Source organism: Ziziphus jujuba, chromosome 2, assembly GCF_031755915.1.
Source record: "Ziziphus jujuba cultivar Dongzao chromosome 2, ASM3175591v1".
Classification (NCBI taxonomy): domain Eukaryota; kingdom Viridiplantae; phylum Streptophyta; class Magnoliopsida; order Rosales; family Rhamnaceae; genus Ziziphus; species Ziziphus jujuba.
The window spans coordinates 10,346,116-10,418,204 of NC_083380.1; the positions used below are offsets into that span (position 1 = coordinate 10,346,116).

General features: G+C 32.8%; 4 protein-coding genes, 1 long non-coding RNA gene and 3 pseudogenes across 8 annotated transcripts; 5 read left to right on the forward strand and 3 right to left on the reverse strand.

The window, feature by feature from the left end:
• The window catches only part of LOC107418326 (cytochrome P450 736A117-like), a 10,901-nt pseudogene extending 5,677 nt beyond the window's left edge, over positions 1-5,224 (reverse strand).
• A 1,561-nt stretch (positions 5,225-6,785) lies between these two features.
• Positions 6,786-9,422, reverse strand: LOC107418332 (cytochrome P450 736A117). Its single transcript, XM_016027014.4, has 2 exons — positions 8,135-9,422; positions 6,786-7,601 (listed from the first exon to the last, which is right to left on the reverse strand). Exons 1-2 carry the CDS (start codon positions 9,047-9,049, stop codon positions 6,993-6,995), a joined length of 1,524 nt encoding a protein of 507 aa, XP_015882500.2. The 5' UTR covers positions 9,050-9,422; the 3' UTR covers positions 6,786-6,992.
• Positions 9,423-12,165: 2,743 nt separating this feature from the next.
• Positions 12,166-13,508, forward strand: LOC112491820 (uncharacterized). The gene is made up of 2 exons (XR_007241094.2): positions 12,166-12,237; positions 12,746-13,508. It is a non-coding gene; the product is annotated as an uncharacterized LOC112491820 (long non-coding RNA).
• Positions 13,509-22,938: 9,430 nt separating this feature from the next.
• Positions 22,939-25,691, reverse strand: LOC107418336 (cytochrome P450 736A117). The gene is made up of 2 exons (XM_016027020.4): positions 24,730-25,691; positions 22,939-23,862 (listed from the first exon to the last, which is right to left on the reverse strand). The coding sequence occupies exons 1-2, from the start codon at positions 25,639-25,641 to the stop codon at positions 23,254-23,256; spliced, it is 1,521 nt and encodes a 506-aa protein (XP_015882506.2). The 5' UTR covers positions 25,642-25,691; the 3' UTR covers positions 22,939-23,253.
• Positions 25,692-31,213: 5,522 nt separating this feature from the next.
• Positions 31,214-34,665, forward strand: LOC107418341 (serine/threonine-protein kinase AFC2). Of its 4 annotated transcripts, XM_016027024.4 has the most exons (10): positions 31,214-31,477; positions 32,177-32,375; positions 32,634-32,814; positions 32,916-32,964; positions 33,060-33,174; positions 33,434-33,525; positions 33,650-33,806; positions 33,883-34,045; positions 34,179-34,281; positions 34,388-34,665. In XM_016027024.4, exons 1-10 carry the CDS (start codon positions 31,379-31,381, stop codon positions 34,532-34,534), a joined length of 1,305 nt encoding a protein of 434 aa, XP_015882510.1. In that variant the 5' UTR covers positions 31,214-31,378; the 3' UTR covers positions 34,535-34,665. The 4 variants fall into 4 exon arrangements, with proteins under 4 accessions (XP_015882510.1, XP_015882511.1, XP_024929503.1 ...); XM_016027025.4 differs by lacking the exon at positions 32,177-32,375 and having other exon boundaries at positions 31,216-31,477; XM_025073736.3 differs by lacking the exons at positions 31,214-31,477; positions 32,177-32,375; positions 33,060-33,174 and having other exon boundaries at positions 32,794-32,814.
• A 249-nt stretch (positions 34,666-34,914) lies between these two features.
• Positions 34,915-37,150, forward strand: LOC107418325 (cytochrome P450 71A1-like; annotated as a pseudogene).
• Positions 37,151-37,740: 590 nt separating this feature from the next.
• LOC107418324 (phenylacetaldehyde oxime monooxygenase CYP71AN24-like) lies at positions 37,741-39,516 on the forward strand (annotated as a pseudogene).
• A 2,290-nt stretch (positions 39,517-41,806) lies between these two features.
• LOC107418323 (phenylacetaldehyde oxime monooxygenase CYP71AN24) lies at positions 41,807-44,429 on the forward strand. The gene is made up of 2 exons (XM_016027010.4): positions 41,807-42,871; positions 43,622-44,429. The coding sequence occupies exons 1-2, from the start codon at positions 41,924-41,926 to the stop codon at positions 44,234-44,236; spliced, it is 1,563 nt and encodes a 520-aa protein (XP_015882496.3). The 5' UTR covers positions 41,807-41,923; the 3' UTR covers positions 44,237-44,429.
• Positions 44,430-72,089: the final 27,660 nt, after the last annotated feature.

Sequence of the window (72,089 nt, forward strand, 5' to 3'; positions counted from 1 at the left end):
ATTGATATTTATCAAGCAGTTCCACCCACAATCATATCCTACAATAGAATTAAGCAAAAACTTCAAAAACAGAGAATTTTAATTAATTTGGTTACTATTATTATTATTATTTTTAACGCAACATATATTTTCTAATTCCAATTGCATTAAGTTTTGGGGTCTCCGCTCAATTTATCACTACTTTGTCATATGTAGAGATAATTTGACCAAAAACAAATTGGGTCAGTTGGATTGTCAATTTTGTTCCATATGGGTTTTGTCTTTGCTAATTAGAGAGAAACAGACAGACTTACCAAGATGATACCTTTGATACTTTCTCTGTCAATCGGCAAGTCGGCCATTTTACTTACCATCCCTTTGAAGTTGAAGCGGAACATCAACAAAGTCACTTCTATCTCCACCAAATCCAACGTTTTTTTTTTTCATCCAAACCATTCAAATGCTCTTCAACAACTCCATCTAGAAATTGATCAAACTCTTGAGCAACTTTGTTCACTTTTTCATCTAGACCATTGAAGCGGTTAACCTAAGCGAGCCAAGGAATATAATCTCCCAAATCCACATATAAACCACCCAACAGCTTCATAAACTCGCTTATCAACTCCTTGAACTTCTTTCCAGTTTCAATTTCATCTTAGTGGGGAAAAATTAGATATACATTAAAGGTGGAAAAATTACACTTTTTTTATTTTTTTATTATTTAATTTGGAATTTTGACAAAGACCTAGGACACTTCCACACCCAAACTTTCTAGGCCAAAGAAAAAAATTAAAATTCAAAACAATCTAAAACCTTGGATTTGCAAAGAAGAGGAACTTTTCTTTGGATACTTAAGGCCAGTGCCTTTTTACCATCACGAGCTATATTTATTTTGGGTCTGTTCAAGAAGTTGATATAATGATCAGTTTTCATGATCTTACATGATGAGACTACAAGCCTAGTTGATGATGGTGAAGGGGGTGAGTTTTTGGGGTAGAGAAGTAGAATTTGTGAAGAAGAGAAAGATAATGTGGAAGACAAGGATCTAACATATTCATTATTCTTTCTATAAATAAATTAATAAATACCCATTTTTGATTGAAAATTAAAAGTAAATGGCAAAACAGAGGAAACAGAGCAAGCAAGAGTAAACCGCAGCAACTAAGCTAGAATATTGTACACAAAACAAAAACACAGAAAAACAGAAAAAAGAAGAAGAAGAACACCAAGATTTAAGTGGTTCCAGTGATAGAGAATCACTGTACATCCACTGTGGGAGAGAGAGAAAAGTTTTCCACTATGAAAGATAAAAAGTTAATAGTCACTCGGTGTTTTGTCCTTTTTCACCTACATTCTCCAACAGATTACAAAGATTTATTTTTTATTTTTTATTTTTTAACTGAGCTCCAACAAATGATCTTGATTCATCACCATTGAAGCAACTAATCCATGAACTTAATTTGGAAGAATCACTTTTTCTTTTTCTTTTCTTGTTGGCCAAGCAATCTTCATGTTGCATAAATGCCACGCACAGAACTCCTTCTCTAGCTTGATGATCTTTGCCAAAACCAAGCGAACAAATAAGCTTTCTAATACTCCTGTTGCTTTCTTCATAAAATCTCCATGATCATGATCATCACCATTGCCACTTACAAAGTTTATTAACTTTTGGTAGTGAAGAATGTAAGATTTCTTCTTCATAAACCACCCATCTATTACATTAATACCGATGTTGAGAATCCCCTGAGGCTCGCTGGAAAGAAGACGAACATGAAAAGCTCTGAAAGTGCCTCTGATCATGCTTCCCTCATGATAACGATTGCTATAATAATACAAGTTGTTGAGCAGAATTCTTGTCGTCCCGATCAACTTATCTTTCATGACCTTCTAAAACTTTGTAACACAATAAATTTCAATGTTTAAACAAGAAGTCACCTTGTTTAGCAGCTCATCATCCACCATGAACATGAACTTGTCGTTCTATGTTGTATTCTCTCTCCCTACTGTATCGATCCTCGACTTCAGCTTCTCATCTGGGTCGAACCATGCAACAGCGTACGTTTGCAAATCGTTGCTGATCTTTTCAATTCTTGGAATTTCAGTTGTTGAGCTGAGATTAGATTGATTTCAAGAAGGTATTTTGACATTGTTTGCTGCAGATCCATTTTTTTGATACTCTACCCTTTAAGATTCAAAGGTTTCTACTGAGGTTGAGTAATGGCTCAAATATGATTTTCTAGTAAGGTTCCGTAATGGATATATATACTATCTATGTGTGACAGCATTAGAATTTTAATCCTATACAAATTTGTATTAAAACAGCATTCAGTACCAGAAAAAACTTGTTGTAAAGGTAAAATAAGTAGTAGGGGAAAGAACTCAAATTCAATTTTGCCTTGGGCACCAAGATTGTTGATCAATTTTATTCAGTCAATTGATATGATAAATAACATGTAATTATCTTTTTGAGCAGTTTGTTTTGGTTTATATATATATATATATATATATATATAGTGCAAAGTGAGTTATCCATATTTAATTTGTATTAATTTTCAGCCAATAAAATAATGACAATCATTTTGTCACATCGTTTATAAATAATTTGGTAAACAATTGGTAATCCAGGCCATGCGACACCAGAAAATTTGTTTTCAAATTCTAGAAATTAATAACTTGAATATAAACACATATATAGGAAAAGAAAACTTTTGCTCGTTTTGTAAGTACCCATTACTTGTACATTCTATTTCTTTGTTCGGCTATATATTATATCGATCTCTCCAATGAGAAATTTTTAAGTACAGATGATCCTGAGTAAGGGATGCTGATCTGGAATTTTTTTTTTAGTGAGATAGGACGCGTGGCACAAGCTTAGTGGTTATGTGTACAAGGATGGATTTCTACAGGCTAAAAATTTCTATATATACAGTCTATCTATGGTGCGGACGGTATTCATGGGACCACAGTATTGGTGACGGTTTTTTATAGTATTGGTGACGATTTTCTAAAAAACCATCGTTAATACTATGAAAAACCGTCACTAATACTGCGGTCCTCATGCAGACCGTCTTCACCATAGAATTTCCATCTATATATAAAGACATCTATTACAAATTAAAGTTGACATAAATATTTGTACTCAAAATTTCAATAGAATTTCGAGTTGCAGAGGAAGACCTTTTGAAACGTTTTAGAAGAGAGGCACATTTTGGCAGGAAAAAAGAAAAAAAGAAAAAAAAGGATATAAATTGTTGCCAAATTATTTTCACATAAATTTCAATCAATGCTAAGCCTGATTAACCGGTTCATTAATTAATTAAGTGGTTCATTAAACTCCAATTAAATGTCCTTTTATTGAAAGTATATATTATAGCATATTATCACATAAAATGTGTTTCAACAAACCAAACTTATTAAATTTCAACATCCAATTCTTCAAACTAGATGGGCTATAATATCCATCAAAATCTTGGAGTTGCAACAACAGCAAGAGAAACTTTCCTGTGTAGAAGACCAATCAAACATGTGCACAAGATTTGCTAACAAAATCTGATTGTTGTTGGTCATGGCAAACAAAATTCCTGGACAGCCCGTCCTTCCACATCCGAAAGGAATTAATTGCAAATCATCCCCTCTGTAATCTATGCAAGAATTCCTCTGTTTTTTTCCCACAACTTTGGGTCTCTTCCAATTGTCCAGGCATTGGTAATGATCATTGTCCCTGCTGCTATGCCATATCCATTTATATTGATATCTTGAGCTGATTTGTGAGGAGCGAGTATTGGTATTGGAGGATATAAACGAAGTGTCTCTTTGATTACTGATTTCAAGTAGTACATTTTGTCTAAATCACTTTCTGTTATATATTGTTTTCCTTTAACAACTTCGATCAGCTCATTTTGCAGTTTCTTTAGGACTTGTGGATGCCTTAAGAGTTCTGTCATTGCCCACTCTAAGACTAAGTAGTATCAGTTCCATCAGCAAACATGTCCTGCAATGAAATTAAGAACAAACTCAGATAGCAATCCTGGTTTAAAGAAATGAATATCGACATTCTATGCATACCATGAAGAAGTTTTCGTCACTTAATTGAAATTTCAGCAATTATTACCAAGCAAGACGAAAAAGCTATCTTTACTGTAGCTCTACCTGTTCAAGCAGTGATATAGTGTCATCTCGTTTAAAAAACTGTAGCAAAAGCAAAGAGAATAGACTAAGCGAAAAAAAAATTTACAGCTTTTTCAATGATGTGACATTATATCATTTGTCAGACATGAATAGAGACAGGAAAATTGGAATCGAAAGATCTTGATCCATACTTTGTCATGATCAATTATGTAGGTGGGTTATTATTTCCTATGAGATTTGTTTCATGGTGTAAGGAAAAGGGTTGTGTTTACTTACAGAGGAAGAGAAACAGAGAGCCTTACCAAGATAATAGCTTTCAAATTTTCTCTGTTAATGGAAAAGCCAGCCATTTTATCCCTTTGAATTTCAAGCGGGACATCCAAAAAAATCCCTTTTATCTTCACCAAATTCAACTCTGCTTCCAACTCCATATCTCCCCCTTTTGATATCAAAATCCTTCAAATGCTCATCCACCATCCCATCCAAAAATTTATCAAACTCTTCAACTATTTTCTTCACCTAAGCATCAAGCCCATTGACCTGGTTAATCCAAGAGAGCCAAGGAATATAATCTCCCACATGGAAACCACCCAATAACTCCATAAACTCCGTTAATAACTTCTTGAATTTCTTCCCAGTTTCGATATCTGTACTATGTTATAAATCAAGTCATTAGAAAGCAAAGCAAACATTTCACTCAAATTCAATGGCAATGATGATGAACAAGAATGTCGTTCAATTATCTTCATGAACAAGGCAACTTCTTCTTCTCTAATGGATCGAAATGACCGAACCCTTTTGTTCCTTAGAGAATACAGATGCTTGTCAGTTGTATCATGGGTTTTTATGATCTCTCTAGCACCATCCAATGAAGAAACTATGAGCACAGGTCTGCTGCCAAAGTGAAGCAGCATGAGTGGACAATACTGCTGAGCTAGTTTTTGGAGTGATCGGCTAGGCAAAAAGCCTATTTCATGGAGATTTCCAAGAATTGGGAAAGTTGGTGGTGAAGGGGGTGAGTTTTTGTGGGTTTTTGGATTGAAAAAGAACCGTTTGATGAGAAAGATTATGAAGAAAATAAAAGGAATTTCAGAGAAAAACCAGGGATAAAACACGGTTTTTTTTTTTTTTTTTTTTTTTTTTTGGGCTTAATGAAGAGACGCTAACATATCTCTGTGTGAAGCGGTGACATATATACTTATAACCCATGGACAATGTGAAAACATTGATATTTAATGGAGCTTTGTTATTGCCTATTTTAGTCTATATAAGATAATTATAGGCTTTTGTCCTCTTTTTTGAATTTAAAATATATGAACTTTAACTTCTTCTTTTTTAATTTTTTTGATCTTATAAAACTTTGCCTGGTTTTAATATAACAAAAAACCATTTGGCTGTAACAATGAAAAAGATAATTTGGCTAGAAGGTTTGAAAATGGTGTTAAAGACAAATTGATAGTTTTTTTGAACATTTACAGAATCATTCCATGAGAGTTTTCAATACTGAAAATGACAAAATTAAGAAGCTCAAGAATCCAAAATCAAGGTCTTCATCCTATACGGTTTAAATAAAAATTTTATGTGATTCTCTATTCGTCCATGACCAAAATAATAATTATGGTATTTTTTATTTTGCTCATTTTTTTGGGTGATCTTTTGAGACATCAGGTTCAAGTACAAATATTCCACACAAATTATTTGTTGGACAATAAAATTTGAGTCAAATCCAAAAAGTATCAAAGTTGGAATTTGAGTCATTTTTTAAATATGTATTGAATAATTTGAATGATGAATCCTCAGGACAAATAGGAAGATTTTTAGAGAGAAAAACAGAGTGAGGATGAATACAGTTAGAGAGACGCAAAAGGTCAAGGAACAATAATCAAAGGTTAAGAAGAGAAAAGGATATGGAATTTTAGTTATTTATTTATTTTGCTGGGAATGGTGTTGGTTATGGTTTAGTTATCTTGGTGAAAATTTGGAAGGAAATTCAGCGTTACTGTTATTGTGTGCTTATTTATTTTAGCAAATAATAAAATAAAGTTATTGTTATCAACGTAGTAATACAATACGTTGGTTGGAAAAACAAAAGAATCGTGATCTAAATTATTACATAGGAAAATGTCAAAGTAATATCTTAGAAGATCGAATCTGTCAAAAAAAATATATGCATAATAACAATAATAATAATTAGAATAGGAAATTTTTTGGATGTTGGCTCTTGGGACCATGAGACTGAACATGGAAACAGGAAGAATCATGAAGTGTATTGAAAATTGGATGCATTGAAATTTGATCATTGATCTTTTGTTTTGGTTTAAAGGCAATGAAGCAGCTTAGGAAAACCTTAAGTGAGGGTTGAAAAATTGAAGGTGTATTTTAATATTGAAATTAGATTTTTGATGTTCAAGGTTAATTACATGTATATAGAAGAGCAACATTTGTGAGGATATACAGTAGAACTACCCACTGTGCCATATCCAAATCCTGAGCTTTCTTCTCCATAATGCAATGCCCAATCAAACTTCGTGAACACCATTTACAGTACAAAAGCTGACAAGTGACAAGTAATCTTGGGCCTTCGTAATCAATGAAAGAATCCAAAGGCCTCTCCGATATTGTATCGGGGGACCCCTTACATTTGCCTTCTAAAATCAGTGAAGAATCCAAAATCCATGTTCCCACACAAAAACGCTTTTTATTTCAATAATTTAACCAGCATCACTCATATTCTTCCACCATTTCAAACAAAAAACAAAAACTAACTCTCAATACATATAAAATCATAAACACAGCAGTGCTACACATAGATCCACCAAATTATCATAATTTATTGACAACATCATAAGCACACATTAAACAGCTTTTAGCAAATGGTTCATCCTTCAACATCTTGGAGTTGCAACAGCAAGAAGAGGAACTTTTCTGTGAATGGTAGAGCCAGCGCACTCGGTCATGTCCAAATCCTGAGGTTTTGCCCCATCAGGCAGTGACCAATCAAACTTGTGCACAAGATTTGCTAACAAAAGCTCATTAGCTACCATAGCAAACAAAATTCCAGGACAACCTCTCCTTCCAGATCCAAATGGAATTAATTGGAAATCTTGGCCTTTGAAATCTATGGAAGAATCCAAAAACCTCTCTGGTACAAACTCCTCTGGTTTTTCCCACAAATTTGGGTCTCTTCCAAGTGCCCAAGCATTGGTAATAACCATTGTCCCTGCTGCTATGTCATATCCTTTTATATTAATATCTTGAGCTGATTCTCGAGGGATTAGCAATGGAACTGGAGGATATAATCTTACTGTCTCTTTGATTACTGCTTTTAAGTAATGCATTTTATCCAAATCATTCTCAGTTATGTCTGGTTTCCCATTGCTGATTTCCATGACTTCTTCTTGCAATTTCTTCATGACTCTTGGATGCCTTAAAAGCTCTGCCATTGCCCACTCTAAGACTGTGGCACTAGTACCACTTCCATCAACAAACATATTCTACAAAAAGAAAAAAAAGAAAATGGCAAATCAAGGAAACTTCAGAATCCCAATCATAAAAGCTATGGGCATGTATGGTCCTGGTTTTTTGTGTTTTGTTCTTGGAAACTGTTTCAAAAGAAAATAAAAAGGTTGCTTTTTTAAGGTTAATAGGTACTCCTCAAACTGTTGGTATTAAACACCTAGGAGATCCGGGGTTCAAATTCATACCAACAAATTGTTCTTCCATGTTTTTTTAGAGTCGATTTTGAATTTTTTTTTTTTTTTAATAGTTTTGTTATAGAAAACTGTTTTCAAAAATTTATGGTTAAATATCTTATATATGTCTTGGACAACAATTTTCTATTTTTGAAAACAGAAAACAGTTTTCAAAACACATGACAAGAACAGGTTCTTTACTTAATTCTGTTTCTTTCATTTTGCCAAAAGAAGTACTATAGCACTAAAAAAATTTTGTTGTATGAATGGATAATTGAATAAAGTTTAAATTTTCATAAAATAACCAAAAGAATGACAGAGAGAGAGAGACTTACAAAAATGAGACCTTTCATGTGTTCTTTATCAAGGTTGAATCCAGCCATTTCATCCCTTTGAAGTTCAAGAAGAACATCCACAAAATCTTTGTTATCTTGATCACCATCTTCATATAATTTCTTCTCTTTGATATTAAAATTATTCCCATGCTCTTCAACAACACCATCTAAAAATTTATTAAACTCGTCATTAAGTTTCTCAACCTGTGCATCAACCCCACTAAGACAATGAATCCAAGCAAGCCAAGGAATATAATCTCCCACATAGAAGCCACCCAATAACTTCTTCAACTGGCTCAAAACCTTGTTCACCATGTTCCCAGTTTCATCTCTACTATATTTTTTCCCGAAAGCTACTCTACAAATCACATCATTAGAGAGAAAAGCAAACATTTCACTCAAATTCACTGCCAAAGACTGCCGTTTGATAATACTCTCCACAAACAAGGCAACTTCTTCTTCTCTAATTGTTCGAAACGACCGAACCCTTTTGTTACTTAGAAGTTGGAGAGTGCATAGGCTTTTCATTTGCCTCCAAGATTCACCATAACGAGCTGTAGTCACATCCTTACCATGGTAACGAAGTCTTACATCTATATACGATTTTGGTCTGTTCAAGAAGTTGGTGTCATGTGTTTTCATGATCTCACGGGCACTGTCCGATGATGAGACTATGAGTACTGGTCTGCTACCAAAGTGAAGCAGCATTAGAGGACCATATTGGTGAGCTAGCTTTTGAAGCTTACGATGAGGGTATGAACCAGATAGTTGATGAAGGTTCCCAAGTATTGGAAATGCTGGTGGTGAAGGAGGTGGGTTTTTGTGAGTTGGTTGAGTGGTGAAAAAGTACCATTTGATGAGGAAGATTGTGAAGAAGAGAAAGGGAATTGCAGAGACGAATAAGGTTTCCAACATGATTTTTTTTTTTTTTTTTTTTTTTTTGCTTTTTTTTTATGGCTGCTAAATGGGAGTAGCCTGAAAGACTAGATAAGGTTGGAGCAGTATTGTTTTGGAAAAAAGTAACAAAAAATTGGATCGTGATCTGATGTCCCAATTACCTGTCCACCATTGATACCATACACCTTATTTAAGAACATCAGCAAGGATATTTGGAATTTATTTATTTTTATTAGTATAATGTTGATTCTTTTGATGAAGAATGTATTTTCCACTACTGGCTAGTTAGTTGCTAACAAAGCATGAATGCTTGATTAAAATAGCAAGAAGGAAAACCTAAATAGACAATTACCACACCTAACAACATTCATTAGCCAATCCTGACTTCACTGTATAATTTCTTAAGTAGGTGCTTATCACTAATTGAAATTATCAGCGATTAATATACACAATGAGTAAGGTTGATTTAGCAGTAAACACCCATCACATCCGCACTTTTAAAGTTGTGGGTTCCAATCATATGTATCCTTCTGCCTTAGTCAAGAAAATATTGTAAATCTATACACAATTTTTTGTAGCTGATCATTTGGATATTCCGTGACAAATTTAAATTTGTCTTCATAAAATTTGTAGCTTAGAATAAGATTTTTTTATATTGTAGCATGTTTTCCGTTTCTTGAATAAAAATGTTCCACTCGCGAACTAAAAATAAAAACTTTGACGGTTGTTCCAATAACTTATATGAATTTGTATATTTATATGATTATCATTTCCCCAATACAGAGATCTATTTGGATTCCATCACATATTTATCAGTAAGAAACTTGTTTAATCAGTTTTTTAACTTCTCTTTTTTTTCTTTTTGTCTTTTTTAAATGGAAAGAGTCTAACTTTCGTTCTTAAAAGTTGTAATAGTCTAACTTTCGTTCGTAAAAGTTATAATAAACTAGAATATCATTAGTATTTTATATGGCGTAGTTTTAATTTTGTTAAGGTATATATGGTTTGTCTGTATGTCTTCTTTTCTTTCAGCCTCCTCCACTACATATGAAGCCGCTCACCTGGTTTGTCTGTATATCTCCTTTTCTTTCAGCCTCCTCCACTGCATATGAAACCGCTCACCTACCAGTGAGTCGGATTCCACTAATTCCACAACACAGAGAGACGCTCCATAAACAGAGTTTTTTTCTTCTTTTTTTTTTGGTTTTTTAGTGCAATGATACCAAGTTAGAATCTGGTACCTAATATATTAAAAAATAAATAAATAAATAAATAAGAAGTAGCTGATTTTATATTGAGTCGTCTCGTACCTAATTTAAAACAGAAAGAGAGAGAAAAAAAAAAAAAAAAACTTTTTTTTTTTCTTTTGTGAGTAAAGTAGTTGCTTTTATATTGAGTAAACAGGTGCATGAATCAGCCCAATTTGAAATTATACCGTTGATGTAATTGAGTTTTTTTTTTTAATCATTTATAACAATTTTTTCAATTTTAACATTTGGAAATTGGAATCCATAAAATTTCACGGATAGATTTACCCGGTTTATCAACTGTCAACCTTATTTGACTTTGGATATGCATAATAAATTCACTTCCTAAGCATTTAAAGTTTTGTGATTAATATGATAAAAAAAAATTAGCATTAATGGTAATTTAATAAGGTATTAAAACCCTAAATTCTAAACATCTAGATTTAAGTTAGATCACAATCTATTTAAAAAATGAAATTTATAAGGATCAAAATATAAATAAAGGAGAACATTCTTCTAACTTGATATACATAATAAACTAAAATGCCTACTCATATAAGTTAACAATTACAACTCTTTTCTAATTATGGATTAAGTTCAACTTGTGTTTCAGTTTCATCAGTTTCACTACTTGATGGACAATAATTTTTTACTTTATAGTGGGACAATTGAGTACTAACACAACAATTTCAATGGAATTATTGTAAAAAAAAATTTCAATGGATTTAAGTTTATTTAATAATTTTTTTATTTAGTTATATTCAGTATTTTATAATGGAGCATATTTGATATGTTTTATGTACTTATTGACAAATTTTTATATACTTTGCAATTAAAACATCTCAATTATATGAAAGCCGAACACTAATCTCAAAATATTAATCTTCATAACATATTTCAAATTATATAAAGATAAATCTGGAAAGAAGAAAAAAAATTATCTCGGTAGGAAATGGGCATCCTCAATCTCAAATTCATAAAAATAAAAAATAAAATAAAAAAATTTATCTCGGTAGGAAATGGGCATCCTCAATCTCAATATGAATATATACGCTGAAATTAATCAAAAGGAATTCAAAATATTAGTACTAATGGATAGAAGCAATCAAAATGTAAAGTTAGCCCTGCTTCACTACAACATGTATGCTAGCATTCTGTCATATATGTCCAAATCTTTGGTCTTCTTCTCCATCAGCCACGCCCCAGTCAACTTGTGTACATAATTTTCTAGCAATTAAAGCTCATTAGCACTATAGTAAAAAAATTTCCTGCCATGGCTCCAAATAATAACGGAATGAATATTTAAAATTTTTGCGTCTATATATCAATTAAAGTATATGATAAATCAGTCAAATATATTTAACTAAACAAAATTAAAAATCATAATCCTAATTTTTTTATGTGAAGTTCCATATCGGTTGAAAAGGAAAACGACACATGACTTATAAGCGTGTGGATATCTTTTTTTTGCGAGACCTTTTAAAACCTTGAGGGCTGAGTTGTAAGAGAATTCTCCAGATCCAAAAAGGACAATATAGCATACAGATAGTCTAGGCTGTCACTGATAGTATCAAAGCCAGATCCGAGATTCGAATTCAAAACCATTCCATAAAAACTGTCTATATAAGGCACTATCTTTTTTGTTTTTTTCAAATACCAAAATAGCATGAATAAGTCGCACTCGCATGACCCATTTTACCTTGTTCTTTTGTGGATCACATGGTATCTTTTTTGTTTTTTTTTTTTTAATACCAAAATAGCACGAATAAGTCGCACTCGCATGACCCATTTTACCCTGTTCTTTTGTGGATCACATGGTTAACGTGCTGAGTCAGAATTCCTTTATATATATATATATATATATATATATTAAAATGTAAAAAAGTTTATGGCGCAGCACATGGGTATATGTCAAAATTCTACCCAAAAAAAGTAAAGAGCCAGAAAAGATATCAGCAGGTACGGTGCCCAAAAATTTTGTATTTCTTATTATATTTTTATATGATATCATCCTATAATCAACATGAGCAACATAGTTCTTGTTCTTGCCTTTTTAGTAAAATAATTTTTGGTTGTCGACACGTCTCCCAAGAAGACATTGCATCTTTTTTTTTTTATCTTTTTTTTTTTTTCTTTTTTTTTTTTTTCTTTTTTTTTTTTTTTCTTTTTTTTTTGGGGGGGGTGTGTGTGGGGGTGGTGTTGTTGATAGAAGACATTGCATCTTTGTTTGAACATTAATATAACCATTCACTATGAGTTTCCAGTAATATTCGATATGGCAAAAGATGAAGGGCCCAAAATTTTATAAATTAGTTTTGTTTTTTATCCATCTAAACCAATATAATATTATATTTTTTAAGACAATCTAGTCACCCTGTGTGGTTTTCTTACATTCCTATCTTATATTGGGTAACTAATTCTTTGCCCTTGTGATTAGTTGATACCACATTTTTCATGCTGCAATCAGGTTTAACACGATGGAGGCATCGTCAGATGATATGGAGTCACTAATCAACAAAACTAGAATGCTTCAATGTGTACTGGAAGATGTTGAGCTAACACCATATTCAGAAAATGCAAAGAAGGACCTATATATCATTGGTGGGTAAAATTATTTCAAATAGAACATTTGGAAAGAGATGTTGTAACAGCCATTCTTCGGAAAGCTTTGAACGTTTCAAAACCATTAATCCAGGTAAATATCTTACAATCTAATACTTTTTTATTTGGGTTTGAGCATGAAGATGATAGGGATAAAGTTCTGTAGTGGGGTCCCGTGGAATATAAATGGGGTCCCATTTGGTGCTTAAGAAATGGGATCCTTAAAAAACACTTGAAGAAGGAAAACTTCAAGAATACAGCTTTTTGGCTGCAAATTCACGGGTTGCCTTTGTTATATGACCAAAGAGAATGCTTCAAAAACAGAGGAACGGATTGATAAGGTACTAGAAGTGGATTTCAACAATGATAGCAGGATGATAAATTGGAGATTTTTGAAAGTAATTGGGTGGAAGCAGATGTTGAAAAGCCACTGCCTGCAGGTTTCTTATAGAGCATATTTCCAGTATTCCTAGAGTACGTGTTCTTGAGTACATGTTACATGGATTCTACCTCTATATTAAAGGTCGAAGCACGTATTGTATTTCAAAATCATCGTAATTTTTTTTCCCCCTAAAAAAAAGCCTTGAACAAGGTACTGAATCCAATTTAAATATGAAAGAATTTCTAAATTTTGTTTCAAAGTGTGGAAGATTAGGGCATTTACTCGACGACTGAACAAATATAGAGGTGGTTAAGATAACTGCCCCTAATGGAATGTCTGTTACCCTATATGGTCCATGGTTGAAGTGAGACCATTCTGGCAACATGTATAGTAAATTTAATGGTTTCCAATTGCAAGCAGCTTAACCATTAATACATTAAAAGTTACAAATGAGAATAAGGAAGAAGTGTCCAAGTCATTAAGGTAGAGTGCTCAAATAAAAAACCCTTTTTTTTGCACTCAATGAATGATGGAGACAAATTAATTAGTAAGATGAACATGAACAGAAAGTTATATATGTGGCAACTAGAGGAGAAAAACTTGCATGAAACAATGGGACTAGGTTAGCTGGTACCACGTCAAGTCAGTATGTGACTCCTGTTAAAATTGACAACGTCAGCTTACTTTCCCAATTTATTATATTTATTATTTGATTTTTTCTTTGAAGTTTAAAACTTTTTTACGGGAGAAAAGCATAGAGGCCAGGCCTTTATCCATTGGTTTATGGTTAATTCCTTCTCCATCTCCATTGTGATCAAGGGCTTAAATAAAAACGTAATAATTAAAATAAAGATAAATAAAATCATCCTCCATGTAAAGCTATAAAACTCTCCAAAACCTACATTCCAGAGGTATTAGAACTCTCCAAAATCTTCATTCTAGAAGCATTAGAGAGAGAAAGCGAGCCTTCATAGAGAACTCCAAACCTCTTTTCTTTTTCTTTTTCTTTTTTGTGTGTGTGTGTTAAAAGCACCATGGAAATCTCAGATCCAAATCAAATGGGCATTGAAGAAGGGAGATAGAGAGGTATATTATTTCAGCAGACCCACTTATGCAAGAACTCATCCGTTAGAGTGCTCGAATGTATCCTCTGTCCAGCCAATCTAAATCAAAAATAATTTGAAATTGAAGGAGTCCTGTGGATGCGTGAATTTAAAGAAAAAAAATGTGGCTTTGATGATCAAAAATTGCAGACAAAGAAAGGGTTGTTCATTTACACCATGGAAGGGAAGTAAAAGAGTCTTCGGAAGAAAAAATAGCAAAAGTTTTTATGTTTTCAAAAAAAGGAATAAAATAATGGTTAGAATGGTGAGATGATGTGGCATTTTTAATATGTATCAAATATTGACTTAGAGTGGTACCAGCTAATCTAGTACCACCGTAGATTACCACCGTGTCAGATAAGTTTTTCTTCAAAAACTCCAATGGCAAAAGGAAGGCATTGCCGACATCATTAGCTGCGATATTCAGGAAGCATCATCAGAGAAGTTGCACCATAAGAAATGAAGTTGTGATGAAGGAAACTGTTGAAAATTTTAAATTCCATCCAAATCTACTTTAGTATTTCCTTAACAAAGACGTGGGTTATAATATGGAGAGTTTCACACAGGCCCAAATCCAATAACTCTGATCATGCTTCAATAAAAAATTGGACCATGGTTCTGTAAAGAAACATCCCAGTCAAACTAGTCAGCCCAAGTGGATTTTAGCAGAAAAGAATAACAATCCAAACAATAAATTGCGTGACATGAGCTACAAATCACGAACTCTTGCAGTTTTTTTTTTTTTTTTAATTTAAAGGGCATTGAAAGCTCGTCGACTGTCCGGATCTGTCTTAGAAATCCTTCAAGAATTCTAAAGTGACCCTGACTAAGGGAAACCCCATCTAAAATTTTATAGAAAATTTAACAGAATATCCATTAAAATTTAGACTTCCCCAAAATTTTAAGCTGTAAAGAAAATACACTCCTATATACGTAGCTATTTTATGTGACGACCAGTGTAGGTGGGTACAAAAGACACTGGTGGGCTACATGGTGTCCAATCTCACATTGTCCGTATATAGATTAAAGGATGATTCAAATATAATAATAGTCACTCTAATAATATTGATGCCTTTTCAGGCCAATTGGCTGCAAAGTTCGAAAGAATTTAAATCCACCAGTGGAGGCGGGATGTCACAAATGGTCTTAGAGCCTATATCCGACCGAAAGTGTGCCAACATGGACGTTGGGCCCTAATGGGGTGGATTGTGATGTGCAGTATGGGCAAGTACAAGACGCATTGACAGACTACCTAGTGTCCAATCTCATATCACCTGGGTGTGGATTAGGGATGATTCAAATGTAATAATAGTCACTCTCATAACACCAATGCCTTTTCATAGCAATTGCGTTCAGGGTTCAAAAGAACTCCAAAGTTAAGCGTACTCAGGAGAGAGCAATCCTAGGATAGGTGACCTCTTAGAAAGCTCTGAACAAAAAATCAAATGCGATGGCTAAATTGGGAACAACACTGACAGAGAGTGACAGTCCCTTAGTAGAGGTAGGGTGTTACACCTTACACCTCACACTTACTATAATTCCACAAGTTACAACACTTCACAAATAAAAAATTCAACCTACATAGATATAGAATAACAAGTTGTCCAAGTCCACGATCAACATCAAAGCACGCTAAGAGTAGAGACATTGACATAGGACTAAAATGAATATATGAAAATAACACTTTAATTACATTATTAAAGACATAAATAGAATTTCAATAACATCATTATCGTCAAATGCCGACATAAAAACATACTCATATATACATATAAACTTGCATATGCATATCCATATTATGAATTGAGTAAATAATTACTAACGATAACAATGATAATAAATTAAGGATTTGACATTTGAAAATATTTTTTTCCCAAAACCTTACTACTAAATCACTCGTTTGGAAAGTTTCCCATTTTAAAAACATTTTCACAAAAAATCCAATATTTATATTTCTAAAATAAACTTTACTATAATAAATACATTCTTTATAAAACATTATTATACTCACATATGTAGACATAAAACTAGTTTATCTTATAAACTATTTATCTATTAAATCGACATAACCAAATTAAATAAGTTTGAACCAAAATCAAACACATAAAACATAGAAACTATAGTGTATAATCATATATGAACCTAAGCATAAACAAAAAATAACCAGGTATAGAAACCGTATAAAAATTGTTATATAGATCTACGCATAAAAATTACCAATATATAACACACGTTATATGTAAATATACCATATTACATAGAAATAGATTGTGCCAATAATCATTGTACCATAAGAACCATCGATATACCATATTATATACCAATGTATAGTCTTATAATATCAACCTCCTAAAGACATAATCAACATAACCAGCCGCCTGTAGGCATACCACTATCAATACAATCAGAGATGGTTGCTTATAGTGGTTGTCCAACCGGTTGATCTCGTAGGCAGCATCAATACAATAATGGACCATCCATAGGTATAATAAATATATCCAATTACTCACAGGCATAACAACTGCCAACACGACTAGGGGTGATTACCCATATTGGTCATCCAACCCACTAATTATAGGCAGCATAAATATAATAGTAAACTGCTTGTAAATATTACTGGATTCTTGCCATGGTATTGTGTGGTACATCTAACACAATTATCCATGCTCAACATATGTAAAAAAATAAATTATTAAAAAAAAAAAACATAACACATCGGAAAGACACTTGATGTACCATACCATATACTAATGTTGTTAAGTGATAGTGTCTCAAATACCACTTGACAAAATGGGGGAGAACAGAAAACATGCACACACTACATGCGGCTCCTTTAGCATCTTAAAGGTATTGTTCCTAAATAATCTATCATCCTACAACTAAGGGGAAAGTAGCTAATGTCATCATTGTAAAATACTTATCACCACCACTCACGTTAATTCCCCTAGGATGGCTAAATATAACCTATCATCTTTCAGCCATGGGGAGGATTACTAATATCATCGATGCAATGTACCTATCACTCCCACATCACGGTGCACAAAAGATGACTACATACAACTTAAGCAGTGAAATCAATCATATGCATTGAGAACACTAGTACTATATGGTGCATTTATAATCCACCCATACACACAATAACAATGGAGACATATACACTGATCTTGAATTATATCATAGTATCATTGGCGATCTTCAGTATGTCACGATCACTAGACTTGAGATAGCTTTTGTTGTTAATCGAGTGTGTCAATTTATGCATGCTCTAAGAGATAAGCACCGGAAAGCTGTCAATCGTATTCTCAGGTATTTGAAAGGTACATCTCAGTTTGGCCTTCATTTAACTAAATCACTTGCATCAAATCTTATGGGTTTTAGTAATGCTGATCGGGCATCCAGTCCATATGATAGAAAATCTACAAGTGGGTATTGCATGTTCCTTGGCTCAAATCTAGTAACCTAGTGTGCAAAGAAACAAATTACCATCTCTCAATCTTCCTATGAAGTAGAATATCGTGGTTTAGCCAGTGCAAGAACTGAACTTTTATGGCTTAAGTCTTTACTTAATGATTTACGTGTCCCATTATTTTAGCATCCTACAGTCTGGTGTGAAAATGAGAGTGCCATAGCATTAACTTACAATCTAGTTTTTCATGCACCTACTAAACACATCGATGTTGATGTTCATTTTAAGCATGAAATAGTGAAGGCTAAACATCTTTTTGTCAAACATGTTCCATCTCTTGATCAGATTGCTAATGTTTTTACTAAATCTTTATCAGCTCCAAGGTTTACTAATCTTTGTTGCACGCTCACAATCATGGAGTTGCATGTTCACTTATAGGGGAATGTTAGAGATAAGGCTCAAGTTATTACTGATAAGTAGATCAAGTTCTATTTGGTTCATTTATCTCATTATGTTATTAGATCATGAAGTTGATATTATTAGATCATGTTGGTCAAGTAGTTTATGTTATAATCTTGTATATGTTACGTGTATATAAATACATCAAGTGTACCTAAGAATATTAATGAAAAATAGTTTTGCTATTTAAATACTCATTTCATTATTCTAACTAAGGAAGCTACATCGACAATACCAGTTTATTCTATGTCCACATTTCAACTTCCATTGAAGCTCTATAAAGAAATGGATTTTGTCTTAAGAAGTTTTTGTTGGAAGTCTAATAGCTCCAACAAAGGTTGGAACTTAATTAATTGCTTAGGATAAAATTTGTCGACCAAAATATTGTGGAGGATTGGGAATAAGAAGAATTGTTGATTTCAATCTTGCTCTTTTAGTAAAGTTAGGATGGATAATAGTTGCCGGTGAAGATAGAATATAGGTAAAAATTCTAAAGGCTAAATATTGTTGTTTGGACAGTTTCTTACATTGTAAAATTAGCAAGAATTGTTCATCCATTTGGAAAGGAATTATGGCTACAAGAGACATCATTAAACAAAGTACTTGCTTTATGGTTGGATATAGATATACTGTAGATGTTTGGAAAGATCCTTGGGTTCCAGAATTGACAAGTTTTAGACCTTCTCGATGTTTTAAGGGCATGAATGATACTTCTTTGATGGTTGACAGTCTAAGGAGCCAAGTTGGTCTTTCATGGAATGTTGATTTACTAATTGGAATTTTTGATGAAAAAAGTGCAAAAGCTATCTTGGATATTCACTGGGCAAGATCATATCTTGAAGATAAACTTTTTGGCTTGCTTCTAAAAAAGAGGAATTCTTAATTAAATCTGCTTACTTGGATGTAAGTGCTAGCAAGTTTAATTTGGACCATTCTCAAGTAAGGAAGTCACTGTGGAAGGCTGATATCTATGAGAGGCTAAAAGTATCTTTATGGAAAATTGCTAAAGGGAGTTTGTCCACTAAAGCTTCATTAAAAAGGTACATTGCTAATCTAAATGATGATTGTCTCTTTTGTTTTCAAAATGTTGAAACTATAGAGCACTTATTTATTAGATGTGATTATGTGAAAATGTTATGATTTGGGAGTAAATGGTGTCTCAAGTTAGATCAGTTGGAGTTTAACTCATTTATAGATTTTCATAATTTCATTCTTAAACCATCATATAATTCTCTTGAAATAGAGAAGAAGAAAGAGTTCACTCTTTTTGGCACTCTAATTGTAGAGTTTATTTGGAGAAAGAGAAATCAATTAGTTTTCAAGAATGATACTCTTGATCCAACTCATGATATTAGATACTCTTGATCCAACTTATAATATCAATACTCTAAATTCCAGAGTGAAGGAGTCTTTTTTCTGCAGCATGTTTAGTTAAAAGTGTGGCTCCTAAGGCTCAAGTTTTATGTAAGGTGAATTGGAGTCCATCTCAACATGATTTCATTAAATTAGACTTTGATACTTCTATTAAAAGAGATGTGTCTGCTATTGGAGTGGTGGCCAAAAACCACTAGGGAAATACTCTAAAAATGTAGTCTAAGAAAATTTCAAGCTTAAATATTGATCTTGCTGAATATATGCTCTGCTTTATAGTGGGCTATTGATCTTGCAGTTTCTCAAGGTTGGAAGAAGGTGGTTTTTCAAGGTGTAATTAATGCAATCTTATCAGCTAAAAGTCATCCTCACTGGGAATGCATTTCAACACCATATGACATCTTCAAAAAGCTTTCTAATTTTAGTTGTTATAATATACAATGGAAGTTAAAAAATTGTAATTCAATTGCTCATTTTTTGTGCTCTTTTGTTTATTCTTATATAGGAATATTGATAGTAGGAAATCTACTTCAGGTTACATTTACATTTTTACTAGAGGAGCTGTGTCATGGCAGTCAAGATTGCAAAAGTGTGTAGCTTCATCCTTGACAAAAGCAGAGTATATTGCCACAGCGGAAGCCAGTAAAGAGATGTTATGGTTAAAGCGTTGCTCCATGAACTGGGCATAAAGCAGAGCGACTACAAGATACATAGTGACAACTAGAGTGCTATGGATTTGAGCAAGAATTCAATGTATCATTCTCAGACAAAGCATATTGATATCCGCTATCACTGGATACACGATGTAACTGAGCATAAATTATTCAGGTTGGTGAAGATTCATACAAAAGAGAATCCAGCAAATATGTTTACAAAGGTTGTCACACCAGAGAAGTTGAAGCTGTGTAGAGATATAGCTTATTTAGATGGTGGGTGACCATCAAATTTTTGAAATACGGCTAGAGGGGAAGAATTGTAGGATCCAGCCTATTATCTCCTAATGCCCAAGCCCATTAGGGTTTCAACTCTAAAAACCCTAGAGAAAGCATTATAAATAGATGCTTAATTTCTCATTCTTGTATCATACAACACACAATCTAAACAATACAGGTTTTTTGAGAGAGACTATGAGAAATTTTTTTGTGTATAAATTTTATAGTTAAAATACATATTTTTCTTCTCAATTTTCATGTTTTTGTCTCTTTTTATTTTTTTGTATTAGTTTTGTATGTTTTTTGTGATCAAAAGATCACAAACACTTATTGTAATCTTTTTAATATAAGTGTTTGCTTTTATTAAAAAGAAAAAAAAAGAAAAAAGAAAAAAGAAAGATCGCTACTTCTTCTACAGCAAAAGTTCAATCACATTCACAGCTAGAATCTATAAATCTTAATCATTTAAAAAAATAAAGAAATTATATATATATATATATATATATAAATTAAAATTAAAATCAAATAATCCCTCCCCCTGTTACCAATTCCTGTTGTTGGTGAGCGAAGCAGACAATTTTGACTTAAATTCACAATCGACCACAGTTAACAAAACTGACATTTGATACTGTCCACCATTACGGCCACTTCTATAATGACACCAAAGGACACACATGCCTCTCAAATTGGGTAATCTGTTCTATTTTCAAGGATTGTTGTGCTTCATCATCATCACTGAGAAAAAGATAAATACTTTTCCATCAGCTTTTCACTTCTCTATGAATATCTTAGGACATATAAGAATTTTTGAAATGGACGGTTTGTTAAACATGATTAATTATCAAAACCACCCTTGCATTAAAACCAAGCATAGAAAGATTAAATAAACAAATAATATTACAATAATTTGTTGACAACATTAAGGAAAGTTTTACGAGGTTGGTCCGGATCTTCTGTCCTTTATTTTTGTTCCATTTCTATCCACCGTTAATATGCTACTACCTTATTTAAAAACATTAGTAAAGGAAATTTGAAAATCAAAAAATGTAAAAAAAATAGTCACTACTTTTGAAAATGAAATGGCGCTTTATCATCATTTGTCAATATTAAAAAAATAAAAAAATCAGAAGAGGACAAAAGGTCATCATCCCTACTCAACAAGACCTTTTATCAAAGCCTTGGAGTCGGAACAACAAGAAAAGGAATTTTTTTTTTTTTTTCCATTTTTGGATGATAGCGCCAGTGCACTCTATTATATCCAAATCCTGAGCTTTTACTCTATCAAGATGTTAAACTACACTGCTGGGCTAGTTTTTGAAGGGATCTGTGAGGGTATAAGCCTAGTTGGTGAAGGTTTTCAAGTACGGGGAAGGTTGGTGGTGACTGGTAAAGGGGGTGAGTTTTTGTGGGTTATTGGGGTGAAGAAGTTCCATTTGATGAGGAAGATTATGTAGAAGAGAAAAAGAATTGGAGAGACAATCCAAGGATCCAACATGGTTTTGTTTTGTTGCTAAAAGCTTTTTAAAAGTGCTTCAGGCCTTCTAGAAGAGCTTCTAACCAAAGCCTCTAAAGAGCTACGCCAAGCAGGCCAAAATCTTGTTGTTCCTTCTTATATGGCTTTCCTATAAGCATGGAATATGCTTATTTTATACAATTCCCCTTTGCATATTTATGACCAATAAGTTTGTTCTTTTGTCAATATAACTCACGGCGTAGTGACCAAGTTTGAATTTTCTATCATATGATAAATAAAAAAGGGGGGGGGGGGGGGGGAGGGGAGGGGGGCGCGCCCCAAAAAAACCCTCAATATGACATTGATCATGCCGCAAAAGTATGAAAACAAGTAATAATAAAAAACAAAATCGTATATCACTAGTGTGAAAACATCAAGTAAGCAGGCTCAAATTCACTGGCAATGACAGCGAATAAGGCTGTCGTTTGATATATCCTCCTCCGACAAGGTTAATTATTCTTCTTCTCCAATGGCTCGAAAGCATGCAGATGCCTCTCATATTGGGTAATTCACCATGTTTTCATGGATTAGTGTGCTTCAACTTCGATTGATAACAGACAAAATATATATATATATATATATTAAATCTTGTCTAGGAAGTACTTTTCAATTTAAAATTTTTTTTAGCATATCAATTATCTTAGAAAAAAATATAAATGAAATGAAAATCTATTTTCTAAATATATATAAAAATTCAGAAAAAAAATCAAAAAAAATAGACTTATAAAGTATTAAAAAAATATAAATATAGTTTGATTTATATTATTTTTTTGTTTAACGTAATTAATTATTGAACACCACCCTTGCAATAAAAACAAATATATACACACACGATAATTTTCTATTTTTATGACAAACCATGTTCGCATTTTAATAAACTAGGAACATCAGCATCATAAATGGATTGCTATATATATATAGGTACGGAAAGCTTAAACCAACAGAGGATTACCTAGACAAACATTAAGGAAAAGTTTCACAATAACAAGTAACAAAGGCTGTTTCCAATATCAAAATCTTGGCGTTGGAGCAGCAAGAAGGGGAACTTCTCTATGGATGGTGTTGGCATTTTAATAAACTAGGGACATCAGCATCAGAAATGGACTGCTATATATATAGGTATAGAAAGCTTAGACCAACGGAGGATTACCTAGACAAACATTAAGGAAAAGCTTCACAATAACAAGTAACAAAGGCTTTTTCCAATTTCAAAATCTTGGAGTTGGAACAGCAAGAAGGGGAACTTCTCTATGGATGTTGGCACCAATGCACTCTGTCATATCCAAATCCTGAGCTTTAACTCCATGAGGCAATTCCCAATTGAATTTGTGTACAAGATTTGCCAAAGCAACCTCATCTATGGCCATGGCAAACAAAGTTCCAGGACAACCTCTTCTTCCAGCTCCAAATGGTATGAATTGGAAATCTTGGCCTTTGAAATCTATTGAAGAATCCAAGAACCTCTCTGGTTTAAACTCCTCTGCTTCTTCCCACAGCTTCGGGTCTCTTCCGAGTGTCCAGGCATTGGTTATAATCATTGTCCCTGCTGCTATGTCATAGCCATTTATATTGATATCTTGAAATGATTTGCGAGGAACTAGCATTGGTATTGGAGGATATAAACGAAGAGTCTCTTTGATAACCGCTTTCAAGTAATGCATTTTTTCAATATTGTTTTCGTTTATGTCTGGTTTTCCATTGTTGATTTCCATCACCTCGTTTTGCAGTTTCTTTAGAACTCTTGGATGCCTTAAGAGCTCAGACATTGCCCATTCTAAGACTGTGTAAGTAGTATCAGTTCCACCAACAAACATATTCTGTGTGACAGACCAAGATGACACACAAACCAATTATCAAACAAAATGTAAAATCATATATAGTTAGAGAAATTGCAAAACGTTTTACTGATTTGAAATACCCATAAAGAAGTTCTAGACTTTTAGTCATCCAAATCATGCAGGATCCAAAAAAAATATCATTTATAATCATTAAGTACGATTATTTAGACAGAAATTATATGTCAAATGATAATTTAAATTATTATTATTAAAAAAAATAATTATCATCCGTAATAATAAATGGTAAGATTTAAAATAAAAATATATTAAATATTATCATTTTCACAGAAATTATACGTCAAATGATAATTTAAATTATTATTATTAAAATAAAATAATTATCATCCGTAATAATAAATGATAAAATTCAAAACAAAAATATATGAATTAAGTACCAGTTTAAATTTAATTTTTGGTTATTGGGGTATTCATTTTATCATGTGGATCTAGTGGAACTTTGGTGGGGTCCAAGTGAAATAAACTGTTAATAATAGAGAAGGGGTCAGCTATGGTGGGCAACTTTGTTAGGGACCACTCATTTCATTACATCGAATTTATGGTTATACGTCACCCCATCAAGGCAAAATCTAGAATATTTGTTTTGTTTGAAACGTACTTAATTTTTGTCAGATCATTAATGGTAAAAAAATAATATATATATATATATTTATAATACATATTTGTTATCTCTCTTTTAAGTGTGATGATGATGATTAATAATTATTAATATATAGTTTGACTTGATTTTTTAATGGAAAGATCCATTCCCCCCATACCATATATGCTTAATTAACTATATATTAATATATTAATACAAAATAGAAATTTTGGAACAGAGAGACTTACCAAGATAACAGCTTTGATACTTTCTCTATCAATGGAAAAACCAGGCATTTTATCATCCCTCTGAATTTGGAGCAGGACATCCACCAAATCCATTCTATCTTCATTCAATTCAAACCCTTTTGTGTCAAATTTATTCTCATGCTCTTCAACTACACCATCAAGAAATTTATCAAATTCTTGAGCAACTTTGTCAACTTCTTTGTCAAGTCCATTGACTCTGTGAATCCAAGCAAGCCAAGGAATACAATCTCCAATATAGAAACCACCCAGTAGCTTCATCAACTCGCTTATCAACTCCTTGAATCTCTTGCCATTTTCATCTCTACTATATTTTTTCCCTAAAGCGACTCTGCAAATCACGTCGTTGGTGAGGAAAGCAAGCATATCACTCAGATTCACCGGCAACGACTGTGAATAGCACTGTCGTTTGATATTCTCAACAAGCAAGCCAACTTCTTCTTCTCTAACGGCTCTAAAAGATTGAACCCTTTTGTTGCTCAAAAGGTGGAGTGAACATATGCTTCTCAGCTGCCTCCAATACTCACCATAAGGTGCTGTGGTTATGTCTTTTCCATGGTAGAGAAGTCTACGGGCTACTGAGAATTCGGGCCTGTATGAGAGGATTAGATCATGGGTTTTCATGACCTCGCGAGCAGCGTCCGATGATGAGACTATGAGTACTGGTCTGCTTCCAAAGTGAAGCTGCATGAGAGGACCGTACTGATGAGATAGCTTTTGGAGGGATCTGTGAGGGTATAAGCCAATTTGGTGAAGGTTTCCAAGTATCGGGAAGGTTGGTGGTGATGGAGGCGAGTTTTTATGGGTTTTTGGATTGAAGAAATTCCATTTGATGAGGAAGATTGTGAAGAAGAGGAAAAGAATTGAAGAGAGAATCCATAGATTCTCCAGCATGGTTCTTGTTTTTGCTGCCAAATGTTTAGTGAACAAATTTTATATATGTATATATATATATATATATACACCTCATTTTTACTTTCTACGTAGTTTTTTTATTCTAGATTTTATTACTGATGATAGAAGATAAAAGTGGAAAATAAATTTGAAAATGATGCTTGGTAAAATAAAATCATATTATATATATATATTTATATATATGTCTTTTCATACAACTGTATTTAAGGTACTCCATTGTGGAGTTTTAGATGATTATAAATATACGTTTTCTATAATGTTTGCTTTGGAATATTAGTGCTTTAATCACTGTTGGAAATAGGAGATGCATTATTTTTAGAGAAACAATTTCCAAAGGAATCTTTATAATAAGACAAACAAGAGACTATTGCAATTTCTTTTGCTATGGATATTTATGTAATCCTTTGATTTTCCAATGAAGTCTTCTATTTCAATAAAAAACCAAAAAGATGAACTTCGATAGAGCCCAAAAAAAATAAAATGAGAGCTATCAAAGCTACCTTCTTTTATTTATTTATTGCTAATTAAGACGGTCCAAAGTTCATATAAAATTTCTATATATTTTTATCTTTCCATCACTCCAAATTTAATGTTGAAAAAAAATAAATAAATAAGAACATTAATGTTGTCAACAAATTAAATGGCTTGGCTTTTTATCACCATTTATCCTTAGCGAAAGCATTAGCCAACAGTCAAGTAAGTTTTCAGCCAAAGAAGTTATTAGCCATGCAAGTTTTCAGCTCACTAGCCAACCCATTAACCTAGCTACTACTTCTATTAGCCATCCTATTCAATACAAAGTAAATGGATACTTATTTTTTTTATAGTCCAAACACATTTAAATTTGCATATTGGGTAATTATTCTTTTTTTTATTATTTTTTTATCGTTTTTAACCGAGATTCAGACTTCCATTATTGCTAAAGAAAAGAAAGTTACATGGTAGGTGTTATATATCATTCTTGGTAAAATGAAAATAAAAAGAAGGAAACTTTGACATGGTCCTGAAGGGTGTCGCAATGGATTATTTACGGGACTATTTGACTATCGTAAATGACATAGACAACTAATAATATAAAACCATTTTATATATGTAACCAAACGCCCTCATTATCAAACATATGTATATATATCTATGCAAGTGTATGGTATTAAATGCATGCATGCTGGGTTACATGTAATTGACTATGCAATTACATGTAAAACGTAGTAGTTTGCATATAATACATTTTTGGTTTGGTACAGATTTTGATATTATGTATAATGTTATATCATTTTCTCTCCACTGATCTTACTTTTATTGCCTCACATATTTCAGGCTCATGGTGGACAGCAACTATTTACAACTATTACATTTGCATAATCTACGCAATCTAATAAATATAAATGGTTGTTAATATACAACTTCTCCATAATAGCATTTTTGATATATATATCTATTCAAATGTGAATTAGAAAAAGTTTCAAATAGTAAATGTCGATGGCGGATCTTTAATTAGATCTGTGTATGTAATAGAGGGAGCAAAGGCCTAACCTTGAAATGGATGGGTTGGAACATAAATAATTAGAAGCTTGACCATTGGTTTAGCACTAAGGCACCCATTTATTATTTACGAATCATATTATATTCCTTTTTACTTACTATTGACCAAATTATGCATCTTACCACAAAACGTGGAGTTCTACGGCATTTGGGAGAACAAGTTGCCAATATTCTATCATCATTTTGTAGTTTGAACATATTATTGTATTCCCACCAATTATAACAAATAAATATGGCAATAGAATGCAAATTTTACCCCGGCCAAGGTTGGATTGTAATTTGTGTCGGTCCAACTCCAATTGTACTGGAAGAAAGATATTTTAGTTATTTTTCTCTAAATGGATCTGAAATAAAAGCTTCTATGAATTGAAGTCATTGATATTTTCCCTTTTTTTTTTCCCGTGTTTAACAAATTATCAATTACTATGATCTAGTAAAAAAGGGTTTTTTTTCTTTTTCTTTTCACAATATTTTGGATGAAAAATTCAATTTAAATCATTTTCCAAAGAAAAATAGCTTTAAGGACTATTAAATTTCTTATTTTGAATATCCCATTTTTAATATAAAAAAAAAAAAGAGATGCTCTTTTTACCGGATTCATTTTTACTCTTTACATAGTTTTTTTATTCAAAGTTTCCAAAATATTAGTTTTTTATATGAAGTTTCCAAAATATCCCTATAAATTTAAAAAAATATATATATATATATATATTGACAAATCGCTAAATATTGTTTGAATGTTTGATGAAATCGATATAAACAACAATGAAATATTCATTGCATATCAGCTAAACAATTTCGACATTAGAAATGAACTTTCTTTCATAATTAAAAATAAAAGGGCTTAATAAACTAAAATGTTATAGGTTTACCCATTAACTTTATTTATTAATTAGTTTTAAATTAAATTATACTTGATAGGGTGGTTTAATTATATGTTACCGGATAACCATTATTTGCCCTCTTAGCATCTTCCAATAGTCTTCCAACAAAAAATTTCCTGAAAATTGAGGAAGACACAAAATGAATAATATGTTATGCACGTTTACACCATGTTTGGATTCATAGAATAGGAAAAAATAGAAAAAAAAATAAAATATTTTGTGTAGCTAGTTAAAATGAGAATGAAAGAGAAGGGGGAGGAAATAGAAAGAATTGTTTTTTTTTTTTTAATTAGTTTTGTTTTATTCTTAAAGTTGATAGGAAATGCAAGGAAAAAAAATCAAAATTACCTTTATTATTATTATATAAAAATATTTATTATTTTTCATATATATATTTTTTCATTTCCATTTACTAACTATTCAAACAACAATTATTATTTTTCATTTTGGTCAAACAAATTAATGTAAGATTTGAAAAAAAGGATATTTTAGAAACTTTTGCAAAATAACCTTTGCACATAGAATGAGGGCCGTGAGTTTAGAAGTCCCAAAAAAACTTCAAACTAAAAAATCAAAAACTTATCCTCTCAGATGATTTAAGCACTGATCCATCGCAGGCCGAAATAACAGAGGGGATACAGTGATGAGATTGGGTCACACCCATCGTTGCCGATAATCATGAGGTTGGTGTGGACAATACTGAATAGACCATTTTCCACCCCTTTATTTTATTGCCTATTAAATTAGACAATTATTATTATTATTATTATTTTTGCTACTTTAATTTATATTCAAATGCAGACAGCCATAGATAATATAACTAAGACAAAAAAAAATCTGAGATTGAATGTAAGATTCAATATGTTTGTTTCATTATTGCATAGATATATTATAATATGGTTTGTTTTATTAACCATATAAAATAATAACCTTAAAACAATGGAAAGTCAAAATTTATTTTCTTAAAGCAAAATATTATTGAATTTGTTAGGAAAAATTTTGAATTATATTAATGAAAATAGATAAGAGTATATTTATACTCCATTGCTTTTTTTTTTTTTTGGGTGAATAAGTATACTCTTTTATTTTATTTTTTTATTTTTAAGGAACGAAAAAAAAAAGAAGGAGAAATAAAACAAAAAACAAGAAAGAAACCGGTTCGTTCGTATTTTTTATTTTTAATTTTTAAAATGTTATTTTAAAAATAAAAAAGAAAAAACTATTTTTATTTATTTTATAAAAATAAAATATATTTGATCAGTCATATTTGAAAATAATTTTTAAACTAAAAAATAAAAAATATTATTTAATTTTGAAAATTAATGGTGAAACAAATTTATTTTCATTTTTAAAATATTTTTTTTATTTTATAAAATAAAAAACTATTTAAAAATCAATTAATCAAAGGGCCATCCAACTTTTTCAAATGTTAACCTTCTAGCACGTATGTAAACGTTGGGGAGACGAAAGCTATGCCTTAAATTCCCATTTGTACTTGTCTTTCGTTTCTCTCTTTTTTTTTTTTTTTTTTTTTTTTTTTTAATGGGTAATTTTGTACTTTTATTAAAAAAGGAAACAAATTTTTCTTTCCCTTCAAAACAGTAATAGAAATTTTAGTGAGTAGAAGAAAAAATAGTATTTATTTATTCTTTAAAAATATGTTGTCATCTTTGAACGCTTTTTTAAATGGCACACACGTTTTCTAAATACAACTTCATTGGAAAAATAAATAATTAAAGTTATAGGAAATGACTGAATTACCAATAAAATAAAAAAAATGTTACAAAATGAGAGAGAAGCGAAACAGACCGTAACACGCGTCGCTACCAGAATGGCCATGTTGTTCAACCAATGCCGTCCCGTGGACTTTTCTTCATTCGATTCCTTTGGCTGATCTCTACGTATGCTTCCCACAACCTCACCTCTAGCGCGTGTCTTCACCCTGCCAATCCTATGTAGCAAACCTTAGACACCCATCCTGTTCCTTTCCATAAATTTTTATTTTCCAAACCCAAATACACACACTAATCCGGATCAAAATGTAAGCCGGCATATATTTATATATATATATATATATTTGCTGGATCAAGATGATTTGTTAATAATTTTATTTGTTGAAATATTAATATGAATTAAATGAATTGTTAAGCAAAAAATATTAACTCAATCCAACCTAATAAATTAAAATGAACAAATGCCAAATAATAAATCTATGAGAAAATAAATGCCATATAACATCATTGTTTTTTATATTGCTTTCTAGTATAAAATACTCAATTAATATTTGGTTTGGACATACAAATTTGAAGAAAAACAAATATTTTAACCATTATTTCAACGTAACGTGAACAATTATATATTCTTCTGTTGGGTGATCCTACTATTACTTTTATTACTTATTTTTTTAGGAAATTAACCATGAAGACTATTTATGTTTGAAAATTTAAGCATTAATTGGATATTTGATATCAATGGTTGATTAGTTATAGACATTATGATATAAACATAATTGTAGTTCAATTAGTATTTGAAAAAAAAATTATGTTATTTAAGATGTCCAAACAAAGATTAAAAAAAAAAAAAAAGCAATATGGATAAAATAGTCAAATTATTGATAAGAAAGAACTAAACAAAGGATAATTGAAATTTATTGGAAAAACTAAAACGAGTGCAAATTTATTTTAGCAAATACCTCAAAAAATTTTGTACACCACTTTAAAAAAAATTTCTGTATTACTTATTATTATTTTTATTATTTTTCTTAAATCGTGTTCACTGATATATAAGATCGAACAGAAGGAACTTCCAGATAAAAAAATTAATTACCCATTTTAATCATCAGAGCCAATCAAAATCTCACACGTTTCGCGCCACAAAAAGCTTAGTATACATACGGAAGTAGGAAATAGAAGAACGCGTATCCGATGAGCTCGTGAAAGTGACATAATAAAAAGCGTCAAAAGAAAGCTAACTCAACCATGGTTAAAAAAAAAGAAAAAACACCTAACTCTAGTTAAAACACAACCCCACATCGGCTGAGCTTTTATGGTACTAATAGCTTAGACAAACACGGATTGATAAAAAACGCACGGCTTATGACGAGACACGTGGACGGTCAGATTTCATCTCAACCGCCTCACGCCTCGTTGTTAGGTTAGGTTAAAATTAGGGTTAGGTTTATCAGTCTCTCAAAAAACAAACCCTTATCCTCTCTTTTATTCGATTTCGTATTTTTTTTGTTTCTCTGGTATTTTTTTTCATTAGATCTGCTTGTGTTTGCTTTGACGGCCATGGAAATGGAGCGCGTGACGGAGTTTCCTCTCACCCACCTTGATCGCCGACCCAGAAAGAGGGCGCGTTTGGGTTGGGACGTCCCTCAGGCTCCGAAGGTATACTTTTCGATCCGAAACTCTTTAGATCTGATTCTTTTGTTTTTTTTTTTTTTTGGTGCTAGATCTGGTGGACTTAATTTTTGTTAGGTATGTTAGATCAGGTATGGCTCAATCTTTGTGGTTTTTTTGAATTCATTGTGTTATTCAAGATTTGGTTTTTTTCCTTTGGCTAATAGTCGTTAGAAAAAAAAAAAAAAGAAGAACCATTTTTTTACATTATATTATTCAAACCTGTTATTTTACGTCAATCTAATGAAGATGTTCTGTATCAGATATTAATTTTATGCCAAAGACAATAACTTTTTATCTACCTGTGGTTTTTGGTGGAAAATTTATTAGATTGACGTAATATGCAGCTGATGCTTTTTTTTTTTTTTTTTTTTTAAAAAAAAACTGGAATCCTATTAGATTAATTTGATAACGTTGTTGTTTTGAGAAGTATTTTGATTATATTACCAAGCTAGAATCAAGGATTTATTTTGTAATTGTTTGTAATAATTAGTTTAGATCATTCAGGGGTTGCTAGATCGTAGTTCGTTCTGGAAGCTTTCTGGTTTTTACATGGTTTGCCTTTACTAGTGTACGGTTGTTTTTGTTTTTTCATTCTGTCAAGGGTTGTGATTTGGAGTATGGGCATTTGGGTAAGAAGAAATTTGATTTAATCTTTAGTGGTGCATGAATGAATGGTGTATGTAGGCTCAGGTAGGAATGTTTTGTGGACAAGATGTTGGGAATTTGGCAAGCTTTGCTTCTTTGAGCGCACCCTCAGACAACAATACTAGTTCTTGTTCTCTATTTCCAAAGGGAGTTGCTCGAAATGGTTCTCCCCCATGGCGAGAAGATGACAAAGATGGACATTACATGTTTGGCATTGGAGATAATTTAACTTCACGCTGTAATTACGCTTGCCATCACTAAAGAAATTTGCATCTGTTAATTACCCTAATGTTTATTTAAGTCATGGCTAAGATGCCCCTTTTATAGGTTTTGTTCTATTTATATTTTGCATTTTGAATTTCAATACAAGTTATTTCAGTGCTTATAAGATTGTAAAATTGAGCCTGTAGGACCCTGTGTTACTGATTTTTGGGGAACATAATATCCTAGAATGTCTGAAAGCAAGCATGAGTAATTTTATCCTTCCTTATTGCAGATAAGATCCAGGGTAAAATGGGTGAAGGTACCTTTGGTCAGGTTTTGGAATGCTGGGACAGAGAGAAAAAGGAAATGGTTGCCATAAAAGTTGTACGCGGAATCAAAAAGTATCGCGAGGCAGCTATGATTGAAATTGAAGTGCTGCAACAGCTTGGAAAACATGATAAAGGCGGCAACCGGTGTGTAGTTGTTCTTGTTTTACTCTTTTACTGCTTGCTGACACATTAGAAAATCTTTCCTAAAGTTTGTAGCATTTGTTAAATGGGTTTATTCCTTGCAGTTGTGTGCAAATACGGAACTGGTTTGACTATCGTAACCATATCTGTATTGTAAGTATATGATTGATTTGTGATGGATTGATTTCCCCGGCTCACAAATAATTTGGGGGTTAAAACTTGTGGGTGAATTCAAATGGTTTTAACAGGTGTTTGAGAAGCTTGGACCAAGCTTATACGATTTCTTACGGAAAAACAATTACCGCTCATTTCCTATTGACCTTGTCCGTGAGATTGGCAGACAACTATTGGAGTGTGTAGCATGTGTGTTAGCTAGTTTCTTCTCCATCCCCCAAATATATTATTTATTCTACTTTGGTTTTTAATGAATGTGATGATGAATGTTCGAAAGTGTGTGTAAGGGTCATAACCTCCATTAGGGGTCATTAAATTTTCATTCATAAGCACTCTCCTAAAATAACAGACAGATAATAATGTACAAGTGTAACTGGACTATATTGGTTTGTGTCGGTTAGTTCTTTCACATTTATCTGTTCTCTGATGAAGTTTCTATTAATTTCAGTTATGCATGATTTACGTCTGATTCATACCGACTTGAAGCCTGAGAACATTCTTCTTGTTTCGTCGGATTATGTTAAAGTCCCTGATTACAAGGTATTTTTGTTTACATTACTCATTTTATTTCCTAACCGTGGTAAATTGGTTCTTGTAATTTATTTTGATTAGTCTAGCTGGCAATTTATCTTTTGTTATTTAATTATTGTTTTACCGTTTGCAGAATTCATCTCGGTCGCCAAAAGATAGTTCCTACTATAAAAGGGTGCCAAAGTCTAGTGCTGTAAAGGTGATTGACTTTGGTAGCACAACTTATGAGCGTCAAGATCAGAATTATATTGTGTCAACTCGGCATTATCGTGCACCTGAAGTCATCCTTGGTAAGGGTTGTAGTGTCGGTATAAAATTGCTGCATTTGTTTCCAGTAGTGTATAATTTTCATGCTGGTTTTGATAGGACTCGGATGGAGTTATCCTTGTGATGTATGGAGCGTTGGTTGTATCTTGGTTGAATTGTGCACGGGTGAGGCTTTGTTTCAAACTCATGAGAATTTGGAGCACCTTGCAATGATGGAACGGGTTCTTGGTCCCATGCCTCAGCATATTTTGAAGAGAGTAGAGTGAGTGATCCTGCTATGCTCCCTATTATTTGTTTTGGAAATTATAAAAAAATAAGAGATTTCTTTTATATTATATGCTTGGAAAAATATGAAGAATGAGTAGTAAATCTAACTTTTTTATTCTCATCGTCAGTCGACATGCTGAGAAGTATGTTAGAAGGGGCAGATTATATTGGCCAGAGGGTGCAACCTCAAGAGACAGTATCAAAGCTGTTCAGAAGCTAGCTCGTCTTCAGGTTTGTGTTTCAGAACTTGCTGTTAACATCTTCCGTGTTTGAAAGATTTTTAGCCCTGTTGAATTTTTATGAACTATTTATTTAGTATGATTTTTTTCTTTTTCAGAATCTTATAATGCAACACGTAGACCATTCAGCTGGGGATCTTATTCATCTCTTACAGGGACTGCTTAGGTATGACCCCTCAGAAAGGTTAACGGCCCGTGATGCCCTTAGGCATCCCTTCTTTTGTAAGGATCATCTTAGGAGATAAGGACGGCTTGTTGCTAGCGTTGATTAGCATTTTGGGGGGCTAACTTTGCCCCAAAAGTGTTAATGAGAGTGAGAGAGCGCAGTTGTAAATAGTCGACCCATTCATGAATGAAATATATTGTTGCACTGAAATGCGCAATTTTGTCCACCGTCGACAGAATAGCAAATATGCCTAATGAAGGCCAAACGGCAATTTAATTCAAGTTCAATAAAAAAGACAATGTGTTCCAATTCATTTTGTTTTAAATAACTAGTCTGGGAAATTTGACGTAGGTTGTGTTTTTACGAGTTTACTATGTTTAAGATGTCTCGGTCTTTGTTAAAAGAAAGGAAAGAAAAAAGTATTTTAATATTGTTGCAGAACGAGTGCATTTTCTTCGCCGCTGACAGAAAAATATGTAATGTGTTGCAAAAACAGTAACAGCAATTCTCGTGGGAAAGGCTGGTAAAGGATTTTTTACCTTTCTTCAGTCGATGAACTTGGTGATGGATCTGTCTGGATCTTTAAATAAATGTGAAGTTTGAAAACGAAACTTAAAAAGTATGCATGCATATCCAAACGTTCATTTTTATTTTCTACTTATCCAGAATAGGTCAGCAGCTACATAGATTTGGTAAAGGATTTTAATTTTTTTTCCTAGGATTTGAGCTGCTTTTGGACAACCACCTTAGGATCTGAGCTCTGCAACTGTTTAATAGGTGTCGGTATTAAAATACACTCTTAACATGAGACTTGATGTCAGAAATAACGACAAGCAGGAAACATGCTAACAGGAAGTTGGTTCTTTTATTACTTGTTACATTAGATTCTATAAATTGTTGCAACTTGCTCATAAGATAATTCAGTTATTGAAATGCAGAACAGCTATAAGAATGGAGTTTGTGATGTGACTTTCTTCATTCAATGAACTTAAAAATAAGAATGGCTCTTGATTCTCCATTTTTTTTGCATCAAATATGGCAGAAATTGCAGTTCTACTACCCGCTACTTTTTCATCCCTTTTTCGTTTCTCTTCTCCTCTTCTCTGTTCTGCTTCTGTATGTACTTGTATGTAGTAGTAGTAGATCAGGTGGAAAGCCCAATTTGCCTCCTTCCCTACCAAGGTTACCAATAATTGGAAACCTTCACCAACTTGGTTCACTCCCACATCGCTCTCTCCAAGGATTATCGCTGAAATATGGTCCTTTAATGCTCTTACACTTTGGCCAAGCTCCAACTCTTGTTGTTTCATCTTCAAATATGGTCAAAGAAATCGGCAAGACCCATGACATTGTCTTCTCCAACTGGCCCATGACAACTGCTTCTCGAATCTTACTCCAAGTATGCAAAGATTTGGCCTTTGCTCCTTATGGTGAATGCTGGAAGCAGTCTCGGAAACTTAGCGTTCATGAGTTTTTGAGTATGAAAAGAGTGCAGCAGTTGGTCAATAGGATACAAGAAGCTTGTTTCAACGATGGTTCTGTAAATCTAAGTCGGATGCTGGTTGCAATTACCAAACAACGTACTCTCTAAATGTGTTATTGGCGAGTGTTTTGTGGGAGAAGATGATGGGAGCAGATTCGCTGAGCTATCAAGAAAGCTTTCGATTCAACTAATGGCGTTTAGTGTAGGTGATTTCTACCCTTGTTTCAGATGGATCGATGTTCTGAGAGGCATAACAGGGCGTTTGAAAGAAACTTTAGAAGAATTGCACTGTTTTTTTGATAAAGTGATTGATGAACATAAAGTAGTATTGGAAAGTATAGAGGGTGAGTCCGATATGGAAGTGTTCATGGATATTCTCCTCAAACTTCAAAAGGATTGCATGTTTGATTTTGAGCTTTGTCAAGACAACCTGATCAAAGGAATCTTACTGGTCTAATCTCTCTCTCTCTCTCTCTCTCTCTCTCTTGAAGACACACACAGATACTCATGCACTTGAATATTTAGGTTGAAGCTAAAGCATTTCTAAATTGCCTGCAGGACACGTTTGTGGGTGGAAGTGAGACAACTTCAACAGGAATGGATTGGTTAATGGCAGAGCTTTTGAGGAATCCAGAGGTAATGAAGAAGGTCCAAGAAGAGGTAAGAAGAGTGGTGGGGAAAAAGCCAAAGATGGATATGAATGATATCAATCAAATGGATTACTTGAAATGTGTTATGAAAGAAACTCTAAGAGTGCATCCTCCAATTCCCCTTTTGATTCCTCGAGGAACATCGAAAACCATTGAACTCGGAGGTTAACATATTCCTGCAAAAGCTAGAGTGTTTATCAATGCATGGGCAATTCAAAGGGATCCAATTTTATGGTACAGACCCGAAGAATTTCTACCAGAGAGATTCCAAAACAGTTGTGTTGATTTCAAAGGTCAGGACTTTGAATTGATCCCATTTGGAATTGGAAGGAGGGGATGTCCTGGAATCACATTTGGGGTTGCAGTTACTGAATATCTGATTGCCAACCTTCTATACTGGTTTGACTGGAAGCTGCCTGGTGATGGTTGTTTAGGAAAGGATTTAGATATGAACGAAGTTTATGGGCTCACTGCCTATAAGAAACTTCCACTTAATCTTGTACCAGTTCCCTACTCACCTTGATCCATCAATGCAAGATTATGATCGCTCTGTTTTCTTCTAGCAATAGTTCTTTGTTCTTTTAATTTATAGAGTGTATGTTTACTTGGTTTTTCACTAAATAATTTGAAATCTAACTAAGAAGTCTGTTTTATGAATTGGGTATTGATGGAATGGAAAGTTAGAAAGCTATCCATATATTTAGCAGAGACGTCACTTGTAAGTTACATCTAATTTGACTCTACATTAAACCCAAAAAAGAAAAACTAAATGGACAATTAATTAAGACTGTGAATCAGGATCCAAAACGACCACATTACTATGACATATGAGCTAATAATTTATTTTTCATCCAACACCAAAAAATTATTACATGTAAGGTCAATTATCCTTGTATTGGTTTAGAATTCAGTTTTCTTAGGATTTGGACTTACGATGTTTAGTTGTGTCAGTCCTAATATACAACCAAAATGAGGACTTTGTCAATCCTCAAGCCAACATATGCATTACTGCAAGAATCATGCTCAAACGTCTTGGCTTGTGACAATTCAGATGTCAGAGAGAACTATAAAAATAAATAAATATATATATATATATATATATACACACGTATAAATGTCTTGTACCGCATAATTTGTAGGAAAGGTGAACAAGTGAAAAAATCCCAAGTCAACTGAAGAGCTGCTATAAGAATGGAGTCCTGAGTTTCTTGAACTTTCTGCAGTTAGTGGATGAACTGAAACTTCCACTACCATTGCCCTATCAACTCTGCCAAGAGCTAGTTTCGCAATATCCTTCCTTGTTTCTGTTCTCCTGCTGTCTTTCCTGCTCTTCTTTATGTGCACTGGAACCTCACCTTGCAAACTCAATTTACTTCCATCCCCACCAAGATTATAAATAATTGGAAACCTTCATCAACTAGGTTCACTCCTATGCCGCTCTCTCATAGCACTCTCTGAAAAAAATGGTCCTCTAATGTTCTTGCACTTAGGCCAAGTTCTAACTCTTATAGTTTCATCTGCAGAATGCTAAAAGAAATTGTTAAAACCATTGACATTTCTTTGTCAGGCCGACCAAAGACCACTGCTTCTGATATCTTAATCTATGGCTGCAAAGACAGGGCTTATGCTCCTTATGGTGAGTACTGGAGACATGTCCGGAAGATTAGTATTCATGAACTTCTAAGCATGAAAAGGGTCCAACAATTTCAGTATGGTAAGGAAGAAGAGGTTAAGTGTTGATGAAAAGAATAGGAAAGGCTTCCTTAAATGGTGCATCTACAAATCAAAGTGAAATGCTGGTGACAACCTCCAACAACATAGTCTCTAGATGTGTTCTTGGAAAAATTTTTGTGGAAGAAGATGGTAGCAACAGGTTTGGGCAGCTTTCGAGAAGGATCTCATTGCAATTATTGGCGTTAAGCATTGGAGATTTCTACCCTGCTCTGGGATGGATTGTTGTTTTGAGAGGCTTTATAAGGAGCTTGAAAGAAGCATCTAGAGAGTTGGACAGTTCTTTTGATCAAGTTATTGATGAACATAAAGCTGCATTGGAAAATGACAACAGTGAACCTGATACAAAAGATTCTCATTCGACTCCATAAGGATGACATGCTTGATTTTGAGCTCAATCAAGATAACCTGAAAGGAATTCTACTGGTATCAAAATCTCTTTCTCTCTCTCTCTCTCTCTCAAAATTCACACAGAACACCTACTGTCGCATTGAAGCTCAAGAACTTATTTTTACATTAATTGCAGGACATATTTGTGGAAGTGAAACTACTTCCACAGGATTGGAATGGTTAATGGAAGAGCTTTTGAAGAATCCAAAGGTAACGAAGAAAGCACAAGAAGAAGTAAAAAAAAGTAATGGGGAAAAAGGCGAAGATAGATGTGGGTGATATCAATAGAATGAATTACTTAAAGTGTTGTAAAGGAAAATCTATGATTACATTTATCTGCTCCTCTTCTTCTTCCTAGAGAGACAATGACAGGCATCAAAATGGGAGGCTATCATATTCCTACAAAAACAAGAGTGTTTATCAATGCCTGGGCAATCCGAAGAGACCCAAATTTATGGAAAAAGCCACAAGAGTTTCTACCAGAGAGGTTCATGAAAAGCTGCGGTGATTTCAAAGGTCAGGATTTCCAATTCATTCCATTTGGAATTGGAAGAAGAGGATGTCCTGGAATGTCATTTGGGGTTGCTGCTACTGAATATGTGATAGCAAACTTTTGCATTGGTTTGACTGGAAGTTGCCTGCTGAATTTGATGATGTTTATGGACTCACACTTCAGAAGAAAGTTCCTCTTCATCTTATACCTATACCACACACCATTTGAGCCTTGTGAATCTCATATAAATCTCTTATGTTGCTACTAATTTGTTAATTGTAATTTGTATTTATTTCTGGTTTAGTTGTTTTACAAGTAGCTTTTATGATATTATTTATGATTGAATTTCACTAAAATAAATTTGAAACAAAAGTTTAAGTTGTCAATTAAACAAATTGTCATCGCCAAACTTTTTGATTTTTTTTTTTTTTTTTTTTTTGAGTTGGTGTAGTAAGAAATTAAGTGCTGTTATGATTAATTTGTACTTGATTTTCTGCTAAATAGATTGAAACCAAGCTAATTTAAAAGTGTGTTTATACTTCAGAAAGCAATCCATGTCTTTACGCTTCATTGTAGAGTCAAATTTTAGTTCTTCCTTTGTAGTTCCGTTTTAATTTTGTTGAAGTTCCTGCTTTTATCTTAGACACAAGGAATTCGAAGCCTGAGAACATTCTCAAACAACTCTTTATTGTTTGGTTGGAAAATCAGAATAATCAGTTTCGAACAAACTGAGGATGTCTTCAACTTTAGGATTTGGTTTTCATGCGAAGCAAAGATGATGAATCTTATGCAACAATATTGTTAAATGATTACATAATCTTACCCTTTTTTAAAACAAAGTCAGTGTAGAACATATTGTTAAATGTTAAAATATCACTGATTCTAAAAACTTAAATCGATGGAATGTGAGCTTTTATTTCATTTATATTTTTTTTCTAACACTACCCCTCAAAAGTAGATCCACATCTTTTTGTCTTCTGTCTGGATCCTTACATTTGTATTTTTTTTATAACTTTAAGCTGATGGGGCTTTTATTTAATTTATATTTTTTTCTAACACTCTTTCTCAAATGTAAGTCAATCTCTTTGATCTCTGGTTCTGATATTATGTTGAAATACTATTAATCCAAAAAGCTTAAACTGATGGAAAGGACTTTTATTTTATTTATATATTTTTTTTCTAACAAATGACAATTTTTGCAGTTTATATATATATATATATATATATATATATATATGGCATTGAAATGTCAAGGGATTTATGGAAAGAGACTTATGAAGTATATAATAACAGATAGCTTTGGATGATAGACTAGAAAGTCTATAACTAGCTGCAACTTGCATCAAAACCATAAAAAAGAAAAAGTCTGTAAAAAATAAATAGTAGACCATGGACATTATAGTGGTTAAACCGAATAATTAATTTTAATGAACCATGGACATTATAGTGGTTAAACCGAATAATTAATTTTAATGAAGTAAAACGTCATCACCTCAAAGTCAAAGATTGTATCATTTTTATTGGTTCTACTTTTTGATAATAAAATTTCAGCAAACACACTTTTCACTAAACGGAACTCTGGATACTCTCCCCCAGTTTCCAAAAAGATGGCATGCTTGATTTTTGAACTGTCGGGACAACCTGATCAGAGGAATCTTAGTGGTCTAAAATGATGATCTCTGTCTCTCTCTCAAGAACACACATAGAGACACTTGTGCATTCAAACATTGTGGCTGAAGCTAAAGGATCTCTACGTAGCCTGCAGAACATGTTTGTTGGTGGAAGTGACATGTTTGGGAAAAGTGTTTTTTTTTTTTTTTTTGGTTAATTGGATCTACATGGAATGGAAGACTAGAAAAGCAATCCATATTTTTTATGGCAGACTTCACTTGCCACTAGCCACAAAGACTAACTCTGCAATTAATTAAGAAGACTAGCCACAAAGACTAACTCTGCAATTAATTAAGAAGACTAACTCTGCAATTCTGCAATTAATTAAGAAGACTGACTCTGCAATTAATTAAGAAGACTAACTCTGCAATTCTGCAATTAACTAAGAAGACTTACTCTGCAATTAATTAAGGCCATGAATCAGAATCCAAAGCACTAACCTGTCTATGACATATGAGCTAACGATTTATTTTTCATCCAAATCCAAACCAAAAAATAAAAAAATAAAAAAATAAAAAATTACATATATATATATATATATATATGTAAAGCTCACCTACCAGACTATGTCTGAATCTGACACATGCATTGCCACGGGAATCATCCCAAAATCTGTGGCCTATGACAACTCAGAGATCAGGCCCAATTGTGGTGGCCTATGACAACACAGACAGAGCTATATATAAATAAATATATATAATTTATAGAATAATACAATAAATATATATATATATATATATATACATATAATTTATAATTTATAGAATATATAAATAAATAAATATACATGCGTCACTATAATTTATAGAATAATATAACTAAAGATACCGTCTCGTAAAAGGTTTCCAATCAATGGTAGTCTATTAAATATATATATGTTTGGTCTACTTAATCAAATAAATACATATATTATTGTTTCTTGATGGTGTCTGATTCGGCTGTTTCTGCAGGGGAAGTGATTCTCATATACAGTCTCACACACATTCCCACATTATAAGAAATGAACGATCCTAAAAGCAAAAATTCATTGAGCCAAAAGGTGCAAACAATATGGAGCTACAATATTTGAATGGGTTATGCCAATACTTACACTTGAGCACTTTTTTTCATCCTTATTTTGTCTCCATTTTCCTTCTCTCCCTTCTGGTTTTGATCATACACAGAATTACATCTTCTTCCACTTCCACGCTCAACTTACCTCCATCTCCACCTAGACTACCATTGATTGGAAACCTTCACCAGCTAGGAACACTCCCTCACCGCTCTCTCCGAGCACTTTCACAGAAATATGGCCCTCTAATATACTTAAACCTCGGCCAAGCTCCAACCCTTGTGGTTTCCTCGGCAGAAATGGTGAAGGAGATGACAAAGAACCATGACATGGCTTTATCAAACCGACCTCAATCCACTGCAGCTAAAATCTTATTCTATGGATGCAAAGATGTTGCTTTTTCTCCTTACGGTGAGTATTGGAGACAAGCTCGGAAAATCTGTGTTCTTGAACTTTTGAGCCTTAAAAGGGTTCAAGATTTTCATTCTGTGAGGGAAGAAGAAGTTGAAGCACTGATGAATAGGATTCGCAAAGCTTGTGTTAATGGTGGTTCTTGTATAAATTTAAGTAAGCTGATATTGGCAACTTTCAATAATGTAGTCTCTAGATGTGCTGTTGGGAAAAGTTTTATGGAAGAAGATGGTAGAAGCAAGATTGGAGAGCTAACAAGGAAGATTATGGTTCAATTTGTGGAATTCAGTGTGGGAGATTTTTTCCCTTCTTTGAGTTGGATTGATGTTTTAAGAGGTTTTATAGGAAGCTTGAAAGAAACTTTTCGAGCATGTAATCTAGTTTTTGATCAAGTTATTGATGAACATAAGGCAGCTTTGGAAAGTGATTGTGGTTTTTCTGGAATGAAAACCTTTGTGGATATTCTTCTCAGAGTTCAAAAGGATAAGCAGCTTGACTTTGAGCTCACCCAAACTGACATCAAAGCACTTCTAACGGTATTATTGATCTCTCTCTGTAATATGTACTCTGTTTCTCTTCATGTTTTATGAATTACCACTATTCTCAAAAGAAAGGGAGATCATCATTATATTATACAACTCTCCTTACTTATAATTAGCCTGGTTATTTTTAATCTCAACTGAGTTTTTTTTGTGTATTTTTTTTTTTTGGTAAGAGTAGTCTAATTTTGAACACACAACCTCAGCTTGGATCTTAGCTCTATTATGTAAGCGTAAGTGATTAAGAGGTGGTTGATTATTATTATTATTATTGAAAGAGAGGTGGTTTATTATTATATCTAGAGTTATTAGCTCCTTTAATTACTCCATAATTGGATTTTGATCTCTGATATTTTTTTCAAAGTATTTTCGTTCTTAAACTTTAGTTTTTGGTGCACAATTATTTGTCCTTAAACTATTTTTTTTATTTTTTATTTTTATCTATTTTATAGCAATTTTGAGATGTATAGTGCATTTGATGTAATATGCAAGGGTTTTTTGGGTTGTCTAACTTTGTAATTTCATTACTTTTTTATTACATTAAGTGCACTACATACTTCAAAACTGCTAAAAAGTAATTTAGTAAGACCAACAGTGCATCTAAATAAACTTTAGGGACCAAAGTTTCAAAAAAAAAAATAAAGAATCAAAGCGCAACTGTAGAATAGTTGGGGGGCTAACAGTGCTAAGAACCGTTATTTTTATAATCTCTCACAGACCTGTGTCATTTTGTACATATAATTGCAGGACATGATCGTTGGTGGAACTGACACTATTTCGACAGGATTGGAATGGTTAATGGCAGAGCTGATGAGAAATCCAAAAATAATGAAGAAAACCCAGGCAGAAGTGAGAAGAGTGGGGGGGAGAAAGAAAAAAATAGATATGAATGATATTAATCAAATGGATTACCTAAAATGTGTTGTAAAAGAAAATCTAAGACTTCATCCATCACTTCCATTATTGGTACCTCGAGAAACAAACTCAACTATCAATGTGGGAGGCTATCAAATTCCTGCAAAAACACAAGTGTTTGTGAATGCCTGGGCAATCCAAAGAGATCCAAGTTTATGGGACAGGCCAGAAGAATTCATACCAGAAAGGTTTGAGAATAGCTGTATTGATTTCAAAGGTCAGGATTTTCAATTCATTCCATTTGGCAGTGGAAGAAGAGGATGCCCAGGGATAACATTTGCAGTTGCTTCCATTGAATACGTTTTGGCCAACCTTTTATTCTGGTTTGATTGGAAGTTGCCTGGTGATGGTGATGGTGATGAGTTAGATATGAGTGAAGCTTATGGACTTAGTGTTTATAAGAAAATTCCTCTCCATGTCCTACCAATACCATATTCTCCTAATTAGTCCGTCTATTTATGAATAAGCTTGGAGGATCTTCTTTTACATGCAATAGTTTTCCATGTTTAATTTCTTGTTCTGTGACTTGTAGACATTGATGTTATGAATAGTTTGTACTTTGATTTCCAATAAGTTTCTCTCCTGAAAAGGGTCTTGATTTATTGGAAAATTATCAAACAAAATCAGATCCAGTTTTTAATCCTTTGATATGCCTTCAAATCTATAAATTTCCATGGCAAATTTTGCTTGAAAACTAAGTTTCAAGTATTATTATCCTATTGCCAACAGATTGGGTGATATGTCATTTAGATTCTCATCAAAAGATTGGAGCACCATTATTATCAAGAGTGGAGGCTTGGTCACATTGTAGAACTATACAATAAAACATGGATAGGTCTATTGTCCAAATAAATAAATAAATAATAGTATGAATGACTATAATAATTAGCACTCCCGATAAATTAACCAACAAATTTATTGTTCTTAGATGATCTATTTTAATGTTTTATATACATACATATATATATATATATATATATATATATATTTGGATGAATTATTTGTTTTGTCATGTACCTTGTTATAATGAATGAGGGCGACAGGTTACATTATTTGGGTGTAAAATGTTGCATTTTTTTTTTTTTTTTTTCTGAATCATGTCAATGTTTATTCTATAGAAGATACTGCTACATTTTTTGAAATTAAAAGATAAAGCCACGCAGGCCGATCATCTAACCGAGTAGATTCGTTAGGAAAACTCAAAACATATTTTGCAAGTTTATGAGCGATAATATTAACATTCTCTATAACGAAGGAAAAAAAAAAAATATATATATATATATATATATAATCTCTGAAAAATCCAAATGTAAACCATTAATCTTCTCCTTTTCAAGAAAAATAAAATAAAATAAAATAACTACTCCATTATATTTCCTTCAATAGCCACACAAATATATTCATATAGAATAATCTGCACAGAATAATTGAGAAACACATTCCAAAGCACAGTGATGCAAAGACCGGATGTGGCATAATATATAACTAGATCTTCATATCCTTGGCTAAAAGCACCATTGAGAGGTATAGCAATTAGATACTTCATTTTTAATCCTTCTTTTGTTAAGACATTTTGTTTCAATTGTTGGTATGATTAGCTAATATGATGGACGATCCATATTAATCCATTCCAAATCACTACCTAAGATCGAGCAGTATTAAAATAAAATTATATGATAATGAATGATCATAGAGTAGTTATTGATCTCATCTTTATAAAATTAAGGATTTTTACATGATTTTAGAATTTGAAATGGACAACTTATGTTGACATGTTCCGTATTGTGTATATTTTAAAGGGAGTTGGATCAACTAGACCATGGAACCATGGTAGTGAAGTTTTTCTCAATAAAATGATATTAACTTTGTAAATAGACATGATAATATATCGTTTTGAATAATTTTCATGTTAAATTTAATTAACTTAAACTCGATCGTTAAGTTTATATATGGAAGTAAACCAAAATTCATTCATTAAATTATCATATAATTCGTTATCTGATTTGTTACTTCATTAAAAATATACATAAAATTTGAGTTAGATTTCAAATAATCAAATGATTTTTTTTTAAAAAAAATATTGTAAATAAATTTGTTTGTTTTTAGATTTTTAAAGATTTAAATTAAAAAAAAAATTAAATTAGTATATATTTAAGTAACAAACTAAATATTTTTAATATTATAAAGTTTGCATAATTACAAAAATATCCTTACTTATCCTGTTAAACTTTATTAACTTTTTTTTTTTTTATCATAAATTTGGAGAAGGAAGATTTTACCCAAATTAAAATTTGAACCTTGGATATAAAACTATATTTTTAATAATTTTATTATTGAATTTTTTAACTTATTAAATTCTATTATATAACATGGATATAGATCCAATACAATATATCAATCAATGTGATGTCATTGGACTATTCTATTTTTGCCAGGTCTACCTAAATAAAAAATAATGTCTTGTCACCCAAAAAAGTGTAAAGAAAAAAAAAACCAAGACACATCTTTTCAAAAATAGAGGCACATGTATAAATACCAAATTTTAAAAAAAAAAAAAATCTTCAAACAATAATTGATGCACACATTATTGGTCTTTTGGCACTTCAATTACTGCCGTACATTTTTTTTACTGTTTCTAATCCAGTCGTTTCTGCAAGAAAAATGATAATCATAGTTCTTTCACTATGCGAAAATTAAGCTCTAGCGACACATTATTAGCGATGCTACGAGATAAATGCGTCTAAAAAAATAAAACCGCGACTCTGAGGTTAATACGTCAGTAAAAATTCGACCAATCGACGACGCATAAGAAAAAAGTTGATGTCGAGAAGTCGCGAGAAACAACAACACACGACGCATAAGACTGATAGTCGCTGAATATTCAGCCCAATAGAGTCACCTTTAATAGAGTGCGTATATTTTTTATCAATTGTATTGTTTAAATGCTACACTAAAGATAATTGTTAATCAATCTTATTTTCTTTCAACTTTCCAAATAGGTGAAAATATTTAAGAAAACTTACTGTATCTTAATTTTTTTTTCGTTCCACTTAACAAATATCCGGCGACGCATAACAAACTCTATGAGTCACCTATTAAATTATTATATTTTTTTGGATTTTTGAAAATATTAATCAGTTGATTTTCTTTCAACTTTAAATAGCAAGTGAAAATGTTTAAGCAGCATCACAGTGGTTTTTTTTTTTTTTCCAAAAAATTTTTAGGAAGACATATTATTGATATCAGGCGACACAGAAGCATTATGCTTCGCCTATTAGTTACTATTTTTTTTTTTTGGGTTCTTTGTAAGTATTAAACAGTTGATTTTATTTCAACTTTAAATAACAAGTGAAAATGTTTAAGCAGCATCATAGTGCTTTTTTTTTTTTTGTTTTTTCAAAAAATATTTTGGAAAACATTTTATTGATATAAGGCGACGCATAAACACTGTTATGCGTCGCCTATTAGTGTAACATTTTTTTTTTGCGTTTTTTATAAGTATTTAACAGTTGATTTTCTTTCAACTTTAAATAACAAGTGAAAATGTTTAAATATTTCGGAAAATATTTTATTGATATAAGGCGACGTATACACACTATTATGCGTCGCCTATCAGTGTAATAAATTTTTTTTTTGGTGTTTTTTGTAAGTATTAAACAGTTGATTTTCTTTCAACTTTAAATAACAAGTGAAAATGTTTAAGCAGTATCACGGTGCTTTTTTTATTGTTTTTTCCAAAAAAATTTTTGGAAGACATATTATTAATATCAGGTGACTCCGAAGCATTATGCGTCGCCTATTAGTGTAAAATTTTTTTTTTGGTGTTTTTAGTAAGTATTAAACAATTGATTTTCTTTCAAATTTAAATAACAAGTGAAAATGTTTAAGCTGCTTTACAGTGCTTTTTTTTTTTTCGTTTTTTCAAATAAATTTTTTGGAAATCATTTTATTGATATAAGGCGACGCAGACACACTGTTATGCGTCGCTGGTTAGTGTAATAATTTTTTTTTTTGGTTTTTTTCTAAGTATTAAACTGTTGATTTTCTTTCAACTTTAAATAACAAGTAAAAATGTTTAAGCTGCTTCAAAGTGCTTTTTTTTTGTTTTTTCAAATAAATTTTTTGGAAAATATTTTATTGATATAAGGTGACGCATACACACTGTTATGCGTCGGCTATTAGTGTAATAATTTTTTTTTTGGTTTTTTTCTAAGTATTAAACAGTTGATTTTCTTTCAACTTTAAATAACAAATGAAAATGTTTAAGCAGCATCACAGCGCTTTTTTTGTTTTTTGTTTTTTCGCAAAAAATTTTTTGGAAGACATATTAATGATATCAGGCGACATAGAAGCATTATGCGTCGCCTATTAGTGTATTATTATATTTTTTTTTGGGATTTTTAGTAAGTATTAAACAGTTGATTTCTTTCAAATTTAAATAACAAGTGAAAATGTTTAAGCTGCTTCAAAGTGCTTTTTTTTTTTGTTTTTTCAAATAAATTTTTTGGAAAATATTTTATTGATATAAGGTGACTCATACACACTGTTATGCGTCGCCTATTAATGTAATATTTTTTTTTTGGGGGTTTTTTTCAAAGTATTAAACAGTTGATATTCTTTCAACTTTAAATAACAAGTGAAAATGTTTAAGCAGCATCACAGTGTTTTTTTTTTTGTTTTTTTGGAAAAATTTTTTTGGAAGATATATTAATGATATCAGGCGACACAGAAGCATTATGCGTTGCCTATTAGTGTATTATTATTTTTTTTTGAAATTTTTAGTAAGTATTAAATAGTTGATTTCTTTCAACTTTAAATAACAAGTGAAAATGTTTAAGCTGCTTCACAGTGCGTTTTTTTTTTTGTTTTTTCAAATAAATTTTTTGGAAAATATTTTATTGATATACGGCGACGCATAAACACTATTATGCGTCACCTATTAGTGTGAAATTTTTTTTTTTTGGTTTTTTTCTAAGTATTAAACAGTTGATTTTCTTTCAATTTTAAATAACAAGTGAAAATGTTTAATCAGAATCATAGTGCTTTTTTTTTTTTTTGTTTTTTTGCAAAAATTTTTTGGAAGACTTATTATTCATATCAGGCAACGTATAAGCATTATCCGTCGCCTATTAATGTATTATTATTTTTGTTTTTGGCATTTATTAAGTATTAAACAGTTGATTTTTTTTCAACTTTAAATAACAAGTGAAAATGTTTAAACTGCTTCACAGTGCTTTTTTTTTTGTTTTTTCAAATAAATTTTTTGGAAAACATTTTATTGATATAAGGCGACTCAGAAACTCTGTTATGCGTCGCCTATTAGTGTAACAATTTTTTTTTTTGGTTTTTTTCTAAGTATTAAACAGTTGATTTTCTTTCAACTTTAAATAACAAGTGAAAATGTTTAAGCAGCATCACTGTGCATTTTTTTTTTTTGTTTTTTCCAAAAAATTTTTTGGAAGACATATTATTGATATCAGGCGACGCTAAATTATTATGCGTCGCCTATTAATGTATTATTATTATTTTTTTGGGGTTTTTAGTAAGTATTAAACAATTGATTTTCTTTCAACTTTAAATAACAAATGAAAATGTTTAAGCAGCATCACAGAGCTTTTTTTTTGTTTTTTTTTTCTTATTTGTATCAGGCGACCCTCAAGCATTTTGTGCGTCGCCTGTTGACCTTTTATTTAAATATTTTTTTTTCCTTTGGTTTTGTGAAAATATTTATCAATCTGTTTTACTTTTGGCATCAAATAATCTGTTAAAATATTGAAGCACATAACTGTGATGATTTTTGTTTTTTTTTGCATTATTTGTATCAGGCCACTCTCAAGCATATTGTGCGTCACCTGTTCATCGTTTATTTTAATTATTTTTAATATTGTTTGAAATTTTGTAAAATTGGTATGTTTAAAACCAAAGTTCATGCAAAACAAATACTATCTTATGAGCGATTTTCACAAATTTGTCTACGATATTTTATATGTACAAACAAAAGCTATTAACAAAAGCTAGCTATTTCACTACCATGCATATATATTCATTGGTTTGAGATACTTGTGATCATCGCTGTTGCCCATTCATCTCTAAATTCGTTGACATTTTCAGCTTGTAACCAAGTGACACCTTCGTACTGAACATGAGAAACTTATGTTAATACATATACAAATAATCATAAATATTAATTATTACATAATAGAAATATGATGAAATCATTAAATTAATAATAATTTACCATTCCTCTTAAGTCCCGGGGAGGAACTTTGCGCCTAATGATATCTCGCATTATCATCATCATATAATAACCACATTCCGTATTCCCGGGCTGCATCGGTGTCTAAATTTGCAAACAGTAAATTATGTGTAATATTAGATACGAATATATACAAGTATTTAAATTAACTAACAACTAATAATGCTAAGTTTATATATAATAATTACCTTAGTATTTTGCCACCGAAGTTTCTTTTCAAATGTCTTTCCTTGGTTCCATGCAACGAAGGAACTATATAGAAATATAAATATTGAATAAGATTATACAGTAGCTTCAAAAGTACAAATCCAATACAAGAACAATTAATTAAAAATATTAGAGTTATTAATTAACTTACTCGTCGATCAAAGATTTTAGATCCTTATCAATTATATTCTTATGAGTCTTCAAAGAATCAAAAAACCATGCTACTGCTTTGTATAAATCAACAACACATAGCATCCAATGATTCCTAAAAACACCAATAAATATTTTAGTTAATATGATGTTTCTCGAAATGAATATTTTCATAACATAATTCAATAAAACTAACACAATATTACCTTGCACAGTAGGGAAAGAACCATAGTTGATTATTTCTTGCATCTTGCCATCTACTCAATATATTTAATATCCGTTCATGAGGGTTTGGATGACCAACCGAAGCAATAATATTCGGATGAACAAAGCAATAATTCCCTTCGAAGGAGCCCGTCAATCCCTCACATAAATGCCTACATAATCCGATTACAAGTAATTATAGTGTTTAATTAATTAAATTAAAGAATTAGTTATAAAGACATCCAAATTTAGTTTACCTTATGTAGAACAAGATGCATTCGGAAGATAATTCTTGCATGTAACAAAAATCGTTTATATCGCTACTTGCTATGCCCAACCGTTTTTCTTCCCCAAAGATCTCTTTTTTCATATTAAAAAACCATAAATGATTACTATCGACGTCCTTGATCCGATGTAGCAACTCTCGGATCGTTGGGGTAACGATTAAGGGATCAACATTATCGTCTTGATCATTCTCAACATTTGACCTGTTCGAGCTTGCCTATAAAATATCAACAAACAACATTTAAAATAGAACAAAAATGAAATTATTTTAAACTTCATTAATATATATAGCTGCATCGAACAATACCTCCTCAGATGGCAAGATAACAAGATCTCTTGGCCATGCAACAAATGCACCTTCAGCATCACCGGCACGTATGATGTCAAATGACGGAATAGGCAAAGGTGCAAATCCATCAATAACGTCATCAACAGTGACCTTATAATTTGCTGCACCTAGCTTCACACCATGGCACATATCCGTTGGCAGCGAAGGTACCAAAGTGCCACGTGCTACTATATGGCCAACATTGCCTTGTGCAAGATTGCATTTTACACCCTGCAAAGTTTAAAAAAAAAATAAAAAGATTAATATATGTTCACATGACAATATTCCTTCAACTTAAAGACTCGATCCCATGACCTCATGGTGGTAGGTAAGACTCTTCAACCATGGGAGCTATATAGATAGTAATAACCCACTTAAACATACATACATATATATATATATATGAAATAATTACCTCAGGATAGATCCGAGGAGCATCAATCCAAGATGTAGATTGGGTCCCATGAGCAGCAACATCATCGAATTGGGTGCCCGGAGCATCAACATCATCGGCTGGGGGGGTCCCATGAGCAGCAACATCATCGACTTGGGTCCTAGGAGCATTAACATCATCGGGTGGAGGGGTCCCTTGACCAGCAACATCATCGACTTGGGTCCCAGGAGCAGCAACAGTATCGGCTGGATGAGCGAGTGACGGAATCTGAATACCACATGCCGATATGAGCGCATCAACTTGGGCAGCGTTGCTGCTGCTTGAATTTCTGACGATCGCCACTAGACCTTTGAGCAGCATCTCATAGATTGAATTGTTTCCACTTCCCTCCGACTTGGTCTTTTTTTGTGAACTCGGCTTAGGAGTATGGAAAAAGTTATTCACCGTGTATCGTTTGCCTCGACCCCTAAGCCTACCTCCGTACTCCTCTTTTCCCAAAGCTTGTGTTAGGATATCCACAGGAGGTGAAGGTCGAATTTCTCCTTCTGTTGCCTTCTTCTTTAAGTCATTCTACAATATATTGTTTAAATGATTGAATATATCAGTTTATATAATAATGAACTAAATAATAATATATGCAACAAATATTCATAAAAAATACAATACTCACAATTTTTTCCGCTACATGTTCAGTTTCTTCATTTGCATATTTTCCATCCTTCCCCATACGTGCCCTTATCCACAGGTCATCTCGGTCTACATAATCTTCGGTGCCTCTTTCAAGTTGCTTCAAAATTACAAATAAATTAATTTTAATAATGCAAGTGATCAAGTAACAATGACAAAATTAATATGGTTAAATGTAAATAAAAATAAATTGCATACAATGGCTCTTTCTAATCTCGTGTAGCCCATTGCACCCATCCTATGCGGATACTTGTTTAATTGCCATTTTTCCGAATATTTTTGACTTAATGCCTACAAAAGTTATAAACAAACATATTAGAAAACCCAAATAACATAAGTCACCATAACAAATTTTAATTTTTATATAAATAATGGCAGCACAATTTAATACAACATTAACGTGCGTTAAATAAAACTATACCTGGAATTTATCCGACAACCTTTGTTGTACAAAATCATCCCACACCTCTTGGCTTATGAATTCATAAATTGAGGGTCGATGCTTCAACTTTTCGGGTGTGTCAATATATGGTCGAACAAAATATCTATATAAGTAATTCTTGAATTTTCTCCATTTGTCACAACAATCTTTTAAAGTTGCCTTCCTAAAACTATCATCCTTACCCGTATATTGCTGCAAAATTAAAAAAAAAATATATATATATATATATATATATATATATATATATTTAGTAACATTGATTGACAAGTAAATGCGGTAAGTTAGAAATGCAAGTAAAATGCATATATACAAGCTGCAAATGCAAAAAAAGAATTATAAAATCTCCATCAATTAAATATTATTCATAATAAACAATATCTAACAATAATGCACTCCGTACCTTTATTGATGCCCATAGGTTATCTTTTAACCTATCGGACACATCTCTCCAATTAGGTATATTAATTGGTATTGTGCTCCTAGCCAACGAGCCCTCCAAATTGTTTAGTCGAACGGCCCCAGAGTTAATAGCAACTCCAACCTCATTATATTGAGGTTCCAAGCTTTTGTTTCCCGCCAAATGCTTCCTAAGGCCTTTCATTGTTGTGGCCCCTCATTTTCTACTACTTGGGGATGATGTATTCGGCCTTTCCATATCACTGGATGGTGATCCAGTGCCATCCCATCCGAGAGGACATGTTCATTAAAAGGATCCATAATTCTACATACAAAAAACATAAACACAAATTAATATTACTAACAATATGAACATAGGGTCTAGTATAATGAATAAACCATTAATAACAATAATAAACGATAAATTCATGTAATTTATTTACCAAGTGATGCAGTAATAGTATCTTCTCTTAACATCTATCCTCTTTAACAGTCATTAACATTTTCAAACTTTGCATCCGGCGACTAAATCACTAATGGATTTTGAGTCGTACAAACGACGTCGTTTTAAGACCCGCAACAGAGCACCACCTCTGACATTTCCCACGCAATTTATAAAGGCTAGATCTTGAATTTAACCATATAAACACATAATACAAATAATAGCATATCATTTTGCTTTACATACAATCGAACCCCACTCAATAAATATAGCTATTTTTCCAAACAAAATTTAGCTAACCCATTGTCGACAACAAGCCATGATTTTGACAACATAAAACCCCACGAAAATTACAGTGACTAACAAATATTTAAAAAAAACAAAAAGACCAGCAAACATAATTTTTTTTCCAGCAAACACATACACCATCGAACCCCAAAAGGGATGAAAAACAGCACACATACACCACCGAACCCCAAAAGGGATGAAAAACAGCACACCTTTACAAATCCAGCAATCAAGAGGAACTTCAAGCCACCACAGCAGCGACGGCGACGGCACGGCAGAAACCCAGCAACCCAATCTCGGTGACGAGACAGCAAAAACCCCAGCCACCCATTGCGACGGCGATGGCGACGGCAAGAAGGTGAAGTTCTTCCAACCCAACCACCGGCAAGAAGGAAGAAGCAGAGGAAGAAGGAACTTTTAAATTTAGGAAAGAAACCCACAAAATCCTTCAAACCCTTGAAAGAAACAAGAATGCATAATGAGAGTGTGATCCTTCAAAATCTTCTCATACCCCCTAGATTGCTTCCAACTCTCAAGTTTCCGTACTTGGGGTTAATTGTTGAAAAGCAAGCCCATAGATTAACGTGCCATTTTATTTCTAATATTTCATGAATATTGGGGAATAAAAAATGGTTATTAAAAACATTTTAGGGGCAAATAAAAATATTTAAAGACACTTACAAACGAAAAAATGGAAATACAAAAAAAAAAAAAAGAAATAAGAACGAGCGACGTATAAAGAAGAAACTACGTCGCCTATAAAAATTAAAAAGCATATAAATTTTAAGTGTTTTGAAATGTTAAATAAAAAATAAATATACTTGAAAGAAAATCAGATTGATTAAAAAATATAAAAAAAAACTCATTCACGTTGTTTAAATATTTTCACTGTTGATTTGATGCTGAGAGAAAATCAGATTGATTAAAAAAATAAAAAAACAAAACTCATTTATGTTGTTTAAATATTTTCACTCGTTATTTGATGCTGAAAGAAAATCAAATTGATTAAACAGGAAGATAAAAAAAAAAAAAATTAAACTTTTCATTATAGGTTACGCATAAGAGTGGTTATGCGTCGCCTATTACAATAATTTAAAAAAAAAAAAACTTTCTTTATCTTGTTTAAATATTTTCACTGGTTATTTTATGCTGAAAGAAAATCAAATTGATTAAACAGGAAGATAAAAAAAAAAATAACTTTGGATTAGAGGCGACGCATAAGAGTGATTATGTGTCGCCTATTACTATAATTTAAAAAAAAAAAAACTTTCTTTATCTTGTTTAAATATTTTCACTGGTTATTTAATGCTCAAAGAAAATCAAATTATTAAAAAGGAAGATTTAAAAAAAAAACTTTGGATTATAGGCGACGCACAGTCTTATGCGTCGCCTATTACTATAATCTAAAAAAAAAAAAAAAACTTTCTTTATTTTGTTTAAATATTTTCACTAATTATTTGATGCTCAAAGAAAGTCAAATTGATTAAACAGGAAGATAAAAAAAAATTAAAAACAAAATTAATTTAAAAAAAAAAAGCTTTTTTTATCTTGTTTAAATATTTTCACTGGTTATTTTATGTTGAAAGAAAATCAAATTGATTAAATAGGAAGGTAAAAAAAAAATAACTTTGGATTATAGGCGACGCATAAGAGTGATTATGCGTCGCTTATTACTATAATTTAAAAAAAAAAAAACTTTCTTTATCTTGTTTAAATATTTTCACTGGTTATTTGATGCTCAAAGAAAATCAAATTGTTAAAAAGGAAGATTAAAAAAAAAAAACTTTGGATTATAGGCGACGCATAAGACTGATTATGCATCGCCTATTACTATAATCTAAGAAAAAAAAAAAACTTTCTTTATCTTGTTTAAATATTTTCACTGGTTATTTGATGCTCAAAGAAAATCAAATTGATTAAACAGGAAGATAAAAAAAAAAACAAAATTAAATTTTGATTAGAGGCGACGCATGAGAGTGATTGTGCGTCGCCTATTACTATAATATTAAAAAAAAAATTCTTTATCTTGTTTAAATATTTTCACTGGTTATTTTATGCTGAAAGAAAATCAAATTGATTAAATAAGAAGGTAAAAAAAAAAAATAACTTTGGATTATAGGCGACGCATAAGAGTGATTATCCGTCGCCTATTACTATAATTTAAAAAAAAAAAACTTTATTTATCTTTTTTAAATATTTTCACTGGTTATTTGATGCTGGAAGAAAATCAAATTGATTGAACAGGAAGATTAAAAAAAAAAAACTTCGGATTATAGGCGACGCATAAGACTGATTATGCGTCGCCTATTATTGTAATTTAAAAAAAAAAACTTTCTTTATCTTGTTTAAATATTTTCACTGGTTATTTGATGCTGGAAGAAAATCAAATTGTTAAACAGGAAGATTTAAAAAAAAAACTTTCTTTATCTTGTTTAAATATTTTCACTGGTTATTTGATGTTGGAAGAAAATCAAATTGTTGAACAGGAAGATTTAAAAAAAAAAAAAAAACTTTGGATTATAGGCGCCGCATAAGGCTGATTATGCGTCGCCTATTACTATAATTTAAAAAAAAAAAACTTTCTTTATGTTGTTTAAATATTTTCACTGGTTATTTGATGCTCAAAGAAAATCAAATTGATTAAACAGGAAGATAAAAAAAAAATTAAATTTTGATTAGAGGCGACACATAAGAGTGATTATGCGTCGCCTATTACTATAATATAAAAAAAAAAACTTTCTTTATGTTGTTTAAATATTTTCACTGGTTATTTGATGCTCAAAGAAAATCAAATTGTTAAACAGGAAGATTTAAAAAAAAAAAACTTTGGATTATAGGCGATGCATAAGACTGATTATGCGTCGCCTAATACTATAATTTAAAAAAAAAAAAAACTTTCTTTATCTTGTTTAAATATTTTCACTGGTTATTTGATGCTCAAAGAAAATCAAATTGATTAAACAGGAAGATAAAAAAAAAGAAATAACTTTGGATTATAGGCGACGCATAAAAGTTATGATGCGTCGCTATTACTTATAATCTATTAAAAAAAAAAAACTAAAATAACTTTCTTTATCTTATTTAAATATTTTCACTGGTTATTTGATGCCGAAATAATATCAGATTGATTAAACAGAAAGATCACAAACCCAAAAAAACAAATTATTTGCTCATAAGCGACTCATAAATATTTTAATGCATCGCTTTTTATTTGAAATGTCCTTCCCAAATGTAATCTATTAGTTTATTTGGGTTCATATAAACTATCACTAATAGCCGAAAACATGAAAGTGCAACTCGTTGAACATACTTACTTCGAGCAATTGGACTATGGGTCCTTGCTTTAGACCAATTTACAATTGTTATATCCTATCTCAAATTATGTCGTGAGATGTGTTTTTATGTTTGTGTATACTCATATATGAGAATAATTGAAAAGAACATTGATAGAACTGTTTTATATTTTTAGATTAATTGACTTGGTGTTCATTGGAATGCTATGTCAAAATATTTTTTGAATGTAATTTTAAAAAAAGTAACAAAAATTAAAAAATAAATTTTAATTACTATTGGATAAGGTGACCCTTTTATATGTAAATGCGTCGCCTGTTTATATCAATGAGTCGCTAGATCATCTACTTTTTTAAATGCAAAATTACAATTTAGAGTTATTGCCAAAAGTTTAAGAAGGAAATAAACAGTACTTGGAGAAACTTATTTGTTTTAAAAGAATTAAAAAAAGAACGTCTATTAAACTGTTTATCCTTTAGCGACACAGTTTATCTGAATACGTCGCCTGTTTATCCAATTTCTTAAAATTTTTGGCGCATTTTCAAAATTTATGCGGGATTTTGAATACCATTTTTTTCCACAAAATATGTGTTAGTACACTTCATAATAGGTGTTAGAATTGGAAGCAATCTAAAAGAGACTTGAAGAGTGGGATATTTCGTGTTTAATTTTCCATTTGCTTGCATTGCTATCTGGAAGTTGGATTTCTTTCTTCGTGGATTCTTCTTTCTTCGTCGCCCTTGTGGTTAGCTTGGATTCTTCTTTCTTCGTCTCCATGGTTTCGGTGAGTTTCTTTTCGCTTTATGATTGGCGGTGACATGTGGTGGATTGGGTTATTTTTTATTTATTTATTCATTATACCCGAAGGTTAGGTTCGCTGGGTTTTCTTAATCTTGTTTTTGTGGATAATTTGTTTGCGATGGGTTTTCTTAATTTTGCTTTTGTCGATAATTTGTTTGCGATGGGTTTTCTTAATCTTGCTTTTGTCGATAATTTGTTTTCGATGGGTTTTCTTAATCTTGCTTCGATGGGTTTCTTAATCTTGCTTTTGTCGATAATTTGTTTGTGATGGGTTTTCTTAATCTTGCTTTTGTCTCAAATTTTTTTTATGATATTGTTTGATATTGTTCTGTTTAGATTGGTAGGGAAATGGATAAATCGTGGATAACGAAGGATAGAACCTCAAGCGATTTTGCTAAGGGGGTGAGTGAATTTTTGAAATTTAGCATGGAGAATGCCAATGATTGTAATGCCATACGGTGTCCTTGCATGCAATGCGGGAATATGAAAATCCATACTATTAAGGATATTAAAGGCCATATATATTGGAATGGGTTTGATGTCAACTATCGGCGATGGATTTGGCATGGTGAGTCATGTGCTGATGGTATTAGACCATCTTCTCATTTTGGGAATATTAATGTAGAATATAATGAAAATGATGGTAGTAGTAAGGAAGACGTGGCTTTCAATAGCTTAGACATGACCCGTGCTGCATTAGAAACTTTTGATAATGATCCTAATGAATTTGCTACCTTATTGGAGGATGCGGAGAAACCTTTGTACCTAGGTTGTACCAAATTTACCAAGTTGTCGGCTTTAGTTAAATTGTACAACTTAAAGGTAAGATATGGATATTCTGATAAGAGCTTTGATGTACTATTGCAATTGTTATCCGAGATGTTGCCAAATGACAATGTGTTGCCAACCTCCATGTACAATGTTAAGAAGACTTTGAGTGCTTTGGGAATGGAGTACATCAAGATTCATGCATGTCCTAAAAGTTGTATTCTGTTTAGGAAGGAATATGTGGACAAAACTCAGTAGAGAAGGCAATCTTGAACTGATCCCACGTATGCCTTCTGCGAGTCTTCTCTATTTGCCACCACTTCCGGGCGTCTCCTTCTAACATGAACCCAGAAATCCTCACCATATCTTCATCGGGGCACTACATCCCATCTTCCAAGATTTTCTCCATGCTGGATAGCCACTTCAAGGCTGCAGCTGGGCCTTGGCTTCCATCGAACTCCACGGCTCCTAAACGTCGAGCTTGATCCACGGATCGATTACTAGAGCTTGAACCCCCTAAGGCTCTAGTTAGTTGAGAGACCAGATTTCTAAGGCTAGATCGGCTCCCGGAACTCTCAGCTGAGCATTCCCGAGTTCTACGTGTGTCCCGCTGACTCATCGTAGTAGATTACTGAAGAAACAAACAAGAGTTTAGATACAGGGACACTTAAGCACGATTACAAAAGGAAGGAATTTACGGATGGGCTGTACAGCAATGCACAGTCCCTTAGGATTACAAGAACATATGCTCTGATACCAACTGTCAGGACCCGTCCAGAATTCCTTCCCCGGAACCCTAGACAAGCCCTGATCCCAGGGAAATACCATCGAACCTTCCAACGGAAAATCCGGCAGCACCTCCCCTAATGGTAGGACTTACCACAAATTACCTGCACTGAAAACACACTTCTATACTTATCCCCTTATTCCTCCCACAACTACAAATTGTTCCATAAATTTCAGCACTTCTCAACAATAACAATAGTCCAGTGCATAAATAAAACATAAGTGTCCCAATAGTATACAGAGCTTTAAGAAGTGATAATCAACAGAAATACAACAAGGATGAAAGAAATAATACACTGAAATGAAAGAGTACAGAAGTATTTCTCGAAACACAACAGCAGCGGAAAACTTGGTTCACTCCGGAAGAACGTCTACCACCACTTGCACTTAAGGGAACGGAACTTAAAAACGTGAGATGCTAATCATCTCAATGAGTGACCCTAACTACTGAACACTTTTAATGATAATAAAATAATAATAATAAATAAGGGAATGGAATAAATACCAACAATTAATACATAAATAATAACAACTGTTGGAAATAATAATTTCCCTCAAAACTCTCACCAATTGCTCCGTTAGAAATGTTCCCTTTTTAAAACAATTTCACAAAACCCGATGTACATACTTCCCCAAAAAAAACAAGGGATTAAACCATTTGATAAACAATAAGTAAATAAATACATACCCCAATATAATTAAAATGTAATAAATTATAATAAATGATTTTTGAACACCTTTGGGGTTTTAAACTTTATTTGAAAATTACACCTGACAATTACACTTGACTTGACGCACCACACCATATACCAGTGATGTCCTCTGATACCCAGCGTCCTGAGCACCGACTGGCGGGGGGGTTAAAGAGAGAAACTTGCAAACGGCACTTCGGCGTCCCGACAGTACCGCTGCTGAAACCATCATCTCGGCCAAGGAGGGGGGTGGCTGTGTGCACTATACAAGACTTGCCTGCCCACGGTCCAATGGCAACTCACGGGTGAAATAATAATACTTGCGCGCTGAACCACATATACATATACCAGAACACCAATACTGTGTGAATGCGTCTAAAAATAAACATTAAACCAACCGTACCATTTTCCAAAGCTACCGTGGGAAATATACCAAATTTTTCACAAAATACCATCCCACATATTTGTTTAACAACCGGTACGAAACATCGATAACCAATAAACCATAAATTTTCTCGAAGTACGAGGTTCAACAATTAAAATACCGCAGGCATAATTTATACAATTAAACCACCAACTTAAACAAATATTTTCATAAAATAATTAACCCAATTATGCCCGGAAAATAACAATTAAAACCACGTATGATTATTACCAAAACATACTTTGCTCATGCATAAATAATAAATTAAACCACAATAAAACCATAATCAAATTGTACCACATGAGCATAATTTAAATACCAAATAAACATAATTAATTGCCCAAAATATTTTTGAAGGTGGGTCACTCACCTTGAGCGCGTAGATCAGCTAAGATCCTCCGCGAGATCAACTCCACTATTCGTACGCGCACCTAAAACATCCACAGTACCAACCAAATATATTAATATTTTATTCGGGTAATTCTCAAATGGGTACCCGGGGAGCGAACACCAAACGATATCTAAAAGTTACGAGTTATATACCGAATCGAAGCTCGAGTGATGAGGATCACTGATTCGGTCTTACTTTCCGGTGATCGGACCCGAGGTGGTCGGAATTTCGCCAAAAAGCTTTCGGGTTTCGGCTTCGCAATTCTCCCAAACCAATGCGAATTGGTGGAAATGGATGCCGGATTCGGGTTCAGGAGATCGAACACAGTGGACAGGGGCCAGCGGTGAGACTGGGTACTCGCCGGAACAGTAACTTCCGGCGAGCCGCCGCGGTCACCGGCAACCGTCGCGTGCGGTGGCCGTTGGCTGTGATTTTTTGCAGATTTGAAGATCGAGGGGAGAGCAATCCAACGGGACCGGCGGTGAAGCAAACGGAGGCCGGACGACGGAGAAATTACGGTTTGAAGAATTTCGGCCCCTCGCCGGAAAAAGCTCTGATCCCGGCGCGTCGGTGGTCCGGTGGCTATGAAACTTGGTGGGTTGGCTGGACTTGAGGAGGTGGTAATGGCTAGCTGGCGCGTGTGGCCGAAAAATGGCCGAAAATGGGCCAATCGGCGGTTGCCGGTGGTGGAGGGAAAAAGTCGCCGCCGATCTTCGAACTCTCGATCCGGGCGCGTCCGGCGGCCAATCGCTGTGAAACCTTGAGATTTTGCCGGAAATGGGGAGGGGAATCTTTCTGGCCGGCGCATGTACAGTAGATCGGCCGAAAAATTTGAAAATCTCCGGTGGCCGGTCGGACTTTCTCTCTCTTTCTCTCTCTTCCCCGAGATTTTTATCAAATAAAAGCCACCGTGTGACACTATTCATGCCACATGGACCAATCAGAAGCTGACACATGGCGTCACTGTGCACTTAAGCCAGATATAATAAAATAATACGGTATCCGGCGAATTTCAAACGTCCATAACTTTTTAACCGGATATCCGTTTTAAGTGTGCCGCTAGTCTGTGAACTCGTATCAACGAGCACTTCACAACCATGCATGAGTCAAAGCTCATTTTCCCATAAATAAAAAGTCAACTTCGGCACCCCTTGGACAGTTTGGACCTCAACTTGTTTTGCTCATAACTTTCAAACCGTAGCTCCGTTTTCAACGTGCTACTAGTCTACGAACTCATTCCAACGTGTACTTTGTAACGGTACCTCAGTCAACCTAGAATTCCCACTGGAACAAAAAGTCAACTTTTGACCCGCTCGGTCAACGATCAACCTCGATCAACGTGCACGGATTCCGGTGCGATTTGGGATGGGGTGTTACATTAGACATGACCCGTGCTGCATTAGAAACTTTTGATAATGATCCTAATGAATTTGCTACCTTATTGGAGGATGCGGAGAAACCTTTGTACCTAGGTTGTACCAAATTTACCAAGTTGTCGGCTTTAGTTAAATTGTACAACTTAAAGGTAAGATATGGATATTCTGATAAGAGCTTTGATGTACTGTTGCAATTGTTATCCGAGATGTTGCCAAATGACAATGTGTTGCCAACCTCCATGTACAATGTTAAGAAGACTTTGAGTGCTTTGGAAATGGAGTACATCAAGATTCATGCATGTCCTAAAAGTTGTATTCTGTTTAGGAAGGAATATGTGGACCTTAATGAATGTCCTAAATGTGGATCTGCTAGATGGAAAATTGATAAGAATGGAGTTGCTAGCAATATTCCAAATAAAGTTTTATGGTACTTTCCTATTATTCCGCGTTTTAAAACGAATGTTTCGTAGTGTTGAAACAGCTAAGAATTTGACATGGCATGCCAATGGGAGAAAGGTTAAGACAGGGGAAATGCAACACCCTGCGGATTCTCCATCTTGGAAGTTGGTTGATCGTTTATGGCCAAACTTTGCATCCGAAGATAGGAATTTGAGACTTGGGATAGCGGCCGATGGAGTTAATCCACATAATATGTTGAGTAGTAGGTATAGTTGTTGACCTGTGATGATGGTTGTGTATAATCTTCCTCCTTGGTTGTGTATGAAGCGGAAATTTATGATGTTAAGTCTTCTAATTTCTGGACCGAAGCAACCAGGAAATCAAATTGATGTATACATGGAGCCGTTAGTTGAAGACCTGCAGTGGTTGTGGAATGAGGGTGTTACGGTCTTCGATGCTTACCGTCAGGAGAAATTCACATTGAAGGTAGTGTTGCTATGGACAATAAATAATTTCCCAGCTTATGGTAACTTGTCCAGTCATGCGGTGAAGGGATATTATGCTTGTCCAATTTGCCGTGAAAATACTTTTGCTACAAGGTTAAAGCATGGAAAAAAAATGAGTTTTACCGGGCATAGAAGATTTCTTCCTCCAAATCATCAATATAGAAGGCAAAAGAAGGCTTTCAATGGATTTCAAGAATTTGGAGTGCCTCCAAAACCTTTGACTGGAGAAGAAATCTTAGATAAGCTTAATGCAATGAGATTTGATAACTCACACAAGAGGAAAAGGACTGTTGATTCTGAAGAATGTTGGAAGAGGAAGTCCATTTTTTTTGAATTGGAATATTGAAAATTTCTCCATGTGCGACATAATTTAGATGTCATGCATATTGAGAAAAATGTTTGTGAGAGCATATATGGTACATTGCTCAATATTCCTGGTAAGACGAAGGACGGAGTTAATGCTCGGTTAGATTTACAAGAAATGGGTTTGCGGAAAGACTTGGCCCCTAAGCCTCAAGGAAATCGAACTTTCCTACCACCGGCCTGCTATACATTATCAAAGCATGAGAAGAAATTGTTTTGTAAGTGTTTAGCGCACTTAAAGGTTCCAGATGGTTATTCTTCAAACTTTAGGAATCTTGTTTCAATGGAGGACTTAAAGATGGTAGGATTGAAATCTCATGATTGTCATACATTGATGCAACAACTCTTGCCTCTTGCAATTCGTGCAATCCTTCCTAAACATGTGAGACATGCAATTGCAAGACTTTGTTTTTTCTTCAATGCAATTTGCAAGAAGTTTATCATTGTTGCTGAATTGGAAAATATTCAAAATGATCTTGTCACAACTTTGTGCCTTTTAGAGAAATTCTTTCCACCATCATTTTTTGATGTAATGGTTCATCTAACTGTACATTTGGTTTGAGAGGTAAGATTGTGTGGACCAATACATTTCAGGTGGATGTACCCATTTGAGAGGTACATGAAAGTATTGAAAAGTTATGTTCGAAAAAAAAATCGGCCAGAAGGTTGTATTGCCGAGGGTTACATATGTGAAGAAGTGATTGAGTTTTGTAGTGAATTTCAGAGAGGATTAGATACAGTTGGAAGCCCAATTGGTAGATATCAAAAGTTAAATGATAAGGATGATGTTGGTGCCCCATTTAAAGGTGGAAAAAATCAATCAATTGATCAACAACTTTGGGAGCAAGTTCATAGATATATACTTTCGAATACACCAGAAGTGGAACCGTATGTCAGGTGCGTATATACATGTTAATGTATAAATGAGTTGATATTTTTAATATATATATATATATATATATATCAACATGTATAATTTAGTTGATATTTTGAATATATTAATAGGCATCGATAAGTTGATATGTTGGATATTTTTATTAATTACAACAACTTTTATTTGTTTTAGTATTCATTTTGAAGTCTTGAAGTCAAGCAAAAAATATCGAGGAAAAAAAGCAAAATGGTTTCAAGACGGACACAAACGTACATTTACGTACTGGTTACGTGATAAGGTATGGGAAAGTTAAATATTCAATATATAATATCATTGTTTTAGCTTTAATTTTTCATATTTTTCTATTGACTAGATTGCACAAGAGCGAAGTCAACCTAATCACACAGTGTCTGAAACATTACGATGGTTAGCCCATGGTCCGCAATGGGTGGTAACGAAACATGAAGGATATATCATTAGAGGGGTTAGATTCAACACTATAAATATGGATAATAAGAGGGTCACCCAGAATAGTGGTGTCAAAGTTATTGCCAAAAGTGAGCATTTTGCTAGTGCTAAGGATAATAACCCAATTTTAGCCGAGATGGCATACTATGGGATCATAAGAGAGATTTGGAATGTCGATTACACTATGTTTCGAATTCCAGTGTTCAAGTGTGATTGGGTTGACAGCAGTGGTGTCAAAGTTGATGAGATGGGGTTTACATGTGTTAACTTTAGTAAAATTGGATATAAATCTGACCCATTCATCATGGCTTCACAAGTTCAACAAATATTTTATGTTGAAGATCAACTTGACTCGAGATGGTCTGTTGTTTTAACTCCACCACGACATTGTACTTTTGTTGAAGAAGAATTGGTTGAAGAAGATGTTCTTGGCGATACTACAATGGCTCACAATCCATTTGCCATACAATTGCCAAGTGTTGATGAAAATGATCATGAGGATGAATGTGGGAGTGGCTATGTTCGTAATGACTGTGAGGGGATATGGATAAACAATATCTTCTAAATAAATTGGTAAGTATATTTATTAACTTATATTTTAAGTAATATTTATTTATTCATTATGTGTTTTTTTCTTATGTATTTTCCACTTTAATTAGGAGAAATGTGCCACGCCAAACCTTAAGAAGGTAAATATTCATTAAATTTTCATTTGCCAAATTACAAATTAATTTATTAATTATGATTAAGTTTTTATTAATTTATTTTGCGTCAGTGCTAACAAATTTTTTTATTTTTCCATATGCAGTATGAGGGCGTAATATCGTCAACACGAGTACATCAACTTCCATCTCAATAAGTATGCATATGTAAAAATATGTCAATGAGATGATATTTAATTATATTGATTATTGTTTTGTTATGAACAAGTATTTATTTTAAATTTTTATATTCTAATTATTTTGGACGAAGTTAGTTTGGGTTTTTTGGTATTATAATTAATTTTATATTTTAATAAATTTTTAAAAATTAAAAAAAATAAATCTAAAAAAATATAAAAGAAATGGCGGTTTATGAAAATAACTAAAAGTCGCCTAAAATATATAACGACATATGATAAGATCAATTTGGCGACTCATAAATTTCGCGACTCTACACAAAATGTCGCTTAAAGAATTCTTCAAATTTTAGCGACATAAATATATTGCTGCATATGTCGCTAAATGGGTAAATGAGTCGCTAAAAATTCATAAATATGCGACTCTTATAATTTGTCGCTAAAACATGAACGGTTGCTAATTTGGAGACACTAAAAACTCGTTGCTAAAAATATACGGGTCGTTAAAAAAGCGATCCACACAATTTGTCGCGAAAACATAATGCGTCGCCAAATAGGCGACAAAAAAAGCGTCGCTAAAAATTCATGAGTCGCTAATTTGGAGACACTAAAAACTAGTCGCTAAAAATATATGGTCATTAAAAGAGAGACTCACATAATTCATCGCAAAAAAATAATGCGTCGCTAAATAGGCGACAAAAAAATGTGTCGCTAAACATGAATGAGTTGCTATTCAGGAAGAATTTTTAGCGACATAAGTATTTGGCGACGTTTATGTAAGTGTCGCTAAAAAATTATAACGACTTTATTATAAAGCGTCGCTATTTTATGAGTCGCTATAAGTACATTACTGTATGAGTCGCTAAAAATTAAATGTGCGTCGCGAAAAATTTTTAATAGGCGACTGTTATGATACGTCGCCTGTTATCTTATATATTTCACGACAGGATATTTGGCGACTCCGTCGAATGCGTCGTTGTTTATTTAGTGCGACGCAGTACTTGCGTCGTGTATCAGCTCGATTCTAGTAGTGTTTTCTTCTGCATTGTTTCTGATCCATCGACCAATTATTGACCCATGAGTTATGGCAAAATCTCCACACTTGGGCACTCTTTTGCATCCTTAATGACTTTGTCTCCATTTTCATTCTCTCGCTTCTGGTTTTGATCATACATAGAAGTAGATAATCTACCACTTCCAGTCTCATCTTACCTCCATCTCCACGATTGGAAACCTTCACCAGTTCGGAACACTTCCTCACCACTCACTCCAAGCGCTTTCACACGAATATGTGTCCCTAATGTTCTTGAACCTCGGCCAAACCCCAACCCCAGTGGCTTTCTCTACAGAAATGGTGAAAGAGATGACAAAGAACCATGACATTGTTTTATCAAACCGACCTCAATCCACCGCAGCTAAAATGTTATTCTTCGCATGCCAAGGAATAACATATATAGAATATGTTTTGGCCAACCTTTTATTCTGGTTTGACTAGAAGTTGTCTAGGTGGTGGTGATGGTGATGAGTTAGAAACGAGTGAAGCTTATGGACTCAATATGTTTCTAAGAAAAGTTCCTCTCCGTCTCTTAGGAATACCATATTCCACTTAGTAAATCTATTTGTGATATAAGTTTATGAAGTTGTTCTATTGTTTAATAATTTTGCTATGATGTCAACCCCTAATTAATAGGGGTAGTGCCAATTTTCGGCAGAAAAAGATTGGTCTATTACAAAATGATCATATGTCATTTGGGCACAGGTCCTTATAATAATATACACGTCGACACTCGTCATATTAGAGTTGTCAATGGTTCCCAGTTTAATCTCTAATTTTTCTGTGATTTGTAGAATTTATATTCTGATCACTTTGCACTTGATTTCTATGCAGCAAGCTTGTTTTCCTAAAACGGTCGTGATTTGAAAGCATATTATTAATAAAATCAGACCCAGTTTTTGTTCGTCTGATGTATTTAGATCTATAAATTTTCCATTGAAGATTTTACTTGCAACTATATGTTTTGAGAATTATTGTCCTTCGCAAATAATATTATATTATTACTCTATTTCCATCATTACACTTATCAAAGATTAAGCAATATTGTTCTGGGGACAAGTGAATCATAAAAAACATTAGTATTTCAAATAATAATCCGAATTTAAATCTCCCACAACAATATTAGAAAAAATAATTACAATAATTTTTAGATGAATTCAACCCAAAATTTTACACATAAAAGGAGTTTAGAATGGCTACTCGGCTGTCCTCGCAGCACAAACTGAACATTATTAAATAATATAGCTTGAAATTATTTATCTGTCCCATACGAAAAGACCAAAAAGTATAACTAGTCTCACCACCCCAAAGTATAACCTAAAAATTAAATAATATAAGAAATATACTTTTCGTGGCCAGTACTTGTTTAAAAAAAAAAAAAAAGTAATTTTTTATAATTAAAATGGATGACTTTTTGTATAATTGAGAAATAATAATATCGTCATTTTTTGTTTTACTTTCTAGAGAAACGCAGGACCCATATGTTAAAATAGAGTAAATAATTTGTTCAGAACATATTTTAAATATGAGATAAAAATGCATTAGTATATCAAATGTTCAACATGCCAGTAAAGTGATTTAAAATTCTTGTTAAGCAAGTAGCAGTTTCTAATAATTTTCACATAAGTAGATAGATGTTACATAAAATGGAAACTATATTTACAATCTCACTTTAAAAGAAAAAATAATCAATGGAGAAAATGTGAACTTCTATAATATTTGTCCTAAGAAAGAGGGAAAAAAAAAAAAAAAAAGCTTCTATTTGTAAGTGAAAATTAAGGGAATCATCTGATTTTCTGTAAAATGGAATAATTTATTATTATTATTTTTCCTCTAGGTTTGGGTTATAATTTATAAGGGCTTACGGGTTAACGAAAATATCACGGGTGTGAATCCATGTGCTTGTGTACCACAAATCTCTGTATAAGAAGTCACATGTTATATTCCATATAAAAAAAATAATAATAAATAAAAAATTTATTTTCTTTTTTTAAAAATCATAAACTAAACCGCTGCAAGTGTGAATCCATGTGCTTTGTATCACAAATCTCTATATAAAAAGTCACAGTTATATTCCAAATAAAAAAATAGAAAGAAAAAAAAAATTATTTTCTTTTTTAAAAATCATAAATTAAACCGCTGCAGTCAACAGTTATTATCTATAATTATTAAATTAAAAATTGTCCTCGTTCATTTGGCATTGGAAAATCTGCAATGTTCATATTGAATATTTGTCTATGACGAGCTAACAACTTATTTTAACGTTTCTTTTGATGGGGAAATTATTTTAATTTGATGGCTATTTTTTTTTGAGTGACATGCATTGTCAACTAATGAGGGTGACTGATTGTGTTTTTCGTATATATAATTTTTTTGTTAGAAGTCTTATCTTGAATCCGTAAATTAATTAGGTGTTAGATCTTTTGGAATAACTTTGTTAACAAGATCACTGGTTAAAATCTTCAAATTATGAATTAGGTTTGGTGCTAAAATTGTAACACTTTGTCTTTGTTGGTGTTCAATTAGTTACGGATTAAAATATCCAAATTATGAATTCGATTAGATCTGATGCTAAAGTTATAATGCTTCACCTTAATTGTCATCTTACTTTTTTGTTCCACCATTGATATTGTCCCTAATATAACGAGTGCTAAAACTGTACTACTCTGTCTTCATTGGCATCTTATTCATCATTGATTAAAATATCTAAATTATGTATTCGATTAGATCTGGTGCTAAAATTATAATATCCCATCTCCACTAGCGACCCACTCTTTTGCTTTATCATTGATACCGTTCCTAATTTAACCATCACATCCTACATATTATAGGTTTTTTTTTCAAACTTTTCAAGAAGTCATCCATTTTGAAATTGCTCTCACTGGAAAGTGTTTAACTTCAAAGTTCTTACGAACTCTGAAGCCAATTATTTTGAAAAGACTTCAGCTGTGAAGTCTCACGTCGGTTAAAAAGGGGAATGAAATACTCCTTATAAGTAGGTGTGGATACATTTCCCTTGAGAGGCCTTTTAAAACCTTGAGTGCTGGGTTGTAAGAGGATTCCGCAGGTCCAAAGAGGACAATATCTCATGCGGGTGGTCTGGGGTGTCACAGATGGTATCAGAGCTGAACCCGGATCAATGTGCCAGCGAGCACGCTGGGCCTCAAGGGGGTAGGATTGTGAAGTCCCACATCGGTTGGAAAGGGAAACGAAACATTCCTTATAAGTGGGTGTGGATACCTTTCCCTTAAGAAGCCTTTTAAAACCTTGAAGGTTGGGTTGTAAGAGGATTTCCTAGGCCGCGAGTTAGAGGAAACCGATCTCAGATCTGGGTTCAGGGGGTCGAAACTAGTGGGAAAGGACGGGCGGTGCAACTAGAAACTGGCAGGAAAGTCGATTTCCCGACGAGCCGCCATGGTCATCGGAACCCGTCACTATCGATGGCACGCGTCCGGTAGCCACTGGTCGTGATTTTTGGAGGAGATGTAGATCGGAGGATGGTGAATGGATGGGACAGGCGGTGTGGCAAACGGAGGCCGAATCGGGGAGAAATCTGGGTTTGAAGCAATCGGCGCTGCCACCCAAAAAAGTCTCGATTCGGGCACTTCGGTGGTCCGGTAGCTATGAGATTTGATGGGCTGGTCGGAAATGGAAGGGGCAAGGTGGTGGTCGGGCGCGTGTATGGGTGAAATGGGTGGAGGACGACGAACGGAGGGTGGTCGTGGGATTAGGACTTGTCTAGGATTCCGGTGAGGAATCTTAAACGGGCCCTGACATCAGTTGTTAAAAAAATATTTACTTTACATTTGAATGATTACAATTCTATATCTTGATGATATGCGATTGAATATCAGATAGCTTTTAACAGTAACATAGCCCATCGATGCATCCGTCTACATTTACCTTGGCAACATCACACACCAGATAGCTTTTAACAATAACATAGCCAACTATTTTAAAAAAACCTTAACTTTTAAAAGATTTTTACTTTATATTTGAACCATCATAATTCCATATTTTGACGATATGTGATTGAACACTAGATTGCTTTTAACAATAACATAGCCTATTGGTGCACCTGTCTACATTTACCTTGATAATATCACACTAGTTCACCACTGATCATCACAATCCACCTTAGTATATTATTTATTGATATTGTCTAATTGTCTTACATCATTTCAAGCTCATAGGTCATGCAAAAATCCTTTATTCTAATTTATCCCAAAAAAAAAAAAAAAAAAACTAGGTATCTAGGCCATGTTATGTATTCTACTTAGTAAGAGCATACAGTCTGAATTCGACAATTAATACTTCATATAATCCTTTGTGCTAGCAATTATTTAATATTTTTTTTTCATTTATGCATATGATTAATTGTTAATTAGGTTACTTAGTCTCGACGAGGAATCAATTAATTAATCTATTCACTTCAAGGATCGAGTAATTAATATTAAATAATATCAGGATCACGATGAGGTGGGAATCATTAGTCTGTTCCGCATATTCAGCAAAACCCAAGAAAAAGTTTACGGGAAAGATACTTCATGTGGTCTGTCATATATTAAAAAATAACGTTGCAATAATTAATAAAAGAATGATACCTTACCCAAAAAATTATAATAAATAAATAAATAAATAATACTTTCTCAACAACAACAACAATAACAATAGATTGATATCTTATATTAAAATAGGTTAAAAATATAATTTATATAAATAATGCTAATGATACTAAATAAATGTACAAAAACATACACCAAATATTTTATATTAATATTTATTTGTTAACATATTATTATAATTTAATATGGATAAATATACTCTTTAAAAAATAAATGTAATTAAATATTTATACATTCCATTTGGCATAGTGGTTCATTTATTTGCCAGCGTTATCAAATCTACAATGGCACCGGTACATTTATTTGCGAGCGTTTTCTAATCTACAATGGAACTTATGTTATAGGATGGGCTTGAGGAGCCTAGATGTGTGATACGGACCGTCGACTGTATATGGACCAAAAAACGATTCCTGTGTGGGCTAAGTAAACTGTTCATAGAAGGTAAAATTATTGCGATGTCTTTATTACATCTTTTTACACCACCAAAACTTCTACTTGCACCACATTTCACATAAAATGACCAAAAGCCCCCTCCTTTTTTTTTTTTTTTTCTTCTAATTTTGTT

Bases quoted from the DNA above. Each gene is read 5' to 3' on its own strand.
- LOC107418341 (XM_016027024.4), top strand. From the start codon at position 31,379: ATGGAAATGGAGCGCGTGACGGAGTTTCCTCTCACCCACCTTGATCGC. The intron at 33,807-33,882 runs GTAAGGGTTGTA...TGGTTTTGATAG, and splicing joins TGCACCTGAAGTCATCCTTG to GACTCGGATGGAGTTATCCT. The intron at 34,046-34,178 runs GTGAGTGATCCT...TCTCATCGTCAG, and splicing joins CATATTTTGAAGAGAGTAGA to TCGACATGCTGAGAAGTATG.
- LOC107418336 (XM_016027020.4), bottom strand. From the start codon at position 25,641: ATGCTGGAGAATCTATGGATTCTCTCTTCAATTCTTTTCCTCTTCTTC. The intron at 23,863-24,729 runs GTAAGTCTCTCT...TCTGTCACACAG, and splicing joins GTATCAAAGCTGTTATCTTG to AATATGTTTGTTGGTGGAAC.
- LOC107418332 (XM_016027014.4), bottom strand. From the start codon at position 9,049: ATGTTGGAAACCTTATTCGTCTCTGCAATTCCCTTTCTCTTCTTCACA. The intron at 7,602-8,134 runs GTAAGTCTCTCT...TTCTTTTTGTAG, and splicing joins ACATGAAAGGTCTCATTTTT to AATATGTTTGTTGATGGAAG.
- LOC107418323 (XM_016027010.4), top strand. From the start codon at position 41,924: ATGGAGCTACAATATTTGAATGGGTTATGCCAATACTTACACTTGAGC. The intron at 42,872-43,621 runs GTATTATTGATC...ATATAATTGCAG, and splicing joins ACATCAAAGCACTTCTAACG to GACATGATCGTTGGTGGAAC.